Here is a 65,280-nt window from a genome sequence, read left to right on the forward strand (position 1 = left end):
ATCGGAAAATATACATGCAGGCAAGTTTTTACAGATAATGTAATATCTTAAAGGGGGTAGTTAGAAATTGTTGCTTCTAAAACCTATGAAGCTGTTGAAAGACAATATTTACTTTAGGTATGTATTTCAGGCAAATATGAAAATATGTACTCTATTTCAGACATAAAGTCCACTTTATTTTAAAAAAAATGTAACATTCTAATCGAAATTGACTATCAAGGATAGCCCTTTTTTCAAAAATGTATAATTTTTACTGTTTCCATGGTAACCAGAGCTGATTCATATCTTTACACACTAAGCTCTTCATATAAGTCTTGAATACTAAGAAGGGTGCAGATATGAAGTAATTCTTGGACTATTAGGTGCCGGCTCCTTCTTTGATTTTTTGGTGAATACAGAGATTGGTTTTTAAAAATAGCCAAACCAAATTCTTTAACACATTAGAAACAAATCATTATGGGACATAGATATAAAAATATTGCTTTGCAATACCTCATTCATTTATATCAACCATATCATAATTTTCCCTTTGTTATGTTTTAAAATATTAAATAGCAAACTCGAAGCAGCATTAAGGTGGAATGCTCCCCAAATTCTTTTCCGAATTTCGTCCTGAAATTTATACAGTAATAAATTCAGGATATATGCGATTGAGTACCGATTTTATTATGATGCCATTTTGTTCGAGGTTTTTCCTATTGTGTCACAAACATGGCCCCTGACGTCGGTTTTCGTGCAACGCCCAGCTCCGAGTGCTCATGGCATTTTTCCTTTCCTGCGCTGTGAATGTCACATAAATGAAAAATACAAAATAGTTGTCACTTTGCATGCAGAAAATGCCACTCGATGGTATAAAATTTAGCGAAAAAAGATTGACGCTTAAGACGTCAGAGACAAAATGGTCACGTCAAAACGGAAAAACTCGCATCGAGTTTTGCTGCAAATTTTGCCTTAAAATCCAATTTGTGAAAAATTGGCTCGATAAAAAAAACGTATAACTTTGGTATGTTGTTTAACGGTATTTGTACTTTGAGCCGACACAAAGATAATTAGGGGTCACCCGACTTATATTTTTCAACATTTGACAATGTTTTACCCCTACCCCCATTAAGAAATGACACGCTAAATCTTGTTTTATCTGACAAATTAATCTAAAAAAATCCGCGAAACTGCATGTCGTCATTTTCTCCATGTTACGTCATTTGACGTCAAATTTCCTTCACACGTAAACATTTAACGGATTAATAAAATGGATCCACATGAAAGTATTGAGAGACATAAGGGGGGATTTGCTAAGAAAGTGTTGAAGAAAAAGTCAGATAAAAACAAGTAATAAACTGAAACATTCAGGTGATTACGGACATGTTCCGGAAAGAAAAATTGTAGATATGAAATATTTTGGCTAGATATTTGATAAAGGGTGTAAATTATGTAAACGACATTTCTTATTTAAGGATATTATCGCAGAAAACATTTATGGACTTTGTTCATTAGTGAAATTTAAGTGTTCAAAATGTCGACAGGAAACTACAATTTCTACATCGAAGGCTTCCGGTGAAACTGGTAAGACTTTGACAAAATCTCCGTACTCAGTTAATCTGAAAGATGCAATCGGTGAGAGTTTTATAACATCTTTTCTAATATTTATGACTTCAATAATAGTTTATTTCCCTATCTTTTGTACATCTTTGTAATTGTACTTCCTGTCTGTACTACTTTGAATCGTATGGCTACAAAGGAAACCCTGACTTACCATGAAGTAAACCCTGAATAACCAATAATGACATACTGACTAGGATTCGCACCGAGAGAAGGAAATGTGGAAATTACGGTCAAATTCCGCTGACAGGATATAAATCCGCAACCTTCGAGTCAGAAGTTCTATCTCTACACCACTGCGCCTCCCAAAATGTTTTAGATTTTTGTGTAGGAAGTTTTAGCTAAATTCATGATTTTTTGGAGCAAATTTGATTATGTAAAACAAATGAAATTAAGAAAATTAAAAAGAGTATTCAATGAAATTGACAGTTCCCGATCTTTCCGTAGGTACACAAAGAGTACGTTAATTCACAATTATTGTAATTAATTGAAACAGGGATGATCCACGCTCTTATAGGAGAAACACACATGAATGGCTTTCTTGTGACAACAGGGATACACCAATTCACCATAAAGCATTGAAAAACATGAACGGAAAGTTGGAAAAGTTATAGAGGAAAATGCACGAGATTCATGTGCCCGTGCGTGCGAAGAGGAAAAGACGGCATCACAAGCTTGTATGTTACCAGCGACTGTCACAGAACGAGGTGATGGCGATAACATAAGAGACACGTTCCTGCATGAACCAAATACTGATCGGGTTGCAGCAGACGACAAAGAGATCTACGCAGCAGATGACACCGACACTGATCAAATAACTTCTGATGAGGCAATGGCTATGTTAGAAGAATATGGTAATAAATCATTATTATCTCTGTTATATGAGACGAATGTCTACGAATTGCCTACACTAGCCCCTAGACTGACAGTTAACATATTTCCTACATTTTCTCCTTTTTATATTTCTAATTCCATTTCATAGAGACAAGAGCCAGTCTAAGTTAGATAATTATTTTCACAATGATGTTGAAATTTCAGACTATGATATTAGACATGTGATATAGACTGGCTCTGTCCAATTCATTCAATCATAAAAAGTGTAAAAAGGTAAATCATAGTCTAGGAGCTAGTGTACGATTTGCCTACAGGAAGACTAGAATATTGATTTATTTTTGTTAAAAGCCTATATTCAACTACTTACAATCGTTCCTTGAAAGATTCAATGCTAGCATGCTAACTTTCTCTCATTAAGAGACTTGGTCGGGTGCAATGACTCAAAGTCATGACCCTCTAGAAGTGAGATGGCTGCCTGTGAGTCCTTTAGCTTTACAGGCTGAAGATCAGTAATTCAAATCCTTCTTTGTTTCATATAAAAACGACAACTTCAGATCGTCTTTACGTATCTTTACAGAACATCACTTCATACACCTATTTTTCATGTCTTGCAAGTTCTATCACAAATTAACGAAAAAAAAAGAAAAGAAAATAGGGGGTTGAATAGTTCCTAGTGAAATGCCAGTCAGGTGTGGTCTGCTACCCTAAAAATGGCGCATATTTGCTCTTGTCCGCACAATAAAAACCTACTTCCGGTTTCGACCGGCAAAACTTGCCTTGTGGGGTGTATGAACATGAAAACCGTCTCATTTCATACAGAATGTATTCTAGTAGTGAAAAAGTGTGATTAATGCACTAATTCAACTCGACTTTGCGCAAAAATTGGGAAAACTAGGATTTATTTATTATGGACTTCTTTCGACTACATCGAGGAAGCACATTTTTGACCGAATTACTGACCTTATTCCTAATATACCAGATGCTATGCAAATCCTTAAGCTTAAAAAATGTGTTAAAACTGTCTTTCATTTGAAAACACGCAAACAATATTTTAACTTAAAGCATCACCGAAATCAATATATTAGCTGTATGATTATCGACCACGTGCTAAAATCACGTGCACTAGTTAAGCGAGTCATAGCGCGTACGTGCGGGATCTTCCCTGTCTCCTGTTTATCCCTTACCCTGCTTAATTTCTTAAATGAAGCGATCGTTCATTCAGTTTGGGCAGTACCATTTATTATTTGAAGGGGTGTTCATTGAAAATTACGCACTAAATAGCGAACAGTGCAGGTCATGATCAGACTGCACTGGTCGCAAAGGCAGAATCACTTGCCGCCAGCAAGCTTTGGTTAAACATCTGTTTCGACAAACGGGATAATGATTTAATAATTAGATTAAAATGTTTTCTTAAGATATAATCAGAATGTGCAGGCTAAAACGAAATTTTCATCTATCTTTCTTTTAGACATAGCTAGCGCATCAAATGAGATTCAGACTATGGACCAAGCAGAGGGACAGTCATCCTCTCACATCTCTGCATTAAACGAAGATACATCACAAAATATGGTAGAGATGGAGACTTTGCAGAAAGGTATTATCATACAGTGTTTATTCAAGGTTTTGCGCCGATCTTTATTTTATTAGAAGCACTTTAATTTAGGAGTTTATCTATAATTTCTGGTTACATTTGTACAATATTGCATATCAACAAGACTGCATGAAAAAGAAAGAAAAACAGGGAAAAAACATAATTTCTATAATTTCTTCTTGACTGATGTGTCCAAGAAGAAACAGCAAATCTATTAGTATATACCCTTTCCTATTATCATAATTCTATATGACTAGTATATTGGTTTTATCCTGTATAATTTTGTTACAGACCAAATTGAAGTTGTTGTTAGCCAAGACGCAGCATGGTCAAAACGTGGCCGCGGAATGAATAGTTTTTCAGGTTAGTACAAGAACGATTATCAAGATGAATGAAATGATAAACTATTCCACTTTAATGTATCGTTGAAATTTGTGTATCATTATATTTCCCTGACAATGCACCAATGGAAAAATCAAAGTTGCTGATACGCTTGAACTTCAACTTTCAATGCAGTACTTTCCTTTTTAGCTCCACTAGCCTATTCGAAGAATAGAGGGGCTATTCTACTCGCCCCGGAGTCGGCATCGGCGTCGGCGTGACCTTTCTTGGTTAAAGTTTTACAGTAACCGTCGTTAATGTTATTTATATCTTACTGTAACTTCTGTAAACATTGTACAGTATACAAACAATGTATGTGTAAGGGATGAGTCCATTATACCTAAGGTCAAGGTCACCAAGGTGTTTCACTTAGGTTATTTCTAAGGTTAAAGTTTTTCGGCAACCTTTGTTTTTCTGTCATATCTTTGTTAATATTACTTATATCTTACTGTAACTTTACATATATATTGTCCAGCATACAAACAAAGTATGTGTAGGGGCTAAATCCAAGGTCAAGGTCACAAAATTGTTATACTTGGAATTATTTTCATGTTACTTTTTTTTGGTAGCTTCGTTTAAAGACATATCTTTGGTATTTTAAAAGGTAATGACTTGAAATTAGAAATATTTCTTTTAAGTCATCATCTGTATGTGTGGTTACAAACCCCATAACTCTAACTGTATTTTTGACAGAATTATGCCCCCTTTGTACTTATTTTTTTTGTTGCAATCTTTGCTTTCTGGATATAACTTAAATGTAATATAAGATAAAGACTTAAAGCTTAAAATGTATCTTTAACATATCATCATCATCTGCAAGTGTTGTAATTTTGAACAAATTATGCCCCTTTTATACTTATTTTTAAACAAACTTCGTTTTCTGGACATAACTTTGGTATATATAAGACAATGACTTGAAACTCAAAATATATCTTTACCATCGTCATCTGCATGTGCGGTAACAATCCCAATAACTCTTATTTGTGTTCTTGACAGGATTATGCCCCTTAATGTATATTCTTTTTAAAGTAGAGGTCTCTTATAGAGACATATATTCAGTTTACTGTCAAATCCCCAAATAGCGCAGCGCGCTGTCTTACGGACAGCTATTGTTTATTTTGTCCCTTGTAAGATTTGTAAGATAGAACACACGTTTTTCTCGCCTACTTTTAACCATTTAACTGATTGACGAATTCACTCTTCGACAGGTTGGGGACATGTTATAGGAGTGAAGACTAAAAAGTGTTGGAACTATTCTACACGAGTCAAGAACTGCGCAAAGTGTAACTTGAACAGCAAAACGGGAAAAAAGGTACAGCAGCATGATTGTCGTAAAAACTGGACAGGAAGTGCTAAAAGTACGGAACCGGATATCGTAACGAGTCTGCACGAAAAAGCGATGGATTCTGGTATGAAATTTGTAGGTGTAATTGGTGACGAAGATTCATCAGCTATAAAACACATACGAGAGAAAGTGAATCCAAATATCAAGAAATTTTCAGATTTCGGACATATAAAAAGAAATTTGAGACGGAAACTTGAGACACTACAGAAAGAAAATAAAAGTCTCGCCAGGAAAGTTACAGACAGCTTCCTAAAAAACTACTCATATGCTGTTAAACAAAACAGAACAGGGACAGAGGATGACATGAGCAAGTCTATAATGGCAATAGTACCTCATATGTATGGAAATCGCAGTATGTGTGGTCATTGGTGTTCCATCACGACTGGCAAAAATGAAAAAACATGCTAATTTACCTAAAGGCAAAGCTCTGACTGACCAATCATTGAGACTCGAAATGGAGAATTTGCTGGCGCCTTTTATTTCTAACCCGGGAAAACTCATGACATCTGGTACAACCCAGTCAAATGAATCACTGAATAATGTTGCTTGGAGCAAAGCTCCTAAAATACGAAACTACAATGCCAGCGAAAGTTTTGACATCCGGTGTTCGGCTGGAGTCGCGCAGTTTAATGATGGAATTGGATACGTGAACAAAGTTATAGAAAATTCAGGTCTTTCTCCACAAAAAATTACTAGTAAATATACTTGTTCAAAAGACAGACAGAGGGATTATTTTAAATCTTATAAAACCGGGAAAAAAGTCAAGCAAAGGCGTTACGAACTGAAGAAGAAAAGATTGTTTGTGAATACCTCTTCCGAAATTAAGGAAGCCACAACATATGCATCAGAGTGCACATTCGAAACGGAAATTATCGATACTGTAAGAATCCCGGATGCCACAGACTTTTGACAAGCAAACGAACAGGCAGGAAGCATTTGCGGAAATTTCATATTTTACGACATTGAAACTACGTCACTAGGGAACGAAGCTAAAATTGTGCAACTTTCTGCGATGTCCAGGAACGGCACAAAATTCAACCAGTATGTCGTTCCCGACGGGTACATCACTAAACAGGCGTCGGCAGTTACCGGAATTACGATTTCTGTAATACATGATAAAACGGTTTTATACAAAGAAGGAAAACCGCTCCCCGGGCGCACCATTTGTAATGTGTTGAAAAGTTTTACTGAATGAATTCGGTTGTTGGATGAAAAACATAACATTTTAGTTGCCCATAATGGAAAACAATTCGACATGAGAATCTTGGTATAAACTTGTATTAAAGCCGGATGTCTGGACGAGCTATCTGAACAGATTTATGGATTTGTTGACACTTTACCACTGTTTAGATCTATAACAGAAAAGGGAGTTTCAGCATCGCTAGTAAATATATATCAGAGGGAGTTCGGCTGTAAATACAACGCACATGAGTCATGTGAAGATACGCAAGCACTAATGCATTTGTTCTATCACAAAAAACTCGAACAAAGAGCATCATCTTCTTTCATAAAATTTGATCATGCTTTGAAATATTTAAAAAAATGTAAGTGTTGTTAAAAGAAATCGCAACCAAATTGAGCGTAAACTCTGTGTGGAGAACAAAATAATTTCCAAGTATTTAGCAAAGACAATAGCTGTCACCGGACTTTCCTATATACAGCTAGCATTTGCAAGGGACTGTGTGAATGGCTTGCGGTATGTATTAGGAGAAAAGGTTAACGGTAAAGCGAGAGTAACCGAAAAGATAACTATTATTCGAGCTTTGAATCTGCATTTTGAAAACATCAATAGGAAATAAACAGTGGGTAGTACAAAACATGTATTGTGTCAAAAGTGTTTTCCTTTCACCATTAATGGTATCTGCAGTTCAGATCGACTGTATCGTGAAAATTTCTTATAATAAAAACATATTGTTTTTAACTAAAATTACTGTCTCTAAGATTAACGAACGTGACTTGTGTAAGCTGAAAACATATAATTTTAAACGCTAACGTCACAAAGCCTCAAACCATGTAGGGGTAGGGGTAAAATAACGCAAAAATATTGAAAAATATAAGTCGGTGACCCCTAATTATCTTTGTGTCAGCTCAAAGTACAAATACCGTTAAACAACATACCAAAGTTATACGTTCTTTTATCGAGCCAATTTTTCACAAATTGGATTTTAAGGCAAAATTTGCAGCAAAACTCGATGCGAGTTTTTCCGTTTTGACGTGACCATTTCGTCTCTGACGTCTTAAACGTCAATCTTTTTACGCTAAATTTTATACCATCGAGTGGCATTTTCTGCATGCAAAATGACAACTATTTTGTATTTTTCATTTATGTGACATTCAGAGCGCAGGAAAGGAAAAATGCCGTGAGTACTCGGAGCTCGGCGTTGCACGAAAAGCGACGTCAGGGGCCATGTTTGTGACACAACAGGAAAAACCTCGAACAAAATGGCATCAAGATAAAATCAGTACTCAATCGCATATATCCTGAATTTTTTTACAGTATAAATTTCAGGACGAAATTCGGAAAAAAAAATTGGGGTGCATTCCACCTTAAATGTTATTCTCGGGTCTGCCATAAGAGTCAGTATACAACTAGGGACCTTGGTCTACACTGTATGTCGATTAACCACCCGATCAATTCAAAGTATCAACCTGCGTAGATGTGTCTATACTGAACTACAATATACTGCTTGGAACAATTTTATTTGTTGTGCTGCCAATGTTGACCTGGCTCTGCATTAAATAGCGATCTAAGACCTGAACAGTTTTGATAGTTGATCCACGATTTTCTGAACGGGGTTTATATGAAATGTATTTACTCTTTGGTAAACCTTGTCTACATTGAATGTCGATCTGCGATTATATTAGATGTTGGTCTACGTCATGGTTTATTGTAAATATTGATACACGATGCATATCTTTAATATCGACCCTGAATTGCAGACCCGTATATAGTGAATGTCAATTTACAGCATAACATACTTTTTACATGTTTATGTTCGATTGCATACCTGGGTCCATAATGTAAATGGGTTCCATATGATATCATTTATGTCGATCAACGACCTGCTGAGTTTTGAAAATCGAACGACGAGCTACAGTTGCCGATCTCATAGGCAATTTCGTACATCTCTTAGGGAGGTCTTTCACAATGAAAGCTTAAAATTCACTAAGGGACCTCAATTCTGTTTATGCGCATACACCAAAACAAATGTAACAACCTCCTAAAGATACATTATAATATCCTACTAATTTATATTGTTTTATCACAAGTTTGTATATAAATTTCAAACAAATATTTTTTGAGCATGTCACATTAATAAATGTTTTACAAATACGTACAGTTACTTTTTAGCTCAACCAGAAAGGCATTTTCTGTATAACTTTCGATTTCTACAAGTTGTCCTTCAACCGCGTAGCATGAAGCCTGTAGGAATAAGATTATAATTGTCATTATAATAATGAAGTAAAAGAAAATATGCAAACAAAGACTGGTGTTTTTAATTTCTGTGCGTATAATACAATAATTCATCGGAAACAGTGTTAAAATTGTACGAAGTAGTGTTCTTTCGTACGTACATGTTTAAGATAAAGACTTATTTTCAACACTTACTTGAGCTGCATCCCAATTTGCGGTCTCATTACCGCTATATAAATAACACTTCTCTCCGAAGAGTGTCCACCCATTTGGGCATGACGCTATAGGAAGAAAATATAAAGTTTGATCAAAAAGAAAAAAACACTGCAAACAAGTGATTCTCGTTAGAGAGATATCTGGTTAGTATTATGCTACTTACGAGCTAATATCTAGTATCTCCTATTAGACGTAGGACACCTACGTAGGAGATATTTAATCCTAAGTAGGAGATACTAAGTCCAACGTAGGAAATTCTATGTACTACCTAGGAAATACTTAGTCCTACGTAGGAGATACTAAGTCCAACGTTGAAGATTGTATGTCTTATGTAGGAAATTCTGTGTCCTACGTAGGAAATACTAAGTGCTACGCAGAAAATTCTAAGTCCTACGTAGAAGATAGTATGTCCTACGGTGGAGGTAATTACTATTACCTGGTATTTAATATCTGTTACGAAAGAGATACTAAATCCTACGTTGGAGATACTAAAATACTGACAAACATATTACCTATATCAGGGTGAAATCAATGTGTACCTTTTTGCTCATGATTAAAGTGATCCGCACAGAGCAAACCTAATTCTAAGATATTATTTGGAATTGTTCACGCGTAGAATGTTTGATATTTTACATTTTAGAAAGGTAATAATGCCGTTGAAATAAATTTACCAACGGGTTGCCATTAATTCCTAAAATGATTTCCGTTCCCAACCCGGAGGCCTTACCCTACATTACCGGCATACATGTAAATTACTTTACGCAATAATTTCAAGTTTACTAAACATACAAAACTACTAATACATATTAAAGACGGTATCCCTTAGCAACAATTTGGAGATTATATGTAAATAAAGCATGTGGCTCACAACATGCTTGCTAGATCGCAAGGCTAACTGATACCTTCAACTACAATATATTTTAAAGATTTCAAGCTATATAATTACATTTTCAATTATACGGTATATAATCTTGTTAAAAGTATCTTTATTGCAAATGGTCAAGATAACCTTGCATCGCCCATCAAAGCATTGATTCAAATCTCGGTCCATATTTTTGAAGATATTTGCTCTTAATAGTATTATTGATACATAAGGATGTTATCTGGATCAAATGCATTCTCATGGAACTGTTAAACTGACATCTGGGCTATATTTACATAATCATTCTCTAAACTCATCGTTAGAAATTATGACGAAATTAAATTTTGAGAGGGTTTAAATGGCGAACTACACTGATAATTTAAGGGCACGTTACTTAAGTCCCCAAAGCTCTCAAATTTGAATATGACCTTATTGGTATAAACAATCTGTTCAAATGATGTAGGTATTGGCAAAAGCTCACAGATAGAATAAACAAGGATATGCAACATTCAAAATATTGGTCAAATAACATCAAAAACGCCAAAAAATATAAACAGACACTGTTATTGTCTATTAGGTAATTGAGGTATGGCATGACGAAGTTTTGTACATTCCTTGACCAAAATTGTGCAAAGTTTAGTGCCAGAATGTTCAGTTCTTTGTTAAATATCTTTTTTGTAGGATTAACCATACCATTTACTTGTTACTTGTCAATTCAAATTGATACTTATCCGTTTTTATTCTCGAGAGAACCGTTCAAACGCAGAATTATACTTCATGCCAGTAGTCAGTCGCAAGAAATCTTAATAACGACTCTAATGAGAATACACTGTGTTTGATAACGACTTTTGAGAAGACAACGGGTTTGATAACTACAATTGAGAAGACGATAGATTTAGTCATTATAAATGAGAAGAAAATAAATTTAATCAGTATAAACGAGAAGACGTTGGATTTGACAATTATAAATGAGAAGGCGTTGGATTTGACAATTATAAATGAGAAGACAACGGATTTGATAAATATAGCTGTGAAAACGACGGAATTGACAATTATAGATAAGTAGACGACGGATTTTATAATTATAAATAAGAAGACTTTGGATTTGATAATCATAAATGAGGAAACGTTAGATTTGACAATTATAAATAAGAAGACAACGGATTTAATAATTATAAATGAGAAGACAATTGATTTGATCATTATCAATGAGAAGACAACGGATTTCACAATTACAAATGAGATCACGACGGATTTGATAATTATCAATGAGAAGACTACGGATTTGAAAATTATAAAAGAGAAGACGTTGGATTTGATAATTATCAATGAAAAGACGTTGGATTTGACAATTATAAATGAAAAGACGAAGGATTTGATAATTATAAATTAAAAGACGTTGGATTTAATAATTATCAATGAGCAGATGACGGATTTGATAATTATCAATGAGAAAACATTTGAGTTGATAATTATAAATGAGAAGACGTTGGATTTGATAATTATAAATGAGAAGACGTTAGATTTGACAATTATCAATGAGAAGACGTTCGATTTGATAATATAAAATGAGAAGAAGTTGGATTTGATAATTATCAATGAGAAGACGACGGATAGGGTAATTATAAATGATAAGACAACGGATTTGACAATTATAAATGAGAAGACGACGGATTTGATAATTATCAATGAGAAGACGTTGGATTTGATAATTATAAATGAGAAGACGACGGATTTGATAATTATAAATGAGAAGACGTTGGATTTGATAATTATCAATGAGAAGACGACGGATTTGATAATTATAAATGTGAACACGTTGTATTTGACAATTATAAGCGAGAAGACGACGGATTTGATAGTTATAAATAAGAAGACGTTGAATTTGATAATTATCAATGAGAAGACGTTAGATTCAATAATTATAAATGAGAAGACGACGGATATAATAACAATAAATGAGAAGACGTTGGATTTTGCAATTATAAATGAGAAGACGATGGATTTGATAACTATCAATGACGTAATATCAAGATGTTGGATTTGATATTTATAAATGAGAAGACGACAATTATATATAAGAAGACGTTGAATTTGATAATTTTAAATGAGAAGACGTTGGATTTGATAATTATCAATGAGAAGACGTTGGATTTGATAATTATCAATGAGAAGACGAAGGATTTGATAATTATAAATGAGAAGACGTTGGATTTTATAATTATAAGTGAGAAGACGACGGATTTGATAATTATAAATGAGAAGACGATGGATTTGATAATTATCAATGAGAAGACGTTGCATTTGATAATTATAAATGAGTAGACGACGGATATGATAATTATAAATGAAAAGACGTTGGATTTTGCTATTATAAATGAGAAGACGACGGATTTGATAATCATAAATGACGTATTATCAAGATGTTTGATTTAATAATTATAAATGAGAAGACGAAAATTATAAATAAGAAGACGTTGAATTTGATAATTATAAAAGAGAAGACGTTGGATTTGATAATTATAAATGGGAAGACGTTGGATTTGATAATTATAAATGGGAAGTCCTAGGATTTGGTAAGTATAAAAGAAAAGACTTTGGATGTGATTATTATAAATGAGAAGACGTTGGATTTGATAATTATCAATGAGAAGACGCTGGATTTGATAGTTTCAAATGAGAAGACGTTGGATTTCATAATTATAAATGAGAAGACGTTGGATTTGATAATTATAAATGAGAAGATGATGGATTTGATAACTATATATGAGAAAACTTTGGATTTCATAATTATAAGTGAGAAGACGTAGGATTTGATAATTATAAATGGGAAGATGATGGATTTGATAACTATATATGAGAAGACGTTGGATTTCATAATTATCAGTGAGAAGACGTTGGATTTGACAATTATAAATGAAAAACCGACGAACTAGATAAGTATAAATGAGAAGACGATGGATTTGATAATTAAAAATGAGAAGACACTGGATTTGACAATTATAAATGAGAAGACGACGGATTTGACAATTATAAATGAGATCACGACGGATTTGACAATTATAAATGAAAAACCGACGAACTAGATAAGTATAAATGAGAAGACGATGGATTTGATAATTAAAAATGAGAAGACACTGGATTTGACAATTATAAATGAGAAGACGACGGATTTGATAATTATAAATGAGATCACGACGGATTTGATAATTATCCATGCGAAGACGACGGATTTGACAATTATAAATCAGAAGACGTTGGATTTGATAACTATAAATGAGAATACGTTTGATTTAATAATTATAATTCAAAAGACATTGGATTTGATAATTATAAATGAGAAGACGTTGGATTTGACAATTATAAATGAGAAGACGACGGATTTGATAATTATAAATTAGAAGACGTTGGATTTGATAATTATTAATGAGAAGACGACGGATTTGATAATTATCAATGAGAAGACGTTGGATTTGATAATTATAAATGAGAAGACGACGGATTTGATAATTATAAATGAGAAAACGTTGAATTTGATAATCTAAAATGAGAAGACGTTGGATTTGATAATTATTAATGAGAATACGTTAAATTTCATAATTATAAATGAGAAGACGAATGATTTGATAATTATAAATGAGAAGACGACGGATTTGATAATTATCAATGAGGAGACGTTGGATTTGATAATTATAAATGAGAAGACTACGGATTGATTTGATAATTATAAATGAGAAAACGTTGAATTTGATAATCTAAAATGAGAAGACGTTGGATTTGATAATTATAAATGAGAAGACTACGGATTTGATAATTATAAATGAGAAAACGTTGAATTTGATAATCTAAAATGAGAAGACGTTGGATTTGATAATTATAAATGAGAAGACGTTGAATTTGATAATTTAAAATGAGAAGACGTTGGATTTGATAATTATAAATGAGAAGACTACGGATTTGATAATCATAAATAAGAAAACGTTGAATTTGATAATCTAAAATGAGAAAACGTTGGATTTGATAATTATAAATGAGAAAACGTTGAATTTGATAATCTAAAATGAGAAGACGTTGGATTTGATAATTATAAATGAGAAAACGTTAGATTTCATAATTATGAATGAGAAGACGTTGGATTTGAAATTATAAATGAGAAGACCTTGGATTTGAAAATTATAAATGAGAAGACGTTAGGTTGGATAATTATAAATGAGAAGACGACGGATTTGATAATTATAAATGAGAAAACGTTGAATTTGATAATCTAAAATGAGAAGACGTTGGATTTGATAATTATAAATGAGAAAACGTTGAATTTGATTATCTAAAATGAGAAGACGTTGGATTTGATAATTATAAATGAGAAGACGTTAGATTTCATAATTATGAATGAGAAGACGTTGGATTTGACAATTATAAATGAGAAGACCTTGGATTTGAAAATTATAAATGAGAAGACGTTAGGTTGGATAATTATAAGTGAGAAGACGACGGATTTGATAATTATCAATGAGAAGACCTTGGATTTGATAATTATAAATGAGAAGACATTGAAATGACAATTATAAATGAGAAGACGTTTGATTAGACTATTATAAATGAGAAGACGTTGGATTTGATAAATATAAATGAGAAGACGACGGATTTGATAACAGCAAACGAGAAGACAACGGATTTGATAACTACAGTTTAGAAGACGATGGATTTGATAACTACTGATTTCCTGAAATGTTTACGTTATTATCCTATAGAACTGATATATAAAGACCAGTGTCTTGAATATGCAAAAATTGTAAACAATGTTTAAATATTATATAAAAATGTAGATTCTATTTTAGTACGATTATAAGGAAGGATTCGTTTTAGGTCGACTTAATTAATCAAGTTACATATATCTTTCACTGAAGTTCAATTGATTTGGATGTTTTTGATTTATTACACAATTTAAAAAGCAACGTGAATGGGAAATTGGTGAATGCGTGAAACCTGTATCTTATTTAAACTTAAAAGAAGACGTTTATGTGTCTCTTTACTTATTACCATCGCAAGAGCTTACTCCTACGGGACGCCCGTGCTGATAGAATCATGTTAAGTTTAATTCATAATTAATTCATATCAATGATCTGCCCAACCTCATTTTAGTTTTAGACTTGGTCGTTATATCCTGTGCAAAATTAATCATAATTTTTGATTTTGGTCCTAATTAGTTTGCAATCTCATTTTATGCCCTGTTGTTTGATTATGTCCAGCAAACCCGGCCTTATGCCTAGTGCGACATTAAGTTATGCGCATATAGTTCGAAGTGCCGAAGTGTGGAATTTATGCAACCTCATTCTGACCAATCGTTTGATTATTATGTCCTGCAAAAACTGCATTATGCTCAAGACATAAGGTACAAACCACAAGGTATAAACCACACAGTATAATCACATTTTCATCCAAATCTCAAAACATAATGCAATTCTTTTACAAACATAACGTCTCAAATACAAAATATAATTGGGCTTGCATATAACAAAGGATCAAATAACAAAGCTTAATGAGGTTTTTGCATGACGCAGCGTTCAAATCATAAAGCATTCTGCAGTCTGTAATCATATTAACAACTAATCTACGGAATCTTGCAGGAATTATGACCAAACCGAATAGTATAATTAATTTTCTGATGACGAAACGTCCAAACCACAGCATAATATAGTTTTTATATGACATTACAATAAAATTCCAAAGCACAATGCAGTCTTTTTAAGGAAATAACAATCAAATCACATGACATAATGTAGGTATTTCAAGACATAAAAATCATCCATCATAAAGAATCAGGAAATATAGGTCCTGGAAATATTATCAGGGACCTGAAAGAGTATATTCAGGTCTTAAGATAACACAATATCGAAGAAATAAAGCATATATGCGATTTATGCAGGACAACCAAACTACAAAATATAATCCAGTTTACCTAAGAAATAAAACATACTGTAGTTCCCAAACATTACATACCACAGAGATTAATTTTACAGTATTTGCAAAAGACATAACAACCTAACCATAAAGAAAGCTACAGCTTTAGCTTCTACAAGACATAAAGAAACAAAAGGGTCATGATGACACTGGATCACTCACCTGAGTCATATGAGCTATATGTTTCAAAGTTCAAACTGATGCTAAAATACTAAGAAAGTAGATCAGTAGGTCACCTTTATGGTTACTGAAAGATCAGTATGCAAAACTGTACATGTCATCAAAATTTCAAGATTGTATCTTAAAAAAAAATAAAATAGGTCAGTAGATTATATTTATTGTCACTTAAATTCAGTTTTTAGATCAGTCTGCAAGACTGTACATGTCATCCAAATGTCATAGCTGTATCTTAAAAGGCTTTTAAGTACGCCATACGTCACATTCATGGGCACTGAAAGTCAGTTTTAAGATTGGTGTGCAAACAGTACATGTCATCAAAATTTAAAGGTTGTATCTAAAAACCATTGAAATAGGTCAGTAAGTCACACTCAAGGTCACTGAAAGTCAATTTTCAGATCGCTGTGCAACACTGTACATATCCTCTACATTTCAAGGCTGTATCTTTAAAAACAAGAAATTAGGTCAGTAGGTCAAGGTCACAGTCAAATCTAATTACTTGAGATCATCAGGTAATTATAATGGGACAATAAGATAATTTATGAATTATATTTTCATATATAACTCATATACAAGTGACCCCGGGGCTTCTTTTCACCACACGGGCATAGGTTGAACAGTCTTGTTAGAGAACCACTAGGCAATGCTACATACCAACAATCAAAGGCTTACGTCTTGAACTTTCAGATAAAAAGATTTTTATATTTCCCTTATCTTTACCTAAGTAGAACTTGGGGCCCCTTGGGGGGCAGGGCTTCTTTTCAATCCATGGCATGATTTGAACAATTATGGCAGGGGACAATTAGGTAATGCAACATTCCAAATATCAAAAACCTAGGCCTTGCAGTTTCAGGCAAGAAAATTTTTCCTATATAAGTCTTTGGAAAACTTGGGACACCCTGGGTGAGGCCCTTTTACGCCTCAGTGGCATAATTGGATTAATCTTGGAAAGGACCACTAGGCAGCGCAACAAACCAAATATCAAAAGCCTAGGTGTTGGAGTTTCAGAAAAAAAGATTTTTTTAAATTTTCCTATATAATTCTTTGTAAAACTTTGTACCCCTTGGGCAAGGCCTCTTTTCATCTTTTCATCCGAGGGACATAATTTGAATAAATATGGTAAAGAGTCACAAGGCAATCCTACAATCTTGATACAGGTCAACCAGGCAATGCAACATACCAAATATCAACGGCCTATGTCTTGTGGTTTCTGAAAAGAAGATTTTTAAACCTTTTTCCCATACATGTCTATCTAAAATTACAGACCCCCGGGGCGGGGCCTCTTTTAACCCCAGAGGCATAATTCGAATAATCCTGGTAGAAAACCACTAGATAATGTTACATACCTAATATAAAAGCCCTAAGCTCTGTGCTTTTTGACAAGAAGATTTTCAAAGTCTTTTTCTTATTTAAGTCAATATAAACTATGTGGCCACCGGGTCGGGCCGTATTTGACCCTAGGAGGAATAGTTTGAACAGTCTTGGTAAAGGACCACTAGATAATGGTACATACCAAATATCAAAGCCCTAGGACTAGTGGTTTTGGACGAGAAGATCTTCAAAGTTTTCCTCTATAAATCTATGTAAACCATGTAACCATCCCCCAACAGGGCGCAGCCTAGGGGAATAATTTGAACAAACTTGGGAGTGGACTATAATATAATGCCACATACCAAATATCAAAGCCCTAGCTATTGCGGTTTTGACAAGATTATTTTCAAAGATTTTCCTTTCGGTTGCCATAGCAACCAGAGTCCTTTGACTAATTTGCAATGAGAATCATGCATGGAACATTCCTGTGAATTTTCATCACAATTAGACAGGTGGCTTAGGCTGGGAGGTGTTGACAGACGACGGACGACGACGGACGCCGAACAATCACTGACCACAATAGCTCATCCATGAGCACTTCCGGCTCAGTTGAGCTAACAATGAGGTTTACAAAGAAAATTTCGACCAAATCATAGGAGAAATGATGAAATTTGCACAAGATATAACGATAAAACCATAGAATTATATGTGTATAATGGATAACACAGCTGTGTTGTTCATTAAAACCATTGTTTTAAAATCAAATATTTTCAGTTATTTCGCGACAATTAGCAATAGGCAGAAACTTACTGGTCATTTTCTTTATTCACTGTCTAAATTCTTGAAACAAACTATTCAGATTTAAAATTTTGTCTTTTTGTTATTCACGTATGTCGTTCTCCCGTCTAAAACTCGTAAATAGTATGTTATAATTTTCTTACGATTTTCCTAAATTTTCTGTTTTAGGACCCCTTTCCGATATTTGTTTGCATCGGCATCGGTAGGCAGAGGAGCAAGGCGGAGCCATCTCTATTTTTTTCAAATGTTCTGGGAAGATCCATCAGTAAGGCCTTACCAAATTTAAAAGTTGTTCATCAGATTTGCCGCACGTATATTTTCAGAAACATTGTTTTTTCATGCGCTTGCCCCATTGAAAAAAATATCTAGCTAAAACTTTTGGTGGGCTACTTTTTACTTTTTACGGATGTTACAGTGTACAAGTGCTTAATATTCCAGTTTCAGATTGTTCTAGAATCGACTTATTAAATCAAAATAAATACATACTTAGATACATACTACGCACACATCGTCTACAATATATCATAATACTTATATTTAGTTTCATTAAAGTTATTTCCACTTAATGCAGTAACGCCAATTTCTTCAAATGTTTAACAAATTCAGTTGCAACAATATTGGATTTATTTCATTGAAAATTGGATGTAAAACATATTAATATATTTGATTGTATCAATCTAAATAATTTTGGTAAGGGTAATTACGTATTGATGCATGTCACTTTTCTGTCTGCTGTTTTTGACAACGCAGACAATTTTTCTGGTATTCAAACTTATTTTCATTTGAAGCATTTTTAAATTAATGTAAAATGGCTTTACATTCTATTTAAAGGTTTCTGTTTGTCAATCGAGGACCAAATCAAGAAAAACATATTTCTTCGCTCTTCGCTCACTCGTAATTTTCTCAAAACCAAAAAAACATAAACATTTTTAGCTCGCCGCCACGTTTTTTTTTCTCTTTTTGTCCAGAAATAAAGTCCGATGAACAACTTTTCATTTGGCGTGGTCTAAGTACACTTAGAGGAGCTTTATGTATACCCCCTATGTTAGGAATATAGACTGTTTAAGCGATGTGTCAATTTGCCTTATTTGGAACAAAGCGGATTTTGCTGAATATGGATGAAGTATACCTTTGGTCCAGCCAAGCCCCACAGTTGCTAAGCATGGCCCAGAAACGTTGGTAGAGTCTTTTTCTTTCTGTAGCATTAGATTGCTGTGGAGGAGAGTTATTGTCTGGCCACCAGAACTGGCGATGTTCTTCCGCTGTAACGCATAGCGAACAGTAGCAATGAATACATTCTTCTGCACCATCCTCGTGACACTCAATAGGAAATGTATGATCAGTTCGAGTTTCATATTCGTCGCTTTCACCATCAACATTAATGCTCCAATTGTGAAAGTTGATAAAACTTAGGATTGCAAGTTTTTGCTCTTCGCTTACTTCAAGTGTTAGCTTTTGAGTTGCCATTGTAGCAATGATAATTAGACAGCTACTTCATGTGCTAAGTTCTGTGCAATTTGCATCATTATGACAGGAAGGGACAGTGTTTGTTTTACACCTGTCAATATTAATAAATGTCAGTTTCAGTTGTGAATTTTGAGAGCAAAATGACATGTTTCCTGTATATCTGAAACTGGTCATTGCAAAGTGTCAGTATTGTTATACTACGTCTTGTGCATAAAATGTGATGATGACATTTTTATTTATCATTCAGTCTCAAGCTTCTTTGAACAACTTATGTCTATTGTATTGATTTTGAAACAAACAAATCATGAACAGATCAGCAAATAATCTAAAGAAGAAACAAAAACTTAGTCTGTATGGTACCGATGAAAATTACTCTACTCTCCAGAAGAAACTTGAACACATCAAACGGCAGTCTGGTTACGAGAAACTGAGCTCAATGGACATTTTGAATACTGCTCTTTCACAATACATTGACTCTCATTAGGCTAGTGTTTGTAGTGTACCTGTACAGCAGACATGTGAACGGGAAAATGCATTTGAGCCGTTGATCCTTACCTCACAAACTTCTATTAACAATCTGGTTACAATGATAAATAACCACAATGTGAAATGTACAGAAAGACCAGCAACTGAGTGTGTAAATTCTGAGGACTGTACCAAGATTCTGACAGTATCATGTGACTTGTGCCATTTTTACCAGCGGTGGAATTCTTCTCTAACACTACCTGGAGGAAAAGATCTTGTTTCTGTGTGGCTAACACATGCGTATGTGTGCAGTGGATTATTGTATCGACAGCTCAAACGTTTCTGTGAGGCTTCTGGTATAGGTGTTATATCTAAACACACTGTGCAGCAACTTTTGGTGAATATAGTGCAGTTGCTATGACAGAACGGGATATATCATGCCATTCCGCACTTATGGAAGAGAAATCAGCTGATTCATGTGATTCGGTAGACATTATAACTGATGCACGTCACTCCACGCGTAGAAACTCTAAATATACAGATGTTGTATGTATTGGGTACAGCACACACAAGGTCATTCAGCATGAAGTTATTAGACGTGATGATGATACCTGTTCACAACGACATGAACTCATTGGGACTAAGCGTGTATATGAAACATTGGATCGTAAAGGTGTGTCTGTTCGCCGACATGGTCATGACAGAAATGCCAGCATCAACAAATATGTTCGAGAACAGAGACCAGACACTATCAACCAGAATGACACTTGGCATGTTTCAGTTTCGATTGAAAAGGAAATGAAAAAAATATCATCTGGGGCAAAATGTCGCGAAGGAAAAACTTGGTCTCTCCAGCTTGTGGATAAAGTACAACCTGTGAAAACTCATATCCAGTATGCAATGAGAAATTGTAGCCAGGACTCTTCTCGTCTCAAATCTTCCGTTCTAAATATCGTGTCTCACTACCAGAACAACCATGAACAGTGCCCACCCACGTCACGGTGTAAAAAGGACCCAAATTATATTCCAAGCCGCCAAATACTAACAGACCCATTCGCAGTTTCTCTGTTAGAAAAGTCATTGAAAGCAACAGATGTGTATAAGCATCCAGAAAATTACATTTATGTCATGGACACATTTTTTGTTGAATCTTTTAATAACACTTTGAATATTTTCCAAGATAAAAGAATCGGTGCGTTCGGAGATACAAATTATATGCTGAGGAGTAATATGGCAATTCTCCATTGGAATGAAAATGTTGGATCTAACAGACTTACACATAATTACAGGAATAATATATGGGCACGGTGGATGAACAGAATGTTTGGCTGGAGACCTTTTTAATGACACACTGTGAAACTCTGATTATAGGATAAGAACTGTGATTTGGGAATATATAATTCCGCTTGTGTGATCTAACGTTTCTTTAATATATAATAAAATCCAGCAAATAAAAAGATATCATTTTTCATAATACACATTATTTATTATTTATAAAAGCTATGTGCCTAAATGCATTTTTTTTATATTTTTTTTTTTTTTTTTTTTTTTTTTTTTTTTTTTGATTAAAAAAATCAGCAATGATGAGACGTTATTGTTAAAAACTTTGATTAAAAAAAATCAGCAATGATGAGATGTTATTGTTAGAAAACTTGATTTATTAAAAATATGATAAAAACACTGTTGTATCTTATCATCACTTTGATTATTTAGCCCTAATTCAATCAAGCTTTCTAAACTCGATTATAAAGGTGAGAACTGATTTACTATAAAGGTGAGAAATATCACCTGCAATTTATTTACTGCACAGTAGCCATGGTAGCTATACAGTACAGTAGACGCAACTTGACCCCGATGGTTGACCTTTGCATTATAAAACATAATAAGGCACAACCTATTATTGAAAAGGAGTGTACGTAAAACACGAGCTGCTCGAGAAAAGGGAAATATAAATTTGTGTAAATATAAATTCGTGTATTGGAAGATTTTATCTGATCAAATGTAAGTATATATACTTTGATACTGCAATGTATACAAACTAATTCCATATAAACATACACGGTTACCCTAAGCACCCTTGATTTCTATAATGAAATAATCGATATGAATAATCAGCCTAAGGTCAACCATCGCGGTCAAGTTGCGACTACTATAGCTTATTTTGATAAACAGAAGCAAGTCTATCAGTAGCCCAGACTTGTGTATTGGCCCTTACCGCCAATACGCAGACCTTATCATCCCCATAGGCCACATACCTGACATACCAGAATCAGTGTCTTTAATAACATATTTCATTTTAATATTCATTTAACGAACAAAGAAAGTACTTACACAAACTGCACACCGCAACAATCAATCCGAACGTGATGATATTTTGTAAATGCATTTCAAAGACATGCAGAACAAGTGTTTTAATCGTCTCCTTCGTCCGAGCGCCGAGAAGAAAATGACACGTAGATATTAAACGACTTGATAATTTATATAATTATTTCGAAAACATATGCTATGGTTGTACATACAATTCGACGTGAGTATGTCTATAGATTAATTATTGTCAAGTTTGTTTAGAAAATGAAACATTTGCTTATCTATAATTCAGTTCCTTTGTTTTTGTCAAATACATTTTTACATCATTTGGCGATGTTTTGTTTAAAACCGTTATGAAAAATTCTATCCTGAGTAATTTCTCATAAAACCCCGTAGTTTTAATGTTGTGCTTTTGTGTTTGAATCAAACGCGTTTATCTACACTTAAAACAAAGAAATTCAGGAAACAATGCAGAAAGTTTTAAGCACAATGTACCATATGTTATATTTGAAAGTATCTTGACTACATCTTAATTATATTTACTTACAAGCAGTATCATGTATACCAGTTGTCGTCTGCTAAAATTAGTACTTTTGTTATTCTTAACTATTACAACTTGAATATAATATGTCTGAGGTTCAACGAAATACAGTACTTTCAGAAGTGTGAGTATGTGTGCATGAGAGAGAATTTATTTGTAGTCGTCACAAGTGATACAGACTTGTATAATTTCTCACTGAAAGAAGTTGTATGGGAGGAGGGAGGGAGTGAAGAATATTGCAATTTCTATGACCACTTTCGAAATTGACTCAATAAAACCCAGTCTTGCTGTTATCCTGCTTTGTTGCATTGTTTAGTTTCTTCCTAGGCATCTCTTATTTTTAATTGAAATATATCATCACCTTTATCAGAGCCTTCGAAAATAAAAAAAAAATGTGAAAAATACCTTCGATCTTTTAAAGGCTTGGAAATTCTGGGACACATAATTATCTAAAAAATCTTTAAGGATACATACATGTATACATTCCCTGTCATTTTGCAGTCATAGGCAATTATGAAACATCTAACAATTTTTTTGCGTGTTTATATTGGAAAATAACGTAAATTGTTATGTTATTATGCAGGATAAGTATGACAGGTAAAATTGAACGGATACATTAAGAATGTATTGATCACTCAGTAACAAATTCACCTGTCTTCGTATGTTTACTTTAAATTGATATAGCTGCATTTTAACACAATACCTGTATTCACGAAACTCAAACATTACTAGATTATATACAAATAATGTAAAATGAAGAGAATACCAGCTATACATGCCGTTTATAACAGGAGCATCACCTTGCGGGTGCAGACGCTTGTCTGATTATTTTTCTTTCTATAACAGAATATAAGAATCTTACATGAGCCCCTGTGAAAGACATGAGAGTGAGACCCTGTTTTTCGCATTCCGAGGGACAGCAGGGGATGGGAGGAACCGAACTATTAGCTTTCTATTGGTAAGCAACAATGTATTTATTATAAATTGCACACTGTGTTGTGTTTGATATTAAAATCAGCTTTCTGACCATTGTTTTCAAAAGAGGGAACACTGCGACATCATCTAAGGAACATTCTCTCTGAATATATGCTAAGATTGTTAAAAATTTTTTTTTAAAGAAATGAAATAGAAGAAAATTTGTTTGTTTCAGTTTAAGATTGAAATATTTAGATCACTCCATGAATGTGAGATTTTTAAAACTTAAAAAGAAATGTTGATGTTTGTTTTTCATGTAAGATAAAACTTTTTTTTCACTAAAACGATATCTTGCCACATGCGAGAATATCCCTTGTGAAAAACATTTTTATAGTATATTTAAGATCAAAATATTATACACCTATGTGAGGGCTTATATTTTATGAAATATAAAGTATAGTTGATGTAAGATCAAAATATTTTTCACTCATACATTATCTTACATGTTCAACCTTGGCTATGCTACTTGTGAAAATAATGACTATGGTGTTTACCTGTAAAAAGTATTTTTGCATGTACGATGAAAATATATTTCGCTGAGGCCATAATTAAAAAAAAATGTTTGCTTGCGGTAACACGACCAAATTTCTTTTGTGTGGGTGAATAGGTACGGATTTTTTCTTTTTGCATAATATTATGATCATATAGGGAGCGGAAAAATTCATTTCATTTACCAGGAAAACAGGAAAAAAATGGGTTGCCGCCATTTTATGGATTGGTCGTATTAGCGCAAACAAATCAGTTTATATATATATATATATATATATATATATATATATATATATATATATATATATATATATATATATAAAAAAGTCTGATGAACACGAGTTCTTTGATTTTCACTGTGGCTAAACCACTCTTGGAAGGATTCATCTAATGTGTTTCATGTTTAAACAAAACTACTGATAAGTACAGGTACGTACGAGGGGTGTCCCAAAAATAATGTCATTTGTGTTTTATTTCGCGGAAATCGTGTCATGTGTACACAAAACCACCTCGTGTCGATAGAATGATCACTGAATCGTAACATAGGTAAATATCTCGCTCGCACGTTCACTGACCTTGGTACAATATACATTGCTTTATAGCGTATTCATTACACTTTACACAAAATGACTGGGAAAAGAGCTGAAAATGTGCTTGAAATTAGGGCCTACATAAAAGGTAGGTCGCAACTCGGCATGAAGCTTGTAGATATTCACCGTGAGGTGTGCAACATTTATGGGGAGGGTCAAATGTCTCATAGGACTATTTGTAGGTGGGCAGCTAAACATAGGACCGGACAGCAGCAACTTAAAGATGCTGCTCGCACAGATCTTCCTGCAACAACTACGTCGAAAGGTAACATAGAAAAAAATCCTCAATTAGCTAAACAAGGAGACGGATGTATCACCTAAGACATATTGGCCAAATGACAAACTGGCTAGTACGAGTCAGGAATTATAAAATGTGCAAACTAAAACTTAGAAAAATACAATCAAGGTGGTACCCACTTGGTTAACAGATGACAAAAGGACCCGTGTAACACATTGCAATAAAAAAACTTAAGATCTAGTCGTACTTCAAACAGCAAAAAGGTTTTTGATAATATAGTTACTGGTGATGAAACCTGGGTTTATTATTTTGAACCAAAGTGGAAGTATTCCAACCGAACTTGGGTCACCAAAATTGCGAGACGCCCAAGTATTGCCAAACGAATACGAACGGTGAAGAAGGTTTTGTATGTATTTTTTTTTTCACTCATAAGGGTCCAGTCATTCAAATTCCGGTACCAAAAGGCAGTACGGTCACAGGAAAATTCTATAAAAATGTTGTTCTAAGAAAATTGAAGAACTACTACAAAAGTCACCGCCCAAAACAGGACTTATGTACCTCCGACTTTTGCATTACAGTCTTCACTCGGTGAAATATATTTCGATCTTACACTAAAACATACAAATATCCTCTGTCTATATTTTGGACATTCCTGGCAAGTTTAAAGTCTGTTGACGTTCTAGCCGTACAATGTGACCCTGGTCTGTACACATGTGAAAAACTTTTCTGCAGAGGGCCTTTAGATGCTTGCAATCATGCCAATGATTCAAAATACGAGATATTGTTCACAAAGGAGAACAATTTGCTGCGAAAACGTCGATTTTGACTGTTCGTTTCGGTTGATGCTCGTAAAGTATGTGCAGTATGTATTTGTGATACGAACGTTTAATAAAGGTCGATTTTTTATGCCGAGCGCAATAAGTTCCAAGTTATTGTATATTCATGCTTGTAGTAACAAAGATATCGTTACTTTTTTACTTTAATCTTTATCTATTTTATTTATCCACCCATGAACGTTCATTTGACACACGCGACCGTACATCATATTATCGTATTGGACGCACGTGCGTACAAAAAAAAACCTGCATTTTTTTTCTCCGTATGTAGACGGTTCAACAGTCCCATGTTAAACATACGATAAAGCCCGAAACGCGTGGAAATATTCCGAATGCAATCGGGTGAAGTAGGCGCTCTATGTTCAGAGTATTATTACTCGCCTGTATAAAATAGGCTGAATACCACTTAATCCGGTAGTTCTTTATTTCATACACAATACACTGACTTCGGAACGGTTTTTCGGCATTTTCTAGCATTTCAGCCTTTCAGAGACTTTTATTCACATAAAAACTATATCGCTACTTTCATTTCATTTAGATGCAATTTATACAGAATGCATATACTATTATGTATATATCATTTCCCTTTTGGATTTATTTTACTGACCTTCTTTTGAGACATTAAGTCAATTAGTTGTTTATTTACTATGGTGCTAGAATGTTCTACCACAATACTGATAAACAGGATTTTACAATCATTTTTAAAGCCTGGATTGTTCTTGCTTTTTCCAGAATATTCTTTTTGGGAAGCGTAGCTTTGCCAAAGCCGCCAAACTATGTATACCGACATTGGTGAAATTATACTTACAAATGCCGTTACTTCCTTTCTCCAAACATACGCTATAAAAGTAGTTCGGTACTTCTATAACATTCAAGCGTCTGAGAGTAAACAGATCGATACCGTTTATTTAGCATAATTATGCAGTAAATGTGAACAGTTATGATTTGTAAATGTAAATAAATATTTATCACGTGACCAAGACCAAGAACACATGGTTCCGGTTCAGCGCAACCTTTCTCCATACGTGCACCGTAAAAGTAGTTCAATACTTACGAGGAGAGTAAACCGATCGATGCAATTAAGTATGGATATGTAATAAAATTTAATGTGAACACAACTTGGGGCGATTAGCCCCAGAGTGAACAATGCAGTTCAGATTTTTTGAATACCATATGCCTACAAGCAACAGTAAACAATTTCCTCCGAAATAGTCGACCCTAACATTAAAATTTCTGCAGGACAGTAATATCATGTATGGCATATTAATAAGTATAGCTGTCCAAAATGAATAAAATACTATATTTTATACGTTATTCTGTAAATGAATATGTCATGCAGCTCTCTGTTATCCTTTCAGATAACATTAGATAATATTACATAACGAAGGTAAATCAATTCGCGTCCTATGAATAAACTATCTGTATGAATGAAACTTTTTCGTCTTTAGGTAGATCTAAGGAAAAATTCATTGACAGAATACACACAATGTGTAATATGCAGAAATAAAGCTAAGAAATCATACGAAATGCAAGACGTATTTAACATAATTATATGCAACACATCGAATTAAAATTTAATCCAAACAATTTATATTATTAAAATGGAAACGGGATTAGCGAGCACTTCGTTATAGCTTATGACCTCGGTCTATAAATAGGTCATTAAACAAACACTGGTTCCGAGCACAGCTTCGTTCACAACAAACGTCGATATGAATTAAACTGCGCATTATTGATTATATGTTTAATAAAAGTATTACTTTTACTAGGTATGATTTTTGCATATAATACAATAAATAATGAGCACAAAATATGAATAATGTAAAAGGGAAGCTTCAGCTTTAAAACTGAATTCTTCCAGATCAGTTGCTGTAGGTTCTAAGGGAGGTAAGTGCTGCGTGGAATTGCCACAGTTACGTGAGAAGAAGCAAATGACCACTCATCAATAAAAGAGACTGCGACACAGCAACATTAGTAGATACATGCATCAACAATAAAGCCAATAAACACCTTCATCAATAAAAGAGACTGCGACAAAGCAACAATAGTAGATACATGCATCCAAAATGAAGAAAATAAACACCTTCATCAATAAATGGGACTACAACAAAGCATCATTAGTAGATACATGCATCCAAAATGAAGACAATAAACACCTTCATCAATAAAAGAGACTGCGACACAGCAACAATAGTAGATACATGCATCCAAAATGAAGACAATAAACACCTTCATCAATAAATGAGACTACAACAAAGCAACATTAGTAGATACATGCATCCAAAATGAAGAAAATAAACACCTTCATCAATAAATGGGACTGCGACACAGCATCAATTATAGTAGATACATGCATCCAAAATGAAGACAATAAACACCTTCATCAATAAATGGGACTACAACAAAGCAACATTAGTAGATACATGCATCCAAAATGAAAAAATAAACACCTTCATCAATAAATGGGACTGCGACACGCAACATTAGTAGATACATGCATCAAAATGAAGACAATAAACACCTTCATCAATAAAAGAGACTGCGACACAGCAACAATAGTAGATACATGCATCCAAAATGAAGAAAATAAACACCTTCATCAATAAATGGGACTACAACAAAGCAACATTAGTAGATACATGCATCAACAAATAGGCCAATAAAGACCTTCATCAATAAAAGAGACTGCCACACAGCAACAATAGTAGACACATGCATCCAAAATGAAGACAATAAACACCTTCCTCAATAAGGGACTGTGACACAGCAACAATAGTAGATACATGCATCCAAAATGAAGACAATAAACACCTTCATCAATAAAAGAGACTGCGACAAAGCAACAATAGTAGATACATGCATCCAAAATGAAGACAATAAACACCTTCATCAATAAAAATGTACGGGACACAGCAACATTAGTAGATACATGCATCCAAAATGAAGACAATAAACACCTTCGTCAATAAAAGAGACTGCGACACAGCAACATTAGTAGATACATGCATCAACAATAAAGCCAATAAACACCTTCATCAATAGAACAGACTGCGACAAAGCAACAATAGTAGATACATGCATCAAAATGAAGACAATAAACACCTTCATCAATAAATGAGACTACAACAAAGCAACATTAGTAGATACAGGACATCAACAAATCAGCCAATAAACACCTTAATCAATAAAAGAGACTGCCACACAGCAAAATTGGTAGATACATGCATCAACAATAAAGCCAATAAACATCTTCATCAATAAAACAGACTGTGACAAAGCAACATTAGTAGATACATGCATCAATAATAAATCCAATAAACACCTTCATCAATAAAAGAGACTGCAACAAAGCAACAATAGTAGATGCATGCATCCAAAATGAAGAAAATAAACACCTTCATCAATAAATGAGACTACAACAAAGCAACATTAGTAGATACATGCATCAACAAATCAGCCAATAAACACCTTCATCAATAAAAGAGACTGCCACACAGCAACATTGGTAGATACATGCATCCAAAATGAAGACAATAAACACCTTCATCAATAAATGAGACTACAACAAAGCAACATAAGTAGATACATTCATCAACAAATCAGCCAATAAACACCTTCCTCAGTAAAAGAGACTGCGACACAGCAACATTAGTAGATACATGCATCAAAGATTTTTCTTTAGCTCTATTTAGATTTTATACAGCGAAGCGGAACGTGTCGGCGACATGCACCACTAGGCTTGGTACTGATCACTCCTGTGACGTTTTGTCGAAATCCGGCCATCGGTTTGACCTGTGAAAGCCAAACAAGATATTTCTATTTTTTAGCTCTGGCGGCCATTTTGTGCAGCGAAGCAGAACGTGCCGGCGGCTTGGTACTGATCACTCCTTTGAAGTTTCGTTGAAATCTGGCCAGCAGTTTGACCTGTGAAAGCCGGACAAGCTTAATGCGGACTATTACGGACAGACAGACAGAAGGCAAAGGCAAAAACAATATGCCACCCCCACCTATTCGGGAGACATATTGAAATGTTAGGATGATTTGTGTCTTGAAATCTAAACCATGGAATTTCACATGTGAGTATAGGTTCCAGTAATATTTTTCTCCTGTTGTTTTTGCACATTGGACTGGTGTGCTGTAAGGTGATATTGGCATAGTTTTTATTATTAGACCGGTATTTACCCTCGGACCAATACCTCTCCTAGTATGCCCATATGGCTTTAAGGTACACCAGCCCTGCTTTATAACCTTCTAATTGCATATGTTCCACTCAACTGTTATATTGAAAACAAGATTTTTTTTATGTTGGACAGTGTCATTGAATGTTCATTTAATGTGCGGGAACGCAAACGTTGTCTGATGACGTTGACGTCATTTCCTTCCAAACATGGTTATATATATATATATATATATATATATATATATATATATATATATATATATATATATTTGTTGGGTTTAACGTCGCACCGACACAATTATAGGTCATTCGGCGACTTTCCAGCTTTGATGGTGGAGAAAGAACCTGGGTAGAACTACCGACCTTCCAGAAGTGGCTTCCTCACAAGAATTCAACGCCCTGACTCGAGTAAAGCTCGAACCCACATCGGTGAGGGGCAAATGATTTGAAGTCAGCGACCTTAACTGAAACCTATATATTCTCTATGTAAATATGACATTGAGTTTAGATCTCCCCTACACAATGGGCGTCATCTAGAGTCAATGATTCTAAAAGGTTTGACCGTTCTCTAGATACCGACTGGAAACAATGCAATTTTCAGTCTTAATGTCACTGTTACATCGACTTTTAGCCCCTTAACCCTTATCATGCTGGACATGATTGATTCTGCTTTTGCAACCAGTGTAGATCATGATCAGCCTGCACATCTGTGCAGCGGAGGGGGAGGGGTAGGTGGTGTACCAAGGGCAGGACACATAGCAAGAATTTACTTGGAAGTATAGAAGAACAAAATAATGTATTTCGTAAACTTCAATATTATAATTAACAATTTAACATCTAACATAGTTAAAAAGATACGTAACAAGTTTTTAAAACAAACAGTAAAAGAAACAGATATCCACATTAATAATAAATCATACGTTCAGTTACAGACACAGTTAATTGCACTGATTACAGTCCTGTAGTCAGCAAATCCAACATAAACAAGAGCTTACTGAACACGAAATGCACCCCTTGATGCATTCAGTAATTGCACAAGGAACAGAAATTATTTGGTAACTGTATACACAAAAGTTCTACTGTGCTGGGTCAATGTGATCTTAACCTTTGACCTACTGACCTCAAAATCAATAGGGGTCATCTGCTGATCATGATCAACCTACCTATCAAGTTTCGTGATCCTAGGCCCAAGCGTTCTCAAGTTACCGTCTGGAAACGGTTAAACAGTTCCAGTCTGGGTCACTGTGACCTTTGACCTACTGACCTTAAAATCAATAGGGGTCATCTGCTGGTAATGGCCAACCTCCCTATCAACGTTCATGATATTCGGCCCAAGCGTTCTTGAGTTATCATCTGGAAACTGTTCAACTGTTCTTGGTCACTGTGACCCTGACCTTTGCCCTATTGACCTCAAAATCAATAGGGGTCATCTGCTGGTCATGACCAATCTTCCTATAAACTTTCATGACCCTGGGCCAAAGCATTCTTGAGTTAGCATCCGGACATTGTTTAACTGTTCCTGGTAATTGTGACCTTGACCTTAAACCTATTGACCCCAAAATCAATAGAAGTCATCTGCTGGTCATGACCAACCTTCCTATCAACTTTCATGATCATAGGCCAAAGCATTCTTGAAATATCAAGAAACAGTTTAACTGTTTCAGGTCACTGTGCCCTTGACCTTTGACCTACTGATCTCAAAATCAATAGGGGTCATCTGCTGATTATGACCAATCACCCTATCAACTTTCATTATCCTAGGCCCAAGTGTGCTTGAGTTATCATCCGTAAACGGATTGGTATATATACCTACAGACCGACTGACCCGACCAACATCTGCAAAACATATACCCCTCCTTCTTCGAAGGAGGCATAATAACCATAAACTTTTTCTTCCTCAGATTTAAATTTCTCTTTGGCACACAGGTTGTAAAACATAGCCTGGGAATAAACACATAAATGTTTTTGCCATAATAATCCACATATATAAATGCTTTTGCCTGAATCCACACATAGTCAGATTCTGACATCTTCGACAACGTACATTACTACTGCCAGTGAAATTTCACAAGTTTTGCATCTACTATAATGGACCAGAATTTCCCTTCAATCATTTTGTCTGACCCTTTTTTATATCAATGTCTTCAGACTGCTGCATAGAAATGTAGTTAAACACATTTGTCACATTTCGATATGTTTTCTTTAAAGCTCTTTTCTTTTGACTTGGTCAGCTAATTTCAAAAGTACGTTTTTACTATTCTGCATACTTACTTATTTATTTATTTGGGTTTTACAGCGCACCAACACAGTATAGGTTATATGACGCCAAACAGGACTACAAATTTTGGTTCCACATCTCATTTACATCGAAATAAAAACACGAGTTATGGAATCAAAATTTGCATATTCTGCATACATTTTCAATATATTTCTAACATAACACTTGATGATCTGAATTTGTATAAACAATAATTTTAAAACCTGCTCTATTTGTATTCCCACATTTACTCAACAATTATAGTTCTGTGACTTACGCAAATGAACGTCATATCTATTTCTAATCTCCCTCACACATCTCTTTACATCCTAAATGAATGAAAATTTTCTTAGCAATGTCAAAATTTTAGTCTACTTTTCCTTGCGTGTGTTTTCAAATGAATTATGCCAGTTGTTCATATACTTCTTCGTAATAACATTTACAGTTCATCTACTCTGCAATAGTGCACTACAGTTGTTTGAAAGTCAGTGACAGTCACAGGTGTTTTTCACATGTTTAAATGTAACACATGTGTATCAATACATGTCGCACTTACAGGCATTATTAATGCATTCACTATTAGAAACAAGAGGACCAAGATGGCCCTAGGTTGCTCACCTGAGAAACACACTATAACAGTGTAAACATGTTTAACCTAGTGATTTCATGAAAACAAATATTTTGGTCAATTTTCATTAAGATCGGACTACAAATGTGGTCTCTTGAGTTTAAACAAGTATTTTCTCAGATATGACCTAGTGACCTAGTTTTTAACCCCAGCTGACCCATTTTCAAACTCGGCCTAGATATTATCAAAGCAATCATTCTGACCAATATTCATAAAGATCAATTGAAAAATACAGCCTCTATCACATACACAAGTTTTTTCCTTGATTTGACCTAGTGACCTAGTTTTTGACCCCAGATGACCCATTTTCGAACTCGGCCTAGAATTTATTAAAGTTATCATTTTGACTAAATTTCAGGAAGATCTATTGAAAAATACAGCCTATATGGCATATACAAACTTTTCCTTTGATCTGACCTAGTGACCTACTTTTTGACCCCAGATGACCCATATTCGAACATGACCTAGATTTTATCAAGGCAATCATCCTGACCAAAATTCATGAAGATTAATTGAAAAGTACAGCCTCCATCGCATACACAAGGTTTTTCCTTGATTTGACCTAGTGACCTAGTTTTTGACCCCAGCTGACCCCTTTCCAAACTCGGCCTAGATTTCATCAAAGTAATCATTCTGACCAATATTCATGAAGATCAGATGAAAAATTCAGCCTCTAACGCATACACAATGTTTTCTTTGATTTGACCTAGTTGCCTAGTTTTTGACGACAGACGACGGACGCCGGACATCGAGCGATCAGAAAAGCATTGCTCAGGTGAGCTAAAAAAGCACAAAATGATTAATACGGTTACCACCTGCTACTTAATAATAAAAAAAAAAATTACCAACCTACCTACCCTAATTTCTTTTTAAAGTAGCAAGATACCGGAAACAAACATTTTTTACGCCTTACTTCTGCTATTGTATTAAGATAGCTAACCAGTTATGATGACAAATTAAGTGTTCTCCACATGATATTTTGGCATTCCAGTTTTTCCAGAAAGCCATTTGTGCATTGTGCTACATTAAACTTTATGTCCAAAGAATGCGATATTGCCTGACAAGAATACGTAGTAACAAGGGAACTGGCTAGTTTACCCATTAAACCTTACTGTTTTTAACATCAACTACAGACAGACTGTATTAAGTATTTGCTTTGAAATATCAAGAAATGCCATATGTACTTTGATTTAAAATTAAAAACTCACATCAACATTTCTGGGGCCATTAGACTTGTGTGTTTACTATAGATACGTTTTACTGAAATAATGTCACAACTAAACTTATGCAAAATAGCTAAGTTTAGACCACAACTATACTGCAAAAATGTTGACTGAATAAAACAGCTAAAAACATCTAACAGATAACTTTTTAAACAAGAGGGTCATGATGACCCTGGATCGCTCACCTGGGTAATATTAGCTACATGTTTCAAATGTCAAACTGATGATTTTTAGAAATTTTTTGGAAGATTTTTCGATGTAAAATCAAGTAACCCCTGTGGCGGGACCAATTTTACCCCGGGGGTCATGATTTGAACAAAGTTTGTAGAAGTCTATAAGGCAATGTTACATATCAAATATCTAGGCCTTCTGGTTTATTTTTAGCAAATTTATGAAGATTTCTCTATGTACAATCAAGTAACCCCTAGGGCTGGGTCAATTTGACCCTGGGGGTCAAGATTTGAACAAATTTTGTAGAGGTCCACTAGGCAATGCTACATGTCAAATATCTAAGCTCTAGACCTTCTGGTTTATTTTTAGAAAATTTTGAAGATTTTTCTATGTACAATCAAGAAACCCCATGGGGCGGGGTCAATTTGACCCCGGGGGTCATGATTTGAATAAATTTTGTAGAAGTCTACTAGGCTATGCTACATGTCAAATATCTAAGATCTAGGCCTTATTGTTTATTTTTAGATTTTTTTTTAAGATTTTCCTATGTAAAATCAAGTGACCCCTGGAGCGGGGTCAATTTTGACCTCGGGGTCATGATTTGAATAATTTTAGTAGAGGTCCACTAGGCAATGCTACATGTTAAATATCTAAGCTCTAGGGCTTCTGGTTTTTGAGAAGAAGATTTTTTAAGATTTTCCTATGTAAAATCAAGTGACCCCTGGGGCGGGGTCAATTTTGACCCTGGGGTCATGATTTGAATAAAATTGGTAGAGGTCCATTAGGCAATGCTTCACACCAAATATCTAAGCTCTAGCGCTTCTGGTTTTTGAGAAGAAGATTTTTAAAGTTTTTCCTTTCGGTTGCCATGGCAACCAGAGTGCTGCATGGAATTCAATTCTTTGAACAATTTTGAAAGGGGGCCACCCAAGGATCATTCCTGTGAAGTTTGGTGTAATTCTGCCCGTGGTTTTCAAGAAGAAGATTTTTTTTACAAATTGTTGACGGACGACGGACATCAAGCGGTCACAATAGCTCACCTTGTCACTTCGTGACAGGTGAGCTAAAAATAGGAACACCAACATATTACAGGTAACACAGGACTAAAAAATCTGTTTCACAACTCATAAATTAACATAAATTCTTAGATAAGTAATAAATACTTTTAAACCTGCTGGAATCACAGAGATACAGAAAAATCAAGATTTCAGACTCTATAGTCGCCTCTTGCAACAATGCAAGGTAAGACAGTGGTTTTTCCTCTGTATGTTTTCTCATATGTCATTCCAAATGACTTCTCTGAATACATTCAAAACTACAAACAAGAGGGCCAAGATGGCCCTAGGTCGCTCACCTGAGAAACACACCATAACAGTGTAAACATGTTTGACCTAGTGATTTCATGGAAACAAATATTTTGGCCAATTTTCATTAAGATTGGACCAAAAATGTGGTCTCTTGAGTTTAAACAAGTATTTTCTTAGATATGACCTAATGACCTAGTTTTTGACTCAAGATGACCCTTATTCAAACTTGACCTAGATTTTATCAAGGCAATCATTCTGACAAAACTTCATGAAGATAAATTGAAAAATAGTCTATATTGCATACAAAAGGATTTTCTTTGATTGGACCTAGTGACCTACTTTTTGACCCCCGATGACCCATATTTGAATTTGATCTAGATTTCCTCAAGGCAATCATTCTGACCAAATCTCATGAAAGTCAATTGAAAAATACAGTCTCTATCGCATACACAATATTTTTCTATAATTTGATCTAGTGACCCAGTTTTTGATCTCAGATAACCCATATTCACCCTCAACCTAGATTTCAACAAGGCAATCATTCTGACCAAATTTCATGAAGATCAATTGAAAGATACAGCCTCTATTGCATACACAAGGTTTTTCTTTGATTTGACCTAGTGACCTAGTTTTTGATCCCTGATGACTCATTTTCGTCAACATTTCTGGGGCCATTAGACTTGTGTGTTTACTATAGATACGTTTTACTGAAATAATGTCACAACTGAACTTATGCAAAATAGCTAAGTTTAGACCACAACTATGCAAATATGTTGACTGAATAAAACAGCTAAAAACATCAAACAGATAACTTTGTAAACAAGAGGGTCATGATGACCCTGGATCGCTCACCTGAGTAATATTAGCTAAAAATTGTTGACGGACGACGCACGACGGACATCAAGCGGTCACAATAGCTCACCTTGTCACTTCGTGACAGGTGAGCTAAAAACAGGAACACCAACATATTACAGGTTACACAGGACTAAAATATCTGTTTCACGACTCATAAATTAACATAAATTCTTAGATAAGTAATAAATACTTTTAAACCTGCTGGAATCACAGAGATACAGAAAAATCAAGATTTCAGACTCTATAGTCGCCTCTTGCAACAATGCAAGGTAAGACAGTGGTTTTTCCATCTGTATGTTTTGTCATATGTCATTCCAATGGCTTCTCTGAATACATTCAAAACTACAAACAAGAGGGCCAAGATGGCCCTAGGTCGCTCACCTGAGAAACACACCATAACTGTAAACATGTTTGACCTAGTGATTTCATGGAAACAAATATTTTGGCCAATTTTCTTTAAGACTGGACCAAAAATGTGGTCTCTTGAGTTTAAACAAGTATTTTTCTTAGATATGACCTAATGACCTAGTTTTTGACTCAAGATGACCCTTATTCAAACTTGACCTAGATTTTATCAAGGCAATCATTCTGACAAAACTTCATGAAGATAAACTGAAAAATAGTCTCTATTGCATACAAAAGGATTTTCTTTGATTGGACCTAGTGACCTACTTTTGACCCCAGATGACCCATATTCAAACTCGATCAAGATTTCATCAAGGCAATTATTCTGACCAATTTCACAAGGACCAATTGAACAAGAGCTGTCCGTAAGACAGCTAAGCTCGACTATTCGGAATATTGTCACAGAAGCTGGAAATTATTACCCAAAATGTTAAATATCAAAAGAGTTTTAAGTTCAAAAGGGGGACATATCAGACTTATGGGACTTGATGCTATCAACTAGTATTATAACCCCGAAGAAACATGTTAAGTTTCAATTCAATATCTGCATTAGTCCAAAAGGGGGCATAATTTGCTCAAAATACATGTTAAAAGTTATGGAACTTGACCCAGTGAGGTTGGTAATTGACCTAGAAAAAGAATAAATAAGTTTCAAAGCTATATGCCTTTTGGTAATAGCTGTATGTTCTTGCAAGCAAAACTTTAACCAAGATTTTCTAAGTCCAAAAGGGGGCATAATTTGCCCAAAATACAAGTCAGAGTTATGTGACTTGGTGCTATCAACTAGTTTTATAACCCCGAAGACACATGTGAAGTTTCAATTTAATATCTGAAGTAGTTTTGGAGATAGTTACTTGCATGTAAAACTTTAACCAGGATTTTCTAAGTCCAAAAGGGGGCATAATTTGGCCAAAATACATGTCAGAGTTATGGGACTTGACCCAGTGAGGTAGGTAATTGATCTAGAAAAAGAAAAAATAAGTTTCAAATCTATATGCCTTTTAGTAATAGCTGTATGTACTTGCACGCAAAACTTTAACCAGAATTTTCTAAGTCCAAAAGGGGGCATAATTTGGCCAAAATACATGCCAGAGTTATGGGACTTGACCCAGTGAGGTAGGTAATTGATCTAGAAAAAGAAAAAAAAAGTTTCAAATCTATATGCCTTTTAGTAATAGCTGTATGTACTTGCATGCAAAACTTTAACCAGAATTTTCTAAGTCCAAAAGGGGGCATAATTTGGCCAAAATGAAGGTCAGAGTTATGGGACTTGGTGCTATCAACTAGTTTTATAACCCCGAAGACACATGTGAAGTTTCAATTCAATATCTGCATTAGTTTTGGAGATAGTAACTTGCATGTTAAACTTTAACCAGAATTTTCTAAGTCCAAAAGGGGGCATAATTTGCTCAAAATACATGTTAGAGTTATGGAACTTGACCCAGTGAGGTTGGTAATTGACCTAGAAAAAGAATAAATAAGTTTCAAGCTATATGCCTTTAAATGATAGCTGTATGTACTTGCATGCAAAAACTTAACCAAGGTGTGACGCCGACGCCGACGCCGACGCCAGGGTGAGTAGAATAGCTAGACTATTCTTCGAATAGTCGAGCTAAAAATACAGCCTCCATTGCATACACAAGGTTTTTCTTTGATTTGACATAGTGACCTAGTTTTTGACCCCAGATGACCCATATTTGAATTTGATCTAGATTTCCTCGAGGCAATCATTCTCACCAAATTTCATGAAAGTCAATTGAAAAATACAGTCTCTATCGCATACACAAGATTTTTCTATAATTTGACCTAGTGACCAAGTTTTTGACTTCAGATAATCCATATTCACATTCAACCTAGATTTCAACAAGGCAATCATTCTGACCAAATTTCATGAAGATCAATTGAAAGATACAGCCTCTATTGCATACACAAGGTTTTTCTTTGATTTGACCTAGTGACCTAGTTTTTGATCCCAGATGACTCATTTTCGAACTTGGCCTAGGTTTCATCAAGGTAATCATTCTGACAAAATTCATGAAGACCAATTAAAAATACAGCCTCTATCGCATACACAAGGATTTTCTTTGATTTGACCTAGTGACCTAGTTTTTGACCAGAGATAACCCATTTTCGAACTTGGCCTAGATTTTATCAAGGTAATCATTCTGACAAAAATTCATGAAGATAAGTTGAAAAATACTGCCTCTATCGCATACACAAGCTAAATGTTGACACGACATACAGACAGACGACGGACATCGAGCGATCACAAAAACTCATTTTGCTCAGGTGAGCTAAAAAACTCACTTAAAGCATTTTTCTCCAGTATGTCTTTTCGTGTGTATTTTAAAAGTGTCACTCTGCCCAAATTGCAACCACAAGCATCACATAAAGAGTTTATTCTCTGTATGTACATCCTGTGTCTTTTCAGATGACTGCATGCAATTACTTGCAAAACTACAATATATCACATTTAAAACATTTTTCGCCTGTATGTATTGTTATATGCGCTTTTAGATTATTTTGTAACAGAAATCACAATTAAAAGTATTTTCTCCTGTATGTATGTATACTAGGTCATATGTCTTTTCAACCGACAGCTTTGACTGGTTCAGCATAAGCACTTGTAAACGTCACATTTAAAGCACTTCCCTGTATGTATCCTAGTATGATTGTTTAGTTTACAGTGTAAGTTTTAGGTAAAGTCGCAAAGATCAAATTTGAAACATATAAATAAAATATTTCTCTCTCAAGTGTATTCTCGTATGTTTCTTCAACCTTGCCTTTCAGCACAAGTTACAATTCAAATATTTCTCTCCAGTATGTATTCTCATATGTGTTTTCAACGTTACATTCTTTCTGTATCTCAAACCACAAACATGACACAAAAAGTGTTTTTCTCCTGTATGTACTTCCATATGTCTTTCAAGATGTCTGCGTCCATTACTTGCATAGTTACAAATACCACATGTATAGCATTTTTCTCCAGCTTCACCTGTATGTACTGTTTTATGCCTTTTCAAATTAACACTTCGGTTACTTGCATAATTACATAAATCACACTTAAAGTTTTTTTCTCCTGTATGAATTTTCTTATGTCTTCTAACAACACTATCAAAATTGCTTGTGAAAGTACAAATATCACACTTAAAACACTCCCCAGTATGCATTCTAACATGAGTTTTAAGACTATAGTTGAAGTTACTTGTATAGTCACAAAAATCGCACTTTAAACATTTCTCAGCCGTGTGTAAATTCGTATGTCTTTTCAGGTCTCCCTTTTCAGCGCTTGCATAGCTACAAAAATCACATTTAAAACATTTCACTCCAGTATGTGTTCTCATATGTCTCCTAAAATTCCAACTAATATTGCTAGCATAGCTACATATCTCACACTTGTATCTATTCTCCACAGATTTGTTTATGACATTTTCCATTTTACCTTTCAACAAGCACTCAGAGCATATCTCTTCCTGACAGAATTCCCCGTAGGCCTCTTCCAGTCACCACTTCCAGCACATAGAACCGCAAAAATCACATTTCCTATTGTTCTCTCTTGTACTGTTTCTCATATTTATTCCAATTTCCAGACGAAAGCATATTTAATCTAGTATATAATCAGGAACTACTAAATGCAAACTTTGGGAAGTACATGTTTCATGTACATGTATTTATACTTAACCAGTTCCTCTAACATTTGTGGTACACACTAAGATTTACTTTGTGATAATTGCTACCACACTTAATCCTCATCTCAGATGTCTGAAAAATAAATAAAATAGATTAGTAAAATCATAAATCAATAAAATAAGATGGGCACGAAGTTATAGGTAGAGTTTATGAAGTGAATTCTTCATGAAAAAGAAATCGACCGAGGTTTCTTTTTCTCGAAGAATTATCTTCATGGACTCCATCTGACATAGTATGAAATCTATATCTGACCAATCAGAATTGCAGTCAGTCGTGTTCATTTAAGCCAGTCATGTTCATTTAATTGACGTTTACAAATCATATCGGATTCTCCGCCTACCTTTGACTGACACCTCGAAGTAACAAAAATGTGTTGGCACTTTTCCGAAAAAATGAATATTAATGAAGCAGGGTCATTGGTATGCATACGCATTCAGTCGATGCTCTTCAGCGTGGAGAACTGTTCTTTGAAAATTATTGCTACAGTCATTGCTCACATTAGCCAATAATAATTTGACCTGTTTTTTTACCCACACAACCAGGTTTCTAACCTGACCAGATTTTATAAAGAAAAACATTCTTACAATGTTTAATACAGATCAGGTAGGAATTATAAAATCCCTATGGGTCACCATGGTTTTTCCATAATTTGACTTATTGGCCTACTTTTTGACTATAGACAATCCAACATTTAAACACATATTCTTGAAATATTATTGAGGCAAACCATGGGGTGTAGTTTTACTAATTATTCTTCATTTAGTGATATTGGTAACGTTCATTCTGTGACATGCTTTGATTTATTTTTTGTGATACACTTCTTTCAATTTATGATGTCATAAATGTATTTTGTGATATCTTAGTCTACTGTGCATTTAAAAATGTCACTAATCATAAACATGTAGATAATACTGAAAGTTTTGGGGGTGTCCTAAATACAATTTGAGGATATCAAAAACACAAAAGCTTATTTAACAAAACAGGGTATTGGATATCTCCAAGTAAACATATTTCTTTTTTCTATTTATAAGTTAAAATACTGAAGATCTAAAATAATTTCTGATAACTGAAAATACATTTTATGACACAATAAATCTGACAGTAAAAAGAATACATCAAAATGTGTACATGTTTCCTTTCAATAATTTTTCAGTCATATCAGTAAGTGCAATGCCCAACTTTACAGTGCTAGTGCTGCCTCACTGGAATATCACGCTGTAGACACAAAGTCATGACATGGTAACACCCTTAAGTCACATTATATTGACAGCAGACTGAACAGTACTATCCTCTTAATGCTCAGCGCAAGGTGAGGAAGCTGTTTGTAAGTACCATTTTTCATGTTTGGTATGACAGCAACAACACTGCCACGGATCAAACCGAAGGCCACCCTCACTTGAAGCATGGCTGTTCCAATAGGCTATTGAGATGAATGACCTTGTGGCAAAACAAAACCTGAGTCCCCCAAACCTTTCTTTCCAACTAAGCTACCTACCTATAAAGTTCAACTGCAATACCTCATTCCTAACTAGAGCGTGGGATAGGAAAGTGTTTTTCTTTTTTTTAGTAACAGTGATCCCAAATACAATCCAAAGCTAGTTCTTCATAATAAGCTGCTTTATACAAAGTTTGGTGACAGTATGTCAAGGGTAAATAAAATTATAAACTGGAAACCACCTTCTTCATGATTCAAGCAAAATAATAATAAAAATCTTGATCTTGACCCTATGGAATCTAAATTGTTCCTTTTTTATTACAAAAAAAGGAAAAAAGAATGGTAGGAGCTCAGAGACCCATCTATTCCACAGCACAAAATGTAGCTTTGACTCAACCTGCGCTCTAAACCGCTGCACCACAGTGGACTTTTCTAAATAATATGATATATATGCAAATTAAATAAGTATTACTGACCTTGAACCTGACCCCAATGACCCCATATGCAATTCCAGTCTTGGTTTTTTTCTGTAAGCCAAGTTTAATTAACCATCATTTGACACATAAATTCTTAAGCTGAAACTTTTTATTTTCTATTTTTAGTAACAGTGACCTAAGGTCCTTGAACTTGATTCCACAGACTTTAAATCAAATCCCAAGGGAAAAATAATAAATATCTCATATACCTGATGCTACTGGTGGTTGTAATTAGTGGCCTAATTTTACATATTTAATTGTTAACACTAGTTACTACCTTAGCTAATGAATTTGTTCCATGCTCACCTGACCACCATATTTTAGATACATTATGTTTTTGTACTGTTTCGTAGTGCCGCATTTTTATCTACCTAGGTCTTTCAGCAGGAAGGAACTCATTTCCAGACATATATTTCATTATCAAATGGGAAGGGCTAGAGACCTGTGGTTGGTCTCACTTCGCAAAACAGTGATAGAATTATTAGTTTGTGTAACTTCCCGGAGAATTTATTTCACAACGGCATGGGAAGTCATGCCTTTTTTTTCATCAATTTGGGAATGCCACCCACACCGGTGGAATTGGGAAAATGCTCTCTGAAATTGTCTTAATAGGGACAATTTGCAAATTACCAAAGTCTACATAAATGTGTTTTTTGTGTGAAATATTAATGAATTGCATTTCAGTATTGTTCAACAGTATATATTATAATTTACCTAAATATACATACAAATTAGCAAAACTATCTTTAAACAGCAAAACTCTATTTAAGGTATAATCATTTGGGAATTTTAAATTCAAATTTTGGGAAAAAACATACTTCTTTGCATTGGGATTAAATTACCTCCTTTTACCGGAGGTAGATTTATTGGGGAAAAAAACTCTGGAAGTGAATCCATTGATGATGACTGCAGACTCGAACCTCTGGATACTGGACTTGTGTAAATGGCATAGATCATTTGAAAGGTGTGCATATATTTCACCATATGATTTATATTCCATTCTGGATTGATTTAGGATGAAAACAGGAGATTTTATCCGTCTGGTCAGTTTTTTTCATCCCAGCTGGTCCTATACTTGTGCCTATGGGTCAAGAAGTCAAAATGATTTGACTGTAAGATTGTTTTATATTTATGACAGGCAATCTTACCATTGAAACTTCGAAGGACCATAATAATAGAGGATAAATCACAATAAACTGACATGTAAAGTTATCTGTTTTATCGCTTCCGCATATTGCTGTGTAGAAGAATAAATGTTTATTGTGTACACTACAAGTACATCCAGAAGTTTAACCTTTAACCTGCTGGCGGCAAGTGATTCTGCCTTTGCAACCAGTGCAGGCCAAGATCAGCCTGCACATTCGTGCAGTCTGATCACGGTCTGCACTGTTCGCTATTCAGTCAGTAAATTTTAAGTAAACACCCCTTCAAATGATAAATGGTACTGCCCAAATTGAATGATGGACCAATCCATTATAGAAATTTAGCAGGCTAAAGGTTAAATCACCAGAAAATTCGTAATTTTGGAAATCAATGAGAAATCTTATCCACTTTTGATACATATCAGGGCACCTATTTGGCCGGTTTTGGGGCCGAATATAGGCCCCATTACCCTCATAAAATAATACATTTTTCCCCCCTTTCTCAAAAGAAAATTCCCCTGATAATAGGTTGTTTGACACAACTACATTATGAACTCGCTTTCAAGCTATATTACAAGGCCTCTAAAGAAGGTTACTGCTGCAATATAGTTACATTAGTTAGAAATAATTGAAAACAGTATTAATAAGTGTGAAAAATAGTAACATAAAATATATGGCTAAAAACTTCCCCTTTTTGTCTTAAAATGATGAAAAATTTCCCTTTTATAACTGTGGACATGGCAATGGGTACCTGTCCCCAAATGTTGCTTGCACACTAGTGCCCTGCATGTAAGTTTCATTTGAATTTATCTGATAGATGAGATGGAGATGGAGAGGAAAGGAGATGAGATGAGAGGAGATGAGAGGAGAGGAGAGGGAGGAGGGGAGAGGGGAGGGGAGGAGAGGAGAGGAGGGGAGAGGAGAGGAGAGGAGAGGAGGGGAGAGGAGGGGAGAGGGGAGAGGGGAGAAGGGGGAGGGGAGGGGAGTGGAGTGGAGAGGAGCGATGCGGATGAGAGGAGAGGAGAGGAGAGGAGGGGAGAGGAGAGGAGAGGAGGGGAGAGGGGAGGAGGGGAGAGGGAGGAGGGGAGGGGAGGGGACGGAAGGGGGGAGGAGAGGAGGGGAGAGGAGATAAGATAAGATTACAGTTATTCATTAAAAAATATTTGAATATTAAAGTATGAAATTTTAAAGTATTCCAAAACTGTTTTAATTTTTAAAAACCAGTGAAAAAGTTGTTAAATTTTAAAAATTCCGATCCTATGAAAGCCATCATATGAACAGATTTATCTGATTTTTAATTTAAGTCGATAAAACGAATGAGATCATGTCTGTATACAAATCCGTTGATATTCTTTTTTAGAAATAATATATTGATTGCCGAGAGCGTCCATGTTATTTGTAAAAAGTGATGTTTTTCTAAAGACTTTAATTCTTAATACACAAATTTATATATATATTTTCAAGAATGGAAAGCTTATAAAACAAACAATTCATTTATTAATTTTGACTATTATTTCGAAATAAAATGGCTTAATTATGAACGTTTAACTTAACTGTTTTTCTTAAATTTTTGTACATCACTCTGCCGCTTTTGAAATTAAATGTCATTTAATAGTTATTCATTAAAAAATATTTGAATATTAAAATATGAAATTTTAAAGTATTCCAAAACTGTTTTAATTTTTTAAAACCAGTGAAAAAGTTGTTAAATTTTAAAAATTCCGATCCTATGAAAGCCATCATATGAACAGATTTTAATGAGCGACTTCATGGCAATCTCGCCATTATTGATTTCGGCAAACATTTGTTTTATCGGCTGAATAATGCAGCGACTTATTGAAAATCTTAAATAGTATATACTCACAAAAAATTTTGTTTGCAGATAAATTTTATATCAGTATTTTAAGTAAATACTATTAAAACCATATAAAATCATTACTTATTCATTAGGAAATCTATTACCGGACGGCTAGAAAATCCCCTGAGGATTTGCTAGTCGTCCGGTAACCGGACGATAAATATTGCTGACAGGGGTACCAATTTGAAACTAGTGTGTATAACTTGTGTTAAAATTATATTGCATGTATTATTCTATGCAAGATCAAAAGAAAAATGGATAAGAAATATTTTAAAGTAAAAGGTGAGTCCACTGGACTTCATTTGATAAAAATATAGCGTGACAGACTTTTAGCAAGATTCGTGATTAGGTTTCAGTACGGGATTCATTTCAGCTCAGAGATCCGCAACAACATATAAACATCTCTGAGCTGAAATGTTTAAGCTAGCTTAACCTTAGTCGAACTAATCTGACGTATACAGTTTGTTTTATATTGTGACGGTCAAACTGCAAAAGTCAGAAATTAAAAAGCTAGTTATTTCAATGACCTTGACCTTTAATGTAAACAAATATGGCCGCCATCGATTGAAAGTAGAAAGTGCCACTCACTTGAAAATTCATAAATACGCTCGTGATTTTTTCGGTGGAAAAGACATGTTCTTCAAGAACAAATTCGGCGGTGAAACTTTGCTTTTATTTAGTAACTTAGAAAGTTGGAAACGATTTTCAATTTTCATAAATACAGCAGCAAACAAAAAGAATAGATTACCTCACAAGTATTTTATTATTGCAGAAATAAAATCATAATCAACTCGCATTTACAAGCAATCTGCCTCAAAAACTTCAAATCGTAAAGTGCTCACTGCGCATGCGCAAAGGAAGTTAAGAAATTCTAAGGGAGAAGCAATTATTCACTTCCTGTATTTTTTATGTTCTATCACCACTAAAGGGGAAGTAACTATAACATTACTAATTATGCATTCTGGAACATATCCTTTTGTTGGAAGTAGTGGTCTCCCTTTTGTTTACATTTTTTCTTGCATCAAGAGAGAAAAAGTAGGAGAAACAATTTTATGGAGCAGAATCTTTTTTGCAATAAATTCAACAAATTTCTTAACATTTTTAGAAAGATATTGCCTTAAGAAATGAAGTAATAATTTGAAAAATAGGAAATGTATTTTTTATAAAATGTCATTGAAATAGCTAAAAAAGCAGCCACTCAGCGACAGTAAGCTTGTCTAGCCTAATCTAATAATGACAAAGCATGTTCATATCACCTTGGACATTTTTTTCCCATTAAAATTATGATAGTAATACTCCTTAGTTTGCTTTTCTAACAGGAGATTACATTTCATTCTTTTAGCTAATCTACTCGTTACAAATGGCGTTTTCATATAAAAGGGAGCTAACTCGGGGACCTGAAATAATATTTATCTACCATCGATATTTATTCCAGATATATGTGGCTGACAAACTGAAAATGAGGCACAGGGCATTGTGTATCTGCCAAGATTATGAGAAAAAAAAGGATATGTTTTGAGTCACCATCTTTTAAAACATAACCGTGCTAGAGATCTGTTTTGTTTAAAATATTTTCTCACTGTCTTATTAGATTGATTTTGTGACTTTTGAAACCTTCTATTTAAAGTTTGTATTCAAATTATTCTTTTCCAATTTCAGAAGACAAGTGTCAACATGGCATCTGAATATGCTGTTGACATCAGTCTTGGACACAGGGAAAAATTTCTATTGAATCGTTACTCTGTAGATCTAGCCCACTTGAAATCACACTGGCCAAAACCACGAAAATTGAAACAGGCTACGGGAATGCAAATGGTCAACAGATCCCACATAATTTGGTATTTCCTGGCATTTAGATCTACCCGGACTCAGCCTCAGGAATTTCTTACTGTATTCCCTGTTTCTCGTATTCTCAGGGTTTCTCATATTCTCGTTTTTTGCCTTACAGTAAAGTTGTCAAATAATTTAATGTTTGTTATTTTCTAGACAGGAATGTTACAAAACTGACACTGAAAATTTCAAGTGATTTGAACGCATACTGACGAAACTATCAGCATTTTACTAAATTTTCAAAAAAAATCCTTATTTTTTTTCTGGTGGTGTTAGCAAATTTGCCTTAAATTATTGATTATGCAATTAATTGTCATATTTCTCAGTGCTGTATTTACTACAGAATACATATTTTTATTACACAATGGTAGAGTCAGTGTACCCGGTTTCGCACACCCTGATAATTTATAGAACTCAGTGATAACAATGCAGTTATTTAACAGAAAAATATTAATTAACTTTTTAACCATTTATAAATATAATTCAATTTAACTGAAATTTAAAAGCAGTTATGAAAGTGAAAGCTAGGTACCAAACCCTGTTTTTACTTCTAAAAGCAGAAAAGGCTAAAACAACTGAATACATGAAACAAAAATAAAACAACAGAAGCTGTTGAATCACAAAAGACCCCCACAAGCCTAATTATTCGAGTAAGTTCTCTGTTTTAATAAAAACGTAAAGCAAACAATCAAGTTGAAGGCATTTTGCAGGTTGGGAGAACTTCAATAACTGTTGAAATAGTTTTCATTTACTAATAAGTAAAGTAGTAGGTAAATACTTACCTGTATGATGGAATAGTGATTTTTCAATTTATTTTGCACCTTGTTGTTGTTTGCATAGTCATTATTTTCATGAAACTTAATATTTTTCAGCTGACCTACTGGTCTCCATGGATATTATTATTGTTTTTGTGTGCACTTACCAGAACGAGGCTCCAGTGGGGAAGGACCCATTGTGTCAAATTATGTAGGGAATAACCCACTCTCGTGAAATAATAACAAAGAATTGTTGAATTTTCTGCTTTATTCTCACAAAGTACATGAATTTACTGGGTGTGCGAAACCGCGTACAGTGCGAAACCGGGTAGATCTACACTGACTCTAATTTTTATGTTTTAAATTCTACAACTTATTTGTGATGAAAAGTCAAATAGGCCCTATAAATCCACGGGAATACGAGAAACTCTTCTTTTCTTGGTCAATTTCTGCGGATGAGGGTGGTATCAAATACAGTAACAAAATAATTAGATCTAAATGGGATAATTTCTGTAACATTTTAAGACACAATCTGAAAGACAAGTGAATTTTCTACAAGATAACACCCAAATGCTGTTCATAAAATGGTTTATCTGTTACTGGGAATAAAAACAACCCCTCAGGCCCCCGAGAATATGAGAAAACAGGATAGTGTTTACCCGAGGATAACACACTGCGTTACAGTAGGGACACTAGTGACTTACTTTATGAAACACATTGATAGCCATGATTTGTAATATAATGTGTTTAAATATCTTACCATTAAATTGCACCGGCGACCGTTTAATTGATGAATTATTAATTTTGTAGCTCTTGCCTCTCGGCAGTTTGCTTGTTATGAAGTCATTCACGAGTTTATCTATGACGTCACCATTTCATGATTAATGACGTAATTATTTATTTTACATAATGAGTTCAGGAAATGAGGCGTCAGATCATTCAATATTTAAAATTCTAGATACAGCAAGTGGTTTTATACTCCTTATTGCGTAACGCAAATAATTTTAATACTGCTGTTGTAATGTTTCACGTTTATAATATGATTTTTCTGTATTATTTTCGAGAAGTAGATCTACAGGACTGTCGGAGATGTCATATCTCTGTGTAGGATTCCCTTTGTGCGCCTCTTTCCTTGTATACCAATTATCGGATGTACGTATATGTATTACCGCGAATTCATGTCCTGTTTTGACACTTAACATGATTAAACAGTGCTTTAGATCAACATTTTTTTCTATCATTATTAGATCTATGCTCAATGTGCTTAGATTTTTAGAGAAAAAAAACAAACATTTTTTTGAAAATTATAGTGTCTTTCTCTTTATTTACACTGGTCTCAGAAATTAAGGATTTTAGATTAGTGTTGGTCGTTACATGGTTAATCTTAGTCCAACCCGTAACCTAATTATCACTTTCATTTCATTTCAGCCTGATATTACTCTGTGAACGGACCGTCAGGAGAGGTAACTAGAGTCACGCATTGGGACTAGGTTAATTAATCTTTGCAATTTTTCTCCGCTAATTTTCAATGAAATTGCTTATTTCTGTCATATCTGTTTCATATTAACTTTGACCCATTATATACTTTAGGTAAAATGCTTCGTGCCATAGCACAATATTTTGTGTCCAGCGAAGTAGGTCTACACCGTCGCACTTTTGCAAAAAGTATCAAATTAATCTGCCTTCTTTCAAGAATCAAGAGAGAGGAAGGCGTTAGCTCACAAGGGGAGAAAACGCTAACAGCGAAATTGACTTAATCGTAGTATTTGCACGCTTCCTTCCCCTGATAAGTGAGGAAAATTTCTCAGTATGTCTTTATTTCAGTATTAACAAAGTTATAACCAAAAATAATACTTGAAGTGAGCCGATTTGTTTACAAATCGGGCTCCGTACTATATCTTCTGGTCACGTGAGTTCAAGCAGTAAGAGTATGGAGCTTCAAATGACAGAGTTACTCAAAATTTGAAGAGGAAAAGTCCATAAATTAGCAGTAACATCATTCTTTATCAGAAAAAACAAGAGCTGTCTCCATAGGATGACACATGCCCCCGATGGCACTTTTAATGAATAGTTATGGCCGATGTTAGAGTTTAGGACCTTTGACCTACGGACCTGGGTCTTGCGCGTGACACGTCGTCTTACTGTGCCACACATTCATGCGTAGTTATTTTAAAATCCATGCATGAATGACAAAGATATGGACCGGACATGCCCATAATTGCACTATCATGAAATATGACCTTTAACGTCTAAGTGTGACCTTGACTTTTGAGCTACGGACCTGGGTCTTGCGCACGACACGTCGTCTTACTGTGGTACACATTCATGCCAAGTTATTTGAAAATCCATCCATGGATGACAAAGATATGGACCGGACACGAATGCACTATCATGAAAAATGACCTTTAACGTCTAAGTGTGACCTTGACCTTTGAGCTACGGACCTGGGTCTTGCGCGCGACACGTCGTCTTACCGTGGTACACATTCATGCCAAGTTATTTGAAAATCCATTCATGGATGACAAAGATATGGACCGGACACGAACATTGCGGACAGACTGACAGACGGTTCAAAAACTATATGCCTCCCTTTGGGGGCATAAAAATCGAAGAATTCCTGTACTCTACCAAGCAGATCTATTCATATCACTGGCGTGTTGATTTTTGTATCAATTATGGCATTAGTTTGCTTCTTTAAGGAAACAGCGAACAGCATCACATCGTATAACCGGCGCCAGTGATGACAGATCACTGCCTGGATGACAGACCCCAAAATTTGCATGCCAGTTAATACGTAGTTTAGTGATTTGGTTGTGATAATGGTATAAAAGCAAGGGCATTTTCATACTCACGAGTCTGTTGTACGTTGAATGGAGATATCATTAGATGATTTTGGACTCGAAATTTCAATTACTAAAATAATTATGACGAGTTAAAACATCACACTCCAGTAATTTTAGGTTATACACGAAGACATTCATCCCTCAGGAGCACATGTACACCAAATATAAACTATACACGTATTTTCTGGAAAAAGGTACAGGCTTCCAAACTAGACCAGATGAAGATAAATTGCTGCCTTGGGTGGCATAAACGTTTTTAAAGGCTGCCTTATATGGCAGAAACGCTCAGAAAATGGCTATCAATATGACAGAAATATTAAATCTCTCTTTCATTGATTTCTCCGTTTTTACATTACTTTTTATATGGATTTGAAGAGTCAAATATTGACAGTCGGACTGTACATTGTATATACTCGCAAACTATGTATGCAACTTCATAACTGTGACATTGATCTTTGAGATAGGAGCTTGGGATTTGGGTTAAACATTCATGCCAAATATAAACAAGATTCCTCAATGCAGCCGGACAAGATCTGATAAGGCATTTGACCTCCAACTGTGACCTTGGCCTTTGACTTAGGAATATGGAATTTGCACATGGTACTCTGTCTCACTGAGGTAAACATAACGATTGTTCCATGCATGTTTTAGTCCGAACAAACAAACCAATCCGAAGAACGCACTCACGTACGCACGCATATACACCGAACAGCTATGTTCGCTTCCGCAAACGGGCTCGACCCAAACTAATTTTGAAATATCGTTTGAAATAAGATTAAAGAAAAAGTAATATAATTATACTATAATTGCATTAAAATTCTTTACACTGAGTAAAACCATTCATTTCTGTTTAAGATGTCGAAATAAGATAGCCACTAAATGTTGAGTAGACCTCGTCAGGCTGGCCATACAGATTGGTATCTGTACCATAACTGTTGTCCACAGCTTTAATGTATACCTGGAAATATAAGACATTGGTGCCATACACAAAAGTGTTGGAGACAATGTAAGAGAAAGTTTTGATTCATATCTTGTTGCTCTAATATATTTTTTATAATAACTCATCATTCCACCCCCAACACCCCCCCCCCCCCAAAAAAAAAAAAAAATAAAATAAAATAAAATAATCAGTTAAACTAAAAATACATGTTCATACAATAGTACATACATTTTGTACCACAAAACAAACAATACAGGGTGGTTGGTTGTATTTTGTTTGTAAAATTAAGGCCATTAATTAAGCACATTTATAAAGTTTGATAAACAACGGCCAATAATAGTAACAGCAACCTTGTTATATGAACTCGAGGTGATCGTCGAGTTGAAATATGCTCGAGACAGACCATTGTTAAACTTTATAACTAGAAATCATTTCAAATGCGCACGTATTCAATATGAATGAACATTATGTGGATATAACTGATTTAACACTGTCATTTATCTAACATTTGTATGAAAATGATTTAACATTTACAATACCGTAAACGAACAAATAAAAAATGGTAAAAAAAATAAATTACTACAGAATATAGGAAGTCTCAATTTCTGTCTTGGTCATATTCGTTTTTAGAATACTGATCAAATGAGAAAAAATACTCCTAAATTGTCTAAACTTTTTAAGTAATTAAGATTTCAACCGTACTTGAACGAAATTTGTATACGCATTAAACCGACTGGCTTTTTAGCACACTTTTATCTTTTTGTTCATTAATCGCATTTAACAGTGCATTAGACTTTTTAAATTATCTGTTTAGGTCAAATGGCAATGTATATACTATAGTACGCACTGTATATATAGATTGGGTCAAATTTTACACACCATTATTGAGCTCAGTCTTCAAACTTACCATGACAATACTCCAGTATCTGAGACAGGTCTCCAGTTTTAAAACTTTCGCACAAATTTAAAGATTGCATGAAAGTTGCCACAAGATGAACTGGAACTGTTATCGGAGACAGCACGGTCGCACTTTTGTGATAGTTTATAGTTAAACAAGGCATAACTAGAGCTGGAATGTCCGATGCCGATGGTGATGTGGTAAAACAGTCTAAGTTTAGACTCAAATTTCATCTAAGCGGTGTCAAGATTGTTCGTTCCGGGAACGCAAAATGCTATATTAGTTTAATGAGATGTAAAAGATAATCTGAGATGAATGTATGTCATTCGGCGAAACTTTGCCCTTACTCATAGATATTTTTTGTAAAAATGTCATTTCTCACTATATTTTCTTTGGAGGTAGACCAATTCCATATTTAACAACACACTTACGTTGCAATATACACACATGTATTTAGAATTTATGTGTTGTACATTCTTTTTTTCAAATTGGTGATGTTGTGGAACAACAATTTTACCTTTAAACAATACCATTTTGTAATAGCATTTACATTTTACATCATTTCTGTTTGTTTACTTGCTAAGTTGGAATTTGATGTTACTTTCAAATGATCTAGGTCTGACTTAGTGTGGTATAGAACTCCTCACATACACTACAGCCAGCTAAAGAGGAACTGTATTATAAATATGATACTTTTGAATACCCTCCACAAGGAACAGAAATACCAACATCGGGCCTAAGTACAGGGTGATATTTATGAGTGTCACGCGATGCTTTATCACCGCTGTTGTGCAGGTAAATCAAGTATCACCGGCACCATTGGGCGGTTATCAAAATGTACAGAAGGCGCTTCGTACAAATTTATAATGGAAACATTCACGTAACAAGAAACACCGGTGTTCTGTAATCATTTAAACACATGCAAGTCATAGATATAACCACCTCAGTGAATAACTTTTGAACAAACAGGTATCTGGAACGAATCATTGACCTAGAGTAGTCAAGATGGAAAGATCATTTACACACAAGTTTATGGTTAGAACCAACGACCTTTAGTAATTAATATGGTAAGCTTATTAACACACTTGTAAGTATATGGGTAGAACCAACGACCTTTAGAAATTAAGATGGAAAGCTTATTAACACACTTGTAAGTATATGGATAGAACCAACGGCCTTTAGTAATCGAGATAGAAAGTTTACTAACACAAAAGTATATGGGTAGAACCAACGACCTTTAGTAATTAAGATGGAAAACTTATTAACACACTTGTAAGTATATGGATAGAACCAACGGCCTTTAGTGATCGAGATAGAAAGTTTACTAACACACAAGTATATGGGTAGAAGTTAGAACCAACGACCTTTAGTAATCGAGATAGAAAGTTTACTAACACACAAGTATACGGATAGAACCAACGGCATTAAGTAATCGGGATAGAAAGTTTACTAACACACAAGTGTACGGATAGAACCAACGACCTTTAGTAATCGAGATAGAAAGTTTACTAACACACAAGTGTACGGATAGAACCGACGGCCTTAGTAATCGAGATAGAAAGTTTACTAATACACAAGTATACGGATAGAACCGACGGCCTTTAGTAATCGAGATAGAAAGTTTACTAACTCAAAAGTATACGGATAGAACCGACGGCCTTTAGTAATCGAGATAGAAAGTTTACTAAAACACAAGTATACGGATAGAACAGACGGCCTTTAGTAATCGATATAGAAAGTTTACTAACACACAAGTATACGGATAGAACCGACGGCCTTTAGTAATCGAGATAGAAAGTTTACTAACACACAAGTGTACGGATAGAACCGACGGCCTTTAGTAATCGAGATAGAAAGTTTACTAACACACAAGTATACGGGTAGAACCAAGGACCTTTAGTAATCGAGATAGAAAGTTTACTAACACACAAGTGTACGGATAGAACCGACGGCCTTAGTAATCGAGATAGAAAGTTTACTAACACACAAGTATACGGATAGAACCGACGGCCTTTAGAAATCGAGATAGAAAGTTTACTAACTCAAAAGTATACGGATAGAACAGACGGCCTTTAGTAATCGATATAGAAAGTTTACTAACACACAAGTATACGGATAGAACAGACGTTCTTTAGTAATCGATATAGAAAGTTTACTAACACATAAGTATACGAATAGAACCGACGGCCTTTAGTAATCGAGATAGAAAGTTTACTAACACACAAGTTTACGGATAGAACCGACGGCCTTTAGTAGTCGAGATAGAAAGCTCACTAACACACAAGTATACGGATAGAACCGACGGCCTTTAGTAATCGAGATAGAAAGTTCACTAACACACAAGTTTACGGATAGAACCGACGGCCTTTAGTAATCGAGATAGAAAGCTCACTAACACACAAGTATACGGATAGAACCGACGACCTTTAGTAATCGAGATAGAAAGCTCACTAACACACAAGTATACGAATAGAACCGACTTCTATGTTTAGAAATCAAGGCGGGAAGCTTATATACATGCAAATATTTGATAGGCACACAGGCATTCAGTAATGTAAATCGACGGTAGAACCACCGACCTTTAGTAATCTAGAAGGATAGCTTAATAAACATGCAAGTATCTCAATAGAGCTACAGGCCTTCGTTGATGTGAATGGATAGTATATAAACATGAACAAATCTTGCATCTAATCTGGATTTACAAAAATGCGTTCAGAAGCAAATTGATAGAGCTAAGCCAAATATATTATTATATTACAATGTCAGTTTGTCTTAGTTAGTTTGAATAATATTTATGGTTTATATTGCATCTATGTAACATGTTTAGATATTTGGAACTAATAATTATGGGCTATTAGCTTTGTATCGGGAAATATGCACGAGTTCTTCAGCGGAAATATTGCGCGACTTTAGGAACGCAATATTCTTCCGCTGAAGAACGAATGCATATTTCCCGATGCAAAGATAATAACATTTTTATTACATACGCATCTACACGTATAAATATGTTAATATCATAAATATGTTCAATAGCCTCAATTAGGATTAACAATACTGAACTAAATAGAAAAAATAATAGTGCAACAACACACACTGAATTACGTCACGCACCCGATATGAAATTCAGGCGTCAGTGTATGGAAAAATATTGACGTTTCCGGTACCAGTGTAACTTAACGGGGAATAGAAACGAGTATTTAATAATAATCGTTATATCGGAAGTGTGTGCTTTTACTTATCATGATATTAAGCTTCTATTACAAGAAAACCTATTGCTAGTGTGTAGTTTTCCACCTTACCGTATCTCCTACTGTAAGTTGAAGAACTACAGAGTTTCCTCCACTGGCAAAGTCATTAACTGTGTGTCCGTAAATTGAGGCAATATACTCTTGATTCTTGTACAGCTCTAGCCATGAGGACTTGTCCTGGTGAGCTAGCGTATGAAACTATAGACAAAGAGAAAAGAAAAAGTGAATGCGTTGCATAGAGTGTGCAAACTTCCAAAAGGAACTGTTTTGCTTCTAAAAGTAACGTCTTATGTTTCATTATCACGGAAACAATTTAAAGTTCCGTTGACGAAAAGTAAAAGCGTTTGGGTTTTATCCTGCTAGTTAGGTCTATATGCCAAAGGTATGTCAATATAAGAAGCTTTAATGATGATATAATCATTAGAGGCATAGAAAAGTCATCCAAATAAACAGAGATATTGTTACAAACAAACGGTGAGCTTGCCTGGAATGTATATAGACCGGCTGTTGGACAGGTAAAGACGCCAGTTGTAGCGTCGTAACCACCACCGACATTTGTATAAACCTTGTCGTAGATTATAGTCTCTGCGTGCAGAACAGTTTGGTCATGCGTCAAGCCGGCTGAGAAGGCAACTTCACTGGTCTGACCAGCAGCTGAAACAATCAAGGTGGCAGGCTTACATTAAACCACTATTAAGCTTGTACATAACCCGCCGCAATGAGATCTACAGGTTTAATCCTTTCTCTGCAGGAGCTAGTGCTGAGAATGGAGTGTCGTTTCAAGGCAATACTGACACCCGAATCGTCAATAAATGAAATCAATTGAACTTTAAATGCTATACAGAAAAGTTTTTTAAAGGAATTTGACCTTTTTTTTAATTTAACAATTTGTGGACAAAAATGTATTTTTCTGTTTCAAGAAGAGTTCGTTTGATACTTTCAAGACGTTTCATCAATATGTCATATAAACATACAGTATACATGTAAACAGACATAGATCTATAACGTCTTAACACTACAAAATCAATTCTATGACACCTGGGGTATACGGGGAATCTTAAAGAGACGACAGTTGAATCGCACTGTAAAGATCACCGATGACTTGATATTATTCTTAAGGGCATATGGAAGAAACTGGACCAATAAGCTATTAACACACTTTTTTGCGCCTTTGTCTAATTGTTGCAGAATGAGCATTTTTCTACAATGAAACAAGGATCATTGAACACGTTTGTAGGTCTGTTAACCTATGAAAGCATGGTTCTGACTTTGCGAATAGTGCAGACAAGTTCACTATAGAAATTTAGCAAGATAAGGGTTAAGTGTTCAAACGTAAGTACTGTCCGATCCACTTAATCTACAGTAGGAATGTTCATGATTTTTTCCTCTAGTTTGCAAAATCCAGATATGAGTTATAGTTAACACTTACCCTGCTAAATTTCTTATAAGATTCTTTCACTGGTTGTAGATGGTAATATCCGGCCTCGAGGGTAACTGTTTAGGCGGTAACGAGGTTCCTACCGAGTTACCGCCTAAACAGTTACCCGAGAGCCGGATATTTCCATCTGTACCTAAAACCAGTGACAGAATCTTTTTCTTGCATACCGATTTCAAGAAATAATAATGAAAATAAAATCAATCGAACGGCTTTCTTTTTAGAACTATTTCTTATGGCAGTGTATTTAAACAAAGCGCGGGAAACCAACGTCCGTAAACAGGAAAGACGTCATGACGTTTCAAAACAAATAACAATGTTTAGTTCCGGTTTTATTTTATCAGTTGCAGCGTAACGTTATGAATTTATGATAAAATAACGTGTTTTGAATCGAGAAATATACTATCAGGAACAAATAGGAACTGTCAAGGTATTGATTTTTTATTCCGTTTTTTTTTAAATAAAATGTAAATTACTACAAATCTTCTACATACATGTAGTTCGTAGTACGTCATTTACAGCACGAGAGTCATCTTACACCCCGGGGTGTAAGATGGATTTTTCCAGCACTGGTAAAAATACCGGAAATCCCCGTCTGGTATGCAAGAAATAATAAACTTTTCCATCTTTCAATTTGGACAGTACCATTAACTGTTAAAAGGGGTACTTACGACTTAATGGTGAACAGTGCAGATGATGATCAGACTGCACGGATTTGCAGGCTTATCATGACCTACACTGTTCGCAAAGGCATAATCAGTCTTGTTCAGCGTGATATAGGCTAATTCAGCGAGTTGATACCTTGACAAAGTATAATTCTATCGGGAAAAAAAGAAATTTTCACAAGAAAATCTTTGTTGCACATCTATCTATGCAAATATTATATTATGTTGCTTTACGCTTGGTAAGATTTTTGTTTCAAGTTCCGCATGAATCCAGCGGCGAATAGATTCAAAACTACATTTTTGAAATAATAGCACCAAAAACATAGCTAAAATGTGCAATAGAAACACAACGTATTAATATTATTGATTAAGAATCTTATAAACAATTGATAAGTCCAACATGCATCATTACTAGATTTCTGCGGAAAATGACGGTTACATATTTTTGAAGAAAATAACGTAAGAAGCTTATTATGGGAAGCCGGATTAAATACTAGCGCATAGCCGTTAAAATTCAAAGAACTACGAATAATACGCGAATCTTGGCCAGTATTCATCATCGTTTGAAATATAAAATTTACATTAATTTAATTTCTATTTTCTTAATCTCTAGTATAGGTCAAACTAAAACTTTGCACAAATGTATATTCTGCGGCCACAGACAACTCATTAAATTCCATAAGTATAAATATGTTGGAATTGAAGGTAAAGGAATTTGAACATTTGCTGTTCATAAGTCTTAACCCTTACCCTGCTAAATTTCTATAATGAACATTTGGACAGTGCCATTAACTGTTAAAAGGGATGCATCCCAAAAAGATACTGACTGAATGGCGAACTGTGCAGATCATGATGAGACTGTACATATGTGCAGGCTGATCATGATCTGCACTGGTCGCAAAGGCAGAATCAATTGTGTTCAGCATGATAAGGGTTAAGTTTAAACATTGATGAAAAGGCGTAAGGGTCATAGAGTCCATCTAAAATATTATTGTATAAAGCAGAATGGATGTTGTAAAACGGTGCGACATTTGATGATAAACGATTATGACTAAGTATTCGTTCTGGACTTTAAAGTATTTTCTTTTTTTCTGTGTAAAGAAAGAAGTGTACTAACCTAGTCCTAAAGCAGCACTAACGATCAAAATGGCCAACATATTGCTGAAACAAATAAACCTTTCTCAAAATAGTTCTTCAAAGTTTCCTTATATGTTGCAAACTGTTCTCATATCTGTCTTAAACACGAAAACTGTTAATATTGAGTTTGTCTTGTAAATATCGCTTGCTTGAACTAAAGTGCAGACCTAGCAGGAATGCACGTTTCAAGCTATGGATACTAAATCCTGGACTTAAGTTGATTGTAGAAACCGAAGGGAACCATTTGAGCTGCGCCATGAGAAAACCAACATCCGCGCAGTCTGGTCAGGATCCATGCTGTTCGCTTTCAAAGCCTATTGCAATTAGGGAAACCGTTAGCGAACAGCATGGATCCTGACCAGACTGCGCGGATGCGCAGGCTGGTCTGGATCCATGCTGGTCGCAAACCCACTATGTTGCTTTTCTCATAGCACGGCTCATTTATGTATTAGTGCATTTACTTGTATAATATGCTCGTTCCGCCTCATAAACCTACAACATTGTGTACGAGCAGGCAAAGAGCCGGAGAAGCTTCTAGAATTGGAGCGTCTTCTGTATCTTACTAACATAACTAACAAAGTTATCTTCATGTGAAAATTCGCATTATTGCCCCAATATTACAGCTCATCAAATTCATAGCATCTTGGAAAAATGATTCAAGCCCGAATAGTTCATTTTGTGATCCTTGCCGAACGAATACATAAATAAACAACCTGCAATGTTTAAGTCTAAAATCAAATTTTAAAACGTTATGATATCAAACATATCACTTTAAAAAAAAGCAGATATTCAAAACGTGTCGCATTTCAAAGCGTTTCAATGCATATTCAGGTCGGATGATAAACAAAATTTGCAACTTACCGGGCAGAGAAGTACGATCTAAATGAAAGTCTGCGATTATATTAAGATAGTTTACTGATAAGGTGTTTCAACTTTTCATCTGTATGTGTCACTAAAGTAAGAGACACGGTGCAATGAAGACATTTGGTCTTATCGTGATAAATAAATCGGTCGAAACATCTACTCATTTATTTCTCTCTCTCTCTCTCACTCTGCTCCTGTCTGACCTTTCTTTGAAGCTACTAGTAAACTCAAGTTTTGAACACGGCAGGTTAAAACAAAATTGAGCAGGAAAAGGTGAAGTGGTCTTCATGTATCTCCACTTCCATACGGCTCGTTTATCCCCTCATTGATAATGTTCACGATCTCCACTTCCATACAGCTCGTTTATCCCCCCCCCCCCCCCATTGATATTGTTCCTGTATCCCCACGTCTATACTGCTCGTCTTTCCTCCAGTTGGTAATGTTCCTGTATCTCCACTTCCATACTGCTCGTATATCCCCTCATTGATATTGTTCCTGTATCCCCACTTCCATACTGCTCGTTTATCCCCTCATTGATAATGTTCCTGTATTTCCACTTCCATACTGCTCGTATATCCCCTCATTGATAATGTTCCTGTATCTCCACTTCCATACTGCTCGTTTATCCCCTCACTGATAATGTTCCTGTATCTCCACTTCCATACTGCTCGTTTATCCCCTCATTGATAATGTTCCTGTATCTCCACTTCCATACTGCTCGTTTATCCCCTCACTGGTATTGTTCCTGTATCTCCACTTCCATACTGCTCGTTTATCCCCTCACTGGTAATGTTCCTGTATCCCCACTTCCATACTGCTCGTTTATCCCCTCACTGGTAATGTTCCTGTATCCCCACTTCCATACTGCTCGTTTATCCCCTCATTGGTAATGTTCCTGTATCCCCACTTCCATACTGCTCGTTTATCCCCTCATTGGTACTGTTCCTGTATCCCCACTTCCATACTGTTCGTTTATCCCCTCATTGGTACTGTTCCTGTATCCCCACTTCCATACTGCACGTTTATCCCCTCACTGATAGTGTTCCTGTATCTCCACTTCCATACTGCTCGTTTATCCCCTCATTGGTAATGTTCCTGTATCCCCACTTCCATACTGTTCGTTTATCCCCTCATTGATACTGTTCCTGTATCCCCACTTCCATACTGCTCGTTTATCCCCTCATTGATAATGTTCCTGTATCCCCACTTCCATACTGCTCGTTTATCCCCTCATTGATAATGTTCCTCTATCCCCACTTCCATAATGCTCGTTTATCCCCCCATTGATATTGTTCCTGTATCCCCACTTCCATACTGCTCGTTTATCCCCTCACTGATAATGTTCCTCTATCCCCACTTCCATACTGCTCGTTTATCCCCTCACTTATAATGTTCCTGTATCTCCACTTCCATACTGCTCGTTTATCCCCTCATTGATATTGTTCCTGTATCCCCACTTCCATACTGCTCGTTTATCCCCTCACTGACAATGTTCCTGTATCCCCACTTCCATAATGCTCGTTTATCCCCTCACTGACAATGTTCCTGTATCTCCACTTCCATAATGCTCGTTTATCCCCTCACTGATAATGTTCCTCTATCCCCACTTCCATAATGCTCGTATATCCCCCCATTGATATTGTTCCTGTATCCCCACTTCCATACTGCTCGTTTATCCCCTCACTGATAATGTTCCTCTATCCCCACTTCCATAATGCTCGTTTATCCCCCCATTGATATTGTTCCTGTATCCCCACTTCCATACTGCTCGTTTATCCCCTCACTGATAATGTTCCTCTATCCCCACTTCCATACTGCTCGTTTATCCCCTCACTGATAATGTTCCTGTATCCCCACTTCCATACTGCTCGTTTATCCACTCATTGGTAATGTTCATGTTTCTCCACTTCCATGCTGTCCATTTCTACCCTAATTCATAATGTTTGTTTATCCCCGAATCCATACGTTCGATTATCCCCTAATTCATAATGTTTGTTTATCCCCTCATCTATACTGTTCGTTATCCTTTCATTCATACTGTTCGTTTAACCCCATATCCATACTGTTGGTTTATCCACACTTAAAACTGTGCGTTTATCACCACATCCATACTGTTGGTTTATCACCACAACCATACTGTTTGTTTATCCCCACTTCCAAACTGTTCGTTTATCACTTTTTTCATTTGTATGCTGCTGATAAGCGAACTGTATGGTTACACACATGTGCAGGTTGATCTGAGATCCATACTCGTAGCAAAGCTAAGCTTATTGAACGGCGGCGCTCATTTTAGCATATAAAAACTGATTACTTAGAAAATACATTTAAGCAGTTCAGTTAAAGGTCTGTGTTAGAATGAAGGAAATGTTCAGCCGGACAGAGGCACAAGCTCCGACCTTGAAATAATTGTTGTTATGTTTCTTGACCCCTTTCGCGTTTTCTCTAAAACTTTTCGATTTTTAGTTTTATAATTATGTATACCCGCTCCGCGTAATTGAAATGCATAATCCACATTCCTTTGGTCTAGAGAACAGGACATATATGACCTCTTAAGCTTGGGTTCATAATAAATCATACACCGGAACAATTTACAGGGATCAAGCCCTGGGCCGTGGAATTATGTTCTGATACTCCTTTGACTTTGCTGCGGGACTGCAATCAGACTATCTGTTAACTTTTACATGCACATGAAAAATTATAGGTGACAAATTTATTTGTTCATGTATATAAATACCTGTTCGTTTCGCTATAAATGTTTTAATATTACTGTTGTAATAAACAAATGTTGTAATTTGATCTGGTTGTGAGCCATTTATTTAATAGAATGAATTTTCATCTTAGGATAATTTTCAATGTGACATCTTAATTATACTTCATTTTTGTCACCCTTACCCGAGAAAGATATTTGGAATATCAAAATTTGTGGCATATTTTAGCCAAATCATGAAATGATTGCCTCCCTTGTTCACACACTTTTCTATGGTGTCAGTAAGGCGAAAAGGAACGATGTGGTTTCAATTTCAGTCTGTCTTTCATCTCACACAAAGAGCTAAATGAGTCGCATTATAGCTTTTTAAAAAGGTAGCATTGTAAACCCGATGCTATCACTTTTGTATTAAAATGCATATCACGAGGTTGCACCGTGACAGAGAACGAAACACGTATTTTCGCAGGACATTGATCCAAATTTTGATGAAACGTTTTCTCGCTTTCTAACAATTTTTGGCACTGAGAGTAAAAGACTTAAAAAATTGTTTAGAATTGTACCGATCAGATGTAAGGTTTTCGATGCATGATAAAACCCCGCTTTACGTCGCACATTATCAAAGTCCTTCGAATCTCTAAATGTCTTATTGTTATCAATAAATATATCACAAACTTGCAAAGACGTGTTGACATATTTAGATGCCCATGTCATGCATGTTGCTGATGATTTGTTTTATTGTTTTGATGAATAGGATTTTAAAGTAACATCGATGCAATACATGTCACGTGACTTTAAAATTCCTCTATTGATGTAAAGGAAACCAAAGGTAATAATGTATCTATTATTGCGGCACGGGCGTGCAACTGATTAGAACCAACGACTTTTCCCAAGACATTTGGGTGGCTTTCGAAAATGGTGACCAACCAAACGAGGAATTTAAGTGGTATTTACCATACCACCTAGTGGGACTGGTGAAGTTTAGCGCATTCTTGCTTTACAGGCGTATTTGTCAGATCCTAAATCTTACTTATGTAGTTGAGACGGACCACCGGAACCATACTTTTACTAAGCAATAATAAACACCTTTTTATTATAGAAGCAGGAAGCTTCAACTAACTTCAAATCAAGTCTGACAACATCAGATATGAACTGCTAAATATTTTGAAGCTTGTCACTCAAATTAAAAGCGGTAAAACAGTCTGAAATGTGAAATCTAATACCGGAAATGCACAATGATGTCCATTCTACAATTCAAATCAGATTTTTTTTTGAAAATTGAGTAAAATGCCGATAGTTTCGTCTATATGCGTTCAAATCACTTGAAATTTTCAGTGTGCCAGTTTTGAACCATTCCTGTCTAGAAAATAACAAACATTAAATTATATGACAACTTTAAGGCAAAAAACCAGAATATGAGAAACCCTGAGAATACGAAAAACAGGGATAGATCTATATAAAGTACAAAAAAATGGTGGTGACGTAGAAATCTCGCGGAGATGTATGAAGGCATGAACATCGGATGACAAATAAAAAATGATACACTTTTTATCTCTCTTAGACTCTCTTAACATAAGATCAGATAAGAAAAAAGAGTTTGTGTACTGTTGCTGCATGTGCATGACTAAAAATATTACCAAGCATAAAATAATGCAAAATTTAGCACCAGGCCAATTGGGCTTGTACATATGCCACCAGGGTGAGCAAGTAATCATAAACAAACTTCACAAACCCTTCATATCTTCAATATTACAGACAGCTATGTGCGTATTACATATAGAAAATGTGTAAGCATCTGTTCAATATTACAGACAGCTATGTGCGTATTACATATAGAAAATGTGTAAGCATCTGTTCAATATTACAAACAGCTATGTGCGTATTGCATATAGAAAATGTGTAAGCATCTGTTCAATATTACAAACAGCTATGTGCG

The 65,280-nt window shown here is 35.0% G+C and overlaps 1 protein-coding gene and 1 long non-coding RNA gene across 2 annotated transcripts; both read right to left on the reverse strand.

The window, feature by feature from the left end:
• Positions 1 to 31,373: 31,373 nt before the first annotated feature.
• On the reverse strand, positions 31,374 to 49,462 carry LOC123538521 (uncharacterized). Its single transcript, XR_006683744.2, has 2 exons — positions 49,371 to 49,462; positions 31,374 to 41,186 (listed from the first exon to the last, which is right to left on the reverse strand). It is a non-coding gene; the product is annotated as an uncharacterized LOC123538521 (long non-coding RNA).
• Positions 49,463 to 52,240: 2,778 nt separating this feature from the next.
• On the reverse strand, positions 52,241 to 60,733 carry LOC123538758 (complement C1q-like protein 4). Its single transcript, XM_045323061.2, has 5 exons — positions 60,638 to 60,733; positions 59,757 to 59,800; positions 57,024 to 57,193; positions 56,591 to 56,737; positions 52,241 to 52,411 (listed from the first exon to the last, which is right to left on the reverse strand). Exons 2-5 carry the CDS (start codon positions 59,794 to 59,796, stop codon positions 52,304 to 52,306), a joined length of 465 nt encoding a protein of 154 aa, XP_045178996.2. The 5' UTR covers positions 59,797 to 59,800; positions 60,638 to 60,733; the 3' UTR covers positions 52,241 to 52,303.
• Positions 60,734 to 65,280: the final 4,547 nt, after the last annotated feature.

Source organism: Mercenaria mercenaria, chromosome 18, assembly GCF_021730395.1.
Source record: "Mercenaria mercenaria strain notata chromosome 18, MADL_Memer_1, whole genome shotgun sequence".
NCBI lineage: Eukaryota > Metazoa > Mollusca > Bivalvia > Venerida > Veneridae > Mercenaria > Mercenaria mercenaria.

Coding starts and splice junctions, on each gene's coding strand:
- LOC123538758 (XM_045323061.2), bottom strand. CDS start 59,796: ATGTTGGCCATTTTGATCGTTAGTGCTGCTTTAGGACTAG. Junction 57,194..59,756: donor TAGTGCTGCTTTAGGACTAG/GTTAGTACACTT, acceptor TGATTGTTTCAG/CTGCTGGTCAGACCAGTGAA. Junction 52,412..56,590: donor AACTTACAGTAGGAGATACG/GTAAGGTGGAAA, acceptor TTATATTTCCAG/GTATACATTAAAGCTGTGGA.